Below are 72089 nucleotides of genomic sequence, written 5' to 3' on the forward strand. Positions count from 1 at the left end.
AGCTATAAAACGAAATCCTCTATAGAATTTGCTGCATGCGGAATCCATATTTATTCCTGAAGAAAAAGAATAATAAGAAGAAGAAGCTAACTGACTTTTCTGTAAAACCGACTCGTTCGAAGAAGTTACAGAAAAATAAAGATAAAACCTCGTTTCGGCTTTCTCTGTTGATCTTCTGATCGATTCCTAACTCGCATTGAGCTTCAGGAGGTGCGCAATTTTTGCAGTTATTTTTGTTGTTTCTAAGAAGAAGGCATATTCATTAATATCGATTCAATATTACCTGCGAAGACATCCATTCGTCCAGTAAATTATTTCGACTTGCCTTTTAATATATTAATCACCACGAGCACAAAGGTTACAAAGAGACAAAAGAACAATTATCCTCTACCTTGAACTTAATATCACATCTTTGGATACAATAAACGAAATGACAAGATAAAAAAATAATAAAAAACAAAATTCTTAATTTGGTTTCTTTCGGAACTGAATACATCCGTTTAAGTATATTTCGTATGCTATGCCATGTTTACAGTATGCGTAGATTTTATGTAATAAAGTTCTACATAATACTTCTACGATTTTACATAATAATGTTATACGTAATAAAGTAATAAATTTCACCAATACTCTTAATGACCTTCCTTAAGATATTGTGTAGGATTCCCTTCGACTGGAAATGACTGGATGAGGATATAGTTTAGGATGCATGAATATTTTTAACCTTTTTACATGAAGTGGAGTTAATCGTTTTCACACAGAGGTGAAGTGGAAAATCCCTCCCTCATATAAACCTTGACTTTTTGATTTCGATATACAAGAAAACCTCCGGGAAGGTAACACTCAATGTACACATATTATGCAATGGACCAGTAGCATTACTTGCTTGGGCTGTAATACCAAACAATTCCACACAACTCGTATTAGTGTACCAGGGTTGGTGACCGGGTCATTGGTTTTGTTGGTGTGTTTGGTCTGGGCATATATGGTGTTATCTTCTTCTTCTTCTTCAACCTTCTGGTTCTGTCCACTGCTGGACGAAGATCTCCTCCATGATTTTCCAGATTACTCGGTTTTCTGCTTCTTCCAGCAAATTTCTTGGAAGAAGAGTGGAATGAAGGTTTTGCAGCAGAGAAATTTACGGATCGGACTTATTATGGTTTATATTAAGAAATTATTTTGTGTTTGCTTATTATCTTTACAGAAATAATTTACAGAAAATACGTAATTAGAATAAAAATTAAGAATCGAAATGAATAAGAAATGAGAAACTTTTTCCTGCCAGTAATTATTATGCGAAATCTATAGTCAAGTTTGCACTCAATGACGCACTCAAATAAAACATACAGCTACATCCCATTCAAGAAAATATGTTAGTCCATGGATCTTATTATTGGTATCGTGGCTAAGACAAGAATAGATATTACGGAGACATTACTCAATAAAGCAAACTCAGAACTTTTTCAAGCCACTTCAGATCCAATAAACAGAGTCTATCATCGCTAAATACATTCGCTAAAAATCCATAGTCAAAAGAGGTATTCGAACAGGCTTGTTGATTGCAGAGCGAGTATGCTAATTATTCGGATAACCGGACTGGCAAAAGCATAAATACAAAAGAAATCCTTTACTGAAGGAGGGGAATTGGTGAAAATTTTTAATGTTGTGAAGTGCTTCTTTTCCTAATAAAAATTATACTGATTTGAAATTCCAGATATATAATATTATTATTCTCCACCTAAACGAATACAGAGACAAACATCAAAATCCTACTTGTAATGGGTTGCGCAGTTATTTTCGGAAATCTGATATTATCACAGAAGGGAATAGCATTTCCGATGCAGGAAACCATGAGTTAGAAAACCAGGTGCTTTTGGTTAGTACCGGATCTCAATAATGCCAGTGCCAGACCACTGGTGAATTCATCTTTCAAAAAGGCAAATATCATTTTATTTCTTCTTTTTGTTGCGTAATTCATTAAGAAATTCCTTTCTGTTACATTTCTAAAATATCTGGAATCACTGACATTCCGAAAACGTGGCTGTGTATGTGTTTGTGTTCACTTTTTTCTCACTAGTGGCATTAAATCACTAAGAGTAATGCGTACATTCCTTCTAGGCACGTCAAGGAGATAGCGACATTTTTGTTCGTTTGGAAAGAGAACACAAATAACCTTTATAACGACTTGAACATGAACGGTGAGTTAGCCAGTCTGATTTGTACGTTATTATCTAATCTATAATAGGGTTTTTAGAGTGTAAGAATAAGACATACTAGCTCAATAAAATACGCATTTTATTGAACAGCGTAGTACGTAATATACTGGTATTACTGCTTTTAGTTACTTCGAACGTAATTCTACACAACCCCCACAAAATTCTTTAGTGTTAAACCCGTATAACTGTTTTGCTACCCGCGTAAGAAACCTTTTAAAATAAACATTGAATGACCATTTATTTAATTAAATGATAATTACAGCGATGTTTTGTGTGAACGAAAGGATCTTTCTCAGGGTGTCAAAATATTGGCAACAAAAATTAACACTTGTAGAATTACGAATGATGATTCCTTTTAAATGTACAAAACAAGAAACGAAACAAAAATATAAGCAAAAATAGTTCAAGAGTGAGCTTTCGGTTATTGTTTTTTTTTCAAGCAATATCGAGTTTATTAGTTAGAGATGAACAGGCAAATCGACGGCAAAACAGAAAGATAGTGAATAAGATAGGAATAAGATACATAGTTTATTTATTTTTGAGTTATTTACTATCTTTCTTCTATCAAACTTTATAGCAATCTTGAATTCATGTAACTGTAATAAGGAATTCTGTAATTGTAAATGTTTTAAGTCAATGTTATCTGAAATTGTAAATATTTTAAGTCAATGTTCAGTTAACATTGACTTAAAATATTTAAGTCAATGTTCAAATTAACAGTGTTCGTTCTTATTCGTTTATTATACGTTTATAAATGAAATTGTGTATAGTATTTGTTTGCTTCTGTTTGATGTACGCATATAAATAAAACAAAACGAATTTGGTAAAAAGATTTTTGTGCTTGACTAAGAAGTAATCACAATCACTGCTGACCGCAGTAGCTAATACTTCGTATCTGTTTTAGCGGTGCTAAAACATCACAAATATAAATATAATACCAACTTCGTATTCAATTAATTTTATGCGTTTAATGCCATGAAAGAGCTTCCGTAGTTTAGTCAGTATGAATGAAGCCCTTTGGTCGGAAAGACCTGGGTTCGATTCTCGTCGGTGACGTGAGGAACCTTTATCTGGTCTCTTTCGACGAAAAGAGAGTTAATCAGTCTCTTACGGAGGTAGGGGGTTTTGTTCACTCGGAAACATTAGTTTTTCTTCCCCCAGAACAGGCAAACCAGCCTCGTGAACACACATGAATTGCAGTCATGAATACCTCCCAGCCATATGCCAGTTCAGAGCCTGTAAAAAATCTGAAAAGGAATATTCTGTTGGCAATGCCTACAAAGTCACCTATGGTTTGAAACGACTGAAAGGGAAAAACAGACAGAGAGAGAGAGAATGTCATGATGGCGATAATTGGTGATTTCGTTTTTTTGCTATTGCTGCCCAAATACTGAGAAATTCAATAATAATAATAATTATTATAACAGGAATGTTTACGCTGAATATTTTCCGCAGGCAAACCATGCCTAACAATACGTCGAAAAGTCTCAATTAACAGAACTTTGCAAATGCAAGAAGCCATTAGAGATGAACGCCGCGATCCTCTAAAATATGCTGAACGGTAAATGAATATTTTTATATATCATCAGTTTCAGTTAGTCAAAGAAACTGTTTTGTGTCTGTTAAAATAACAAAGCAATAGAATTTGGATATTTTTATTAACGAATAAAATGCACTTAAAGACAAATCAAAAATAAGGGAAAACAAAATGTAGTAAAAATACTTCAGAATTCTTTTGAACCTATTTACGCTTTGAATTTTTCCTTTTTACAAAAACAGCACTTCCAGTGTGTTTCGAATTATAAGAGTAAACGTAGCTTACAAATACTTCAGAAGTTATGTAACGATTAGTTATAGGCGCAGTTCGTCATATTGCCAAATGTGACTGTAACTGTGGCCTCTTTCGCATCATTCAATGACTGGACTAGAATGATCGTGTAGGTAATGACTGTCCCCAAAATCTGCAAAAATACAAACACAATCAATTAATGAGAGGAAATATTGCTTACAAAAATTATAACTATGATGACAGCGGCATTGCTTCATTAAAAGAATATAGCACAGTATTTTCTTAGAGATAATCTCTTGTCCACTACAATTGCATCGGATGCTGCCATTACAAGGGGGCAAGGTTGAAAAGTTCTGCTAAACATCTAAAACAAAAATGATATTAAAACAACTCTTCTTATATTTCCTTAACGCAAAACAAATTATTATAATGTGATGAATCATGGGGTTAAAGGGTTTTAAGATATGTTTTTCTTGTGGTTATATCAGTTGCTTTAATAATCATCATCATCATGCATATCAAGAATTTAGGCCTAGTATGGCCTGTTCCGGCCGTAGAAGTCATCGTTGAATGGTTTAAGAGGACGTCCTGGTTTTCTTTTATTTTTTTGGTTTGTACTTTAAGGCTTGTTTTGGTAATCTTTCTGTTTTCATTCTTTGAACATGGTCCATCCATTTATGTTTATATTTTTTAATTTTTTCTATTACTGGTTCTTGGTTTAATTCATTCATAATTTCTTCGTTTCTTTTGTGAATAGGGTATACTTTGCAGTTTTTCTCATAAACTTCATTTCTGCTGTTGTTAATCTTTGTTTGTCTTTTTGCTTTAATAATATTTTAATTCTAGGTGTGCACAGAACTTTTCAGCCCCCACATTGTCTATCGAATATATTTTTTGCAGCATTCGACGTTTTGATCCTCTTAAACCCGTTTATCTGCAATATCATGTTTTTTTTATATATTGATGTAAATACTTAAGCTCCAAAGCACTTAGCTCTCAAACATTTCACCTATTTCAGTCTAAAACTGTAGTGTGAAAACAAAATTATTTTCTTATGTACGAAAACCTGATGTTTTCAAAATTTACGCCAAAGTTACTTTCAGTTTTTATAATAACATCAGTAGTTAGAGAAAACAAAACTTTTCTGCTATATTTTTAAATCTTTATTTAAATAATTTTTAATTATTTTAACTGCTTCCAGATTTCTAAAATGACAGATTGTTTTGATGTGATGCTCAAGTTCTAACCAAAAAAATAAAAATTAAAAAAAGACAACTAAACTCTTTTTCATAAAAATGCTTTCGGTTTCCAAGAAATATCGTGCGAGATCTTCCCTGGTAAAAAAAGTCAATATTTCCGAAAATTTGTCTACCTTAACATCACTTTAAAATGTCATCAAATATGGCCAATTTTCCTCAGATTTCTTCATAGATAATATTTCCTGCTAGTGATATGCCTTTGATCGGTGGTGCAATCTCCTTGAAGCACTCATTAAATCAACATCTAGCCTTTGGGACAAGAAACGTTTCCTTTACCTTTATGGAAAAATTGAGTTAGCCGAGGAAACACACAAACAGATTTATAGGTCAATGTTACTTACGATCTGTCAAAAAAGTTTTGAATGGCAGGTTATTCATCTCCGTTACAAATAATTGGAGTTTAAAATAAAACAGTAATTTTAATAAATACACTAGTAAATTGTTAAATGAATGCAGATATCATTGAGATCCTTTCACCAGTCGAGGAAGCTAACATTTTATCAACCATTGAAGTCTGATGGTATTAGTTTAGGAAAGAACCAGTTTCTGTTTGTAAGAATTTCAAGAAGAACCAGTTTTTGTTTAGATAATGATTTCTTTCTTTGTATTTCTTCTATTGTTTTTATTACTTACACTTTTTCTCTCTATGTTACACCTTTTCCCTCTATGTGAGAATGTTATATCTAACGCCGAATTAAAATAAAAAAATATGTGAAAGAATAAGCATGTTTATCAAATGTTTAACTGTCTTTGAGACAACTATTATTTGCTTCTTCAACTTGTTCAATGCAGTATCAACGATCCTTATATCTTCAATTATAACATGAATACTACTTTACAAATATAGGAACAAAATCACCAGAAATTAATAGATACATTTATTTGGATTAGAATATCAAAATACGTGTATGGCTCGTTGTTTCATATAAAGACACTACTGTATTAAAAATCTGTACTTATTTTCATATACATTATGCAGATGTCCACATTTGCAAACATTCCTTGATCATCAGCACTTTCTACTATTTCTGGCATGTTAAATGAGATTACACTTTTATCCTGATTTTTTCGATCCTATTTCATTTGTTTGTTCAGTATCATACTATGTTATTACATTTATTTAAATACTATAGCCTCTAAGCACTTAGCGTATTACTATTAATTAATTACATTACTAAAAATTGTTTTCCAATTCTATTGAAAGCAATAGAATTGGAAAACAATTTCTACATGTGAGTTAAATTTCTAAAATATGTGACAGAGGTGTGTTTGTTTAAAATCGACCATGAATGCCTTGAAAAGAAAAGCCGGATTTGTTTGTTGGTGTGGCCAATATGGCGCATATATCTAGATGCATTTCTTGCTTCTGTTTCTCAAATCAGCAGCCAACTCGACTTTAGGTAACTCATCATATTACGCATGTCTAAAATTTCATATATTGGGATGAAATTATTGCTCGAACACTAAAAGATATAACTTAATATCAAAACCCAAAACCCAAAATTAAATACAAAATTGATGTTACTATATCTCTTAAAATATTATAGAATCTATAAAAATGCTTACCGAAGTCATGAGTGCCAGGTCCACGTTGAAGAATCCCCATCCAGAAAAAGTCGGTTTGTCATCTTGACATGTTGCCAAGAACACCATGATCTGAAACATAAACAAGCAAGCAGATTTTTCTATTCCCAACCTTGCACATTTCATATCTTTGCAATGAACAGAAGATAGAATGTTCTGGAGCAAATTACTTAATAATAGATTTAATTTAGAGTAGAAATTTCCTTTCTGATGTGCATTGGCACGTTGTGTTGAAAGTTGGAATTTCTTTAAGAACCTTTGATTATCCCCCAAGCCTGAATTTCACATAAGAAAAAAAAAAGAAAGGGAAAAGACGAAATGAGATAGTTGGTCATAATCTATAGAGATTATAGGAGTAAAAACCAAGACGTTATGCCTTTCTTACAAAATCGAAATATTTTGTCGCTTAAAAACTAGAACTTGATGAAGACACTTGTTCCTTCGTTCATACCGTTGATGAAAAGCATTGATTTCCATACAGAAATTATAACAGATTAACTCACATGAAAATTTTAATTCAATAAAATTTTCGTTCAAGCAGCAAGAGCATCTTTAAGTATGAAAGTATGAAGATCACATTAATCAAGCACATGTAACAAAATGAAGTTTCAATAATCTTCATTTTATCACATTTTATCTTCAAAGCATATGAGATACATATAATGACATGGAAACATTAAATCATGATATTCTATGTTCTGCTATTCTTATTATTTTTACATAGCTCTCCTTGGTGTTTTTATCCCAAGAATAAATGTCATCATGGTTTCGAAATGGCTCTGCATCGATTTTTATCAGCTGGGCAACATCAGTAGTATACTTCCGTAATATATATTTAGCGACGATCACTGGAGTAGGGAAACACGCAAGAATTTTCCGATTTCCAAAGGCAAGTAGCCGAGAGCTTCGACAGATACAATGATGTTCTGAAAGGTCTAACGTGTAAGATAACTATCACCGTCGCTTAATTTAGCTGCGCATTTAGCTTCCTTTCTTTCTTCGCGAAACCATCAAAAAATCTTAAACGATTTACAGCCTCACCAGTTTGAGCTAACTGCCCTCTATTAAGGTGAAAAAATCCTTGTCTTGAAAGTTTGGACCTCCATTTCTGCAAAAACAGACAAAGTTGCTCAACTCACACACGACATTAGTTTCCTTGGTATGATAATGATACTAAACCGTAACTTCCTAGAAGGGTTGTCCGAAAATGTAATTGCATTTCATTATTTCATGTGTTGTAACTGCATTTTTGCCGATTTTTATACAAAACTTCATGAATGCTATGAATCCCACTTGATTTTCAGATATCACAAAATACCATTTGACAAAACATATATTATTGACTATATAGACTGTAAATACGAACAACCGGAGCAATACAAATGATCGGGCACAAATTGAAACGTGTCTAAGTGACTTCCCATCCATGACTGCAGGATTGTAGGTTTATCGCGGATACCAGATCAGCTCTTCGTATTCTTTCATTGGAAATCGTCAAATTCCTAAACTTTTTTTGAAGTGCTTGTGATAATTCCACAGCAAAAGACGCTAAAGTACGAGGGAAGGGCGCCTGAAAAGTTCTGGCAAACGCCTAGATCAAAATGAAATTAGAGCAACTGATATAACTACAAGAACGAACGTACTAGTAGCACAGTTATGAACGGAACTGATATCTTTTTTCCTGGTATATTCTTTCTTGTAGTTATGTCAGTTGCTTTGATATGATTTTTGTTCTAGGTGTTTATCAGAACCTTCCAGACTCCTCGTATCAATTCGGGAAAAAAAATCTAATACAGTGGTAAAATATACACTATGCTGAGAAAGTATCTGAACATCTAATGTGTCATGAAAATTTCGGATCCTACCTCATGCAGATATATTCAGAGTGTGTCAGCGTAAATCATTTGATAATAAAAGGTGTGCTGCATGTTTTGCACTCTACTCGATGTCAGGTTGCCACGTTCAGCAGACCTGATAGACTTCCAACGCGTGATGGTAGTCGAGTGGAATATCAGTGGTCTTTCTGTCCATGACATTGAAATCAATCTCAGTATACCGAAATCCACCCCGTTGTTTATGCCCTTCATAGATGGAAAGATGATAGCACTACCACAGCAGGAAAACCCCCTGAAAGGCCATCGATACTTACTCACCGAGATATGAATAGCTGTTGAGTTTTTTGAGATTGTATGAGGAAATGGGGATTATAGCGACTAACCAATTGCCGATCGACTGTTTAGCGAATCCGCTATCCAAGCGGCTGCAGTTGGATTCCCATTGCGGTCATAGATGTTTGCGATTGCTAGTTGAGAGATTGAATTCATCGCCAGGTGCGAGACCACCGTCTCGTTTATTGGAAGCCTGAAGTGATTTGTAAGCGTTCTATGTTTGGTCTCCACAGCAGGATTTCCGCACTATATTATATATATATATATATATATATATGTTAAAGATACCAAGCTATTTTAAATATAAACCTGGTTTTAATCCATTTCCCAAGTAAACAAACAGACCAATAAGTCAAGTTTGCGCCTGCAAGTAGCGCAAGTCCGGGTGACCCGCACGTAGTGCAAGTCTTAGGAAACTCGTGGTAAAGGTGGAATAAGTGCTGATCACTATTCTTAATATTTATCCTTACTCATTTCCTTGAGGAGATGTATGATGCTATGTGTGTTAAAGGCAAGGGGCCACTACCCAGACCGGTTTCGACCTTTATTTAGGTCTCATTAGTGGGAGCCGGGCTTAGAAATACCAAGGTTTTAGTAATACAGAGCATATAAATAATTTACCAAAACAAGTTATCATAAGGTGCTTTGATATTATTAAATAAAAATATCAGGATGAGAGATAGATGTAGAAAGTTTTTTACCTTGGGTAAAATATACGTTAAAGATACCAAGCTTAAATATTAACCTGGTTTTAATTCATTCCCCAAGTAAGCAAACAGACAAGAAAGTCAAGTTTGCTGTATTACTAAAACCTTGGTATTTTTAAGGCTGGCTCACACTGGTAAGACCTCATTAAAATTCGAAACGGGTCTGGGTATTGGCCCTTGCCTTTAATACATAGCATCATACATCTCCTCAAGGAGATGTGTTTTGCATTAAGGGTAAATATTAAGAATTTTTTCCGAGTTTATTTCACCTTTACCACTAGTTGCCTAAGACTTGCACTACATGCGGGTAACCCACATATATATACAGGGTGTTCGGGATAAATTTGACATATTTATAATTAATTATATTTTTCCGTAAGTTACATGTATTAACACACACTTCTCTTCATTTAAAAGTTTGGACCCTTCTTCATTCATATACAAGATGTCAGAAAGGATGGATAGCTGGAACCCACCTGAATCATGGAAGAGAATAACTTGTATCATGATGATTCGTGCCCGCCATCAAAATAAGGATATTACGACTGCTGCCCAATGCTCCCTGAATACAGTAAAAACAATCAGGCATGAACTAGAGACTTGCAATGGTGACTACGAGGATGTAGCAAGAAGAAAGATCCCTAGCAGACGATCTGATTGCGTTCGTACAGCAGAATTCCTCGCAAATCTGCAGGAACAGGTGTTGAAGAACCCTGGCATTGGAATTCGGGCTTTGTTCGTGGAGTTGCTAACTGTAGTCAAGCCCTGGATAACAAGGGTAGCCAATGGTAGGCCGTATGTATGGCAGCAGGATTCGGCCCCTTGCCACACCTCTGGGAAAAGTCAAAAATGGTTGTCTGAAAATTTCTACGACTTCACCAGTCCAAATGTTTGGCCTCCAAACTCCCCAGACCTTAACCCCATGGATTATTTTGTATGGGGCGCAGTTGAAAAAGACACCAATCGCACTTCCAGTAATACAAAAGCCCAGTTAATGGATAAAATTAAAACAGTTTTTGCGGCCCTTCCCAGGGAGACTGTAGCATCAGCTTGTTCGAGGTTCCGAAGCAGAATTGAAGCTGTGATCGATGCTAATGGTGGTTATTTTGAGTAAATCTTGTTGATAGTATTGTAATTAACTCTGCCTGTAATGTTTTTTTGTCAATTCATTAAATTTAATAGATACAAAGAAGATTTTCTTTTTCCTTACGAAACTGTCAAATTTATCCCGAACACCCTGTATATATATATATATATATATATATATATATATATATATATATATATATATATATATATACACATGTATATATATATATATCTATATATATATATATATATATATACATATATATATATATATATATATATCTATATATATATATATATATATATATATATACACATATATATATATATATCTATATATATATATATATATATATATATATATATATATATATATATATATATATATACATATATATATATATATCATACATATATGTTAAAGATACCAAACCATTTTAAACTTGGTTTTACTCCATAAATACTTACAGAGCTTGTAAGTATTTTACCAAACCAAGTTACCATAAGGTGTTCTAACCTTATAGTAACTTGGTTAGAACCTTATGGTTATGGTTAGAACCGTATTCTAACCTTATGGTTCTTACCATACCTGGTAAAAACCATAACCTGGTCTTGCACTACCTGTAGGATCAGCTTGTCTTGCATCACGTGCAGGCGTAAACTTGACATTTTTGTCTGTGTGCTTACTTGGGAAATATGGAGTAAAACCAAGCTTAAAATTGCTTGGTATCTTTAACATAATTATACCCAAGGTAAAAATACTTTCTACATCATATATATATATATATATATATATGTATATATACATATATATATATGTATGATATATATATATATATATATATATATATATATATATATATATATATATATATATATATAGATATATATATATATATATATATATATATATATATATATATCATACATATATATATATGTATATATATACATGTATGTATGATTTTAAATATTTACTATGTTGCAAAAGTATTTGGCCACCCTATGTCCCATGCAAAGTTCGTATATATTCCACATGTAAATATTCATGAAACGTGTCAAGATATCACGTTCTTCTGAACAGACAAGCTTCCATCGTGGGATCATAGTCTCGTGTCACATCAGTGGTTTTGAATGGTCGTCAGTGGTCTTTCTGTGAGTGGTCTTACCTGTGGAACTGTTCCGACATACACTTCATCATTCCGACTATCAAGATGGAAAAACAAATGGGGAGGGCCCCAAAACCACGGCGTCCGATGACTATTTGGACATTTTACACGTCGTGCTTCGAACGCTGTGGAAGTATTTCGGTAGTGACCCTTGCATGTTTCAGGCGGTGTCGGGCTGGGGGTAGTTTTGAGCTAGGAAAGAAAGATATTCCTCAGTAATTTCAACCAATCAGAAATTGGTTGAAAACATTCCTCGATGTTGTTGTCATTCACGCCAATAGTGGTTCCACTCGATTCGAGAACTATAATTAAATTGTAGTTGAATGTAGTTTATATATATATATATATATATATATATATATATATATATATATATATATATATATATATATATATATATATATATATATATATATATATATATATATATATATTTCACGCACATTGTGAATGACAGTTTGTAGCTTGAGGCAATGTATGTTTGTTGTAAACACGTTCAGTGGGAGATTGATGTGCGCATGCTAATAGTTTTGGAGTGAGATTGGCAATATGGTGTCTAATTTTGTCTTTTAACTCTTGTATTTCTGATACAGTGGAGAGAGAGAGAGTGCAAAGGAAAGTGTTAAATGTTATCGGGACAGTAATGTGGAATACCGATTATGAAGACAAACTCAGACAGAAGAAAGAGGAGTGATATGTTTGAGACTTCTGAAAGGGTCATACAGGATTTCATTTGAAATCTAATAATGTCCATAATATGAGAAATGAATTTTTCATTTTATGGAGGATGGAGAAAGGACGCGAATGCATCCTTATAAGTTGAAAATGAATGCCCTCAAGACAGGAGTGAAATCTAGATTTTTCTCTCATAGAGTAGTTAATGATCGGAATGGATTGCTGTTGAATGTTGTGTGTGAAATAATTCAAGATCAAGTATGACAGATGGTGCGTGTAGTATGTAGTCTTCCTGGATGTCACTGTTAATAATAATAATAATAATAATAATAATAATAATAATAATAATAATAATCCATGCATCAAGAGATAATAATAATAATAATAATAATAATAATAATAATAATAATAATAATAATAATAATAATAATAATAATAATAATAATAATAGTAATCCATGCATCAAGAGATAATAATAATAATCCATGCATCAAGAGATAATAATAATAATAATAATAATAATAATAATAATAATAATAATAATAATAATAATAATAATAATAATAATAATAATAATAATAATAATAATAAAGAAAGTTCTTTATGTGATTGGATACATCAAACTAAGGATTTGCTGAATTCTACGCAAAATGAGTTCATCCCGAAGTCACATTAAGTAATTAAATGTATATCCTGGGATATGACATAATTCAAAATGCCAATGGAGTATACGTATGCATGGTTAAGTACTTTCCAAGGTCGGATAATTTTGCTTGTTTTCAGTAGCTGTACATTTGATTAACGCTGTTTCCATTATTAAAATGTACCTGATTCATTGTAAATTGTATTCTCTAAATGAAGTAATCATTCGTTATCGGAAACTTCTTTGGTTGGTTAGTTGGAATTCTGCCGTAATTAATTAAAGCTAGAAAGCTATGTCTGCTAACTTGCGTACGTTCATTATGACGACGTGTATGTATTGTTGAAGAAAAACCCAGTTTCATAGAGGAAAATTCCTTCCAGCTCTCGGTGAGACTGGCTAACTTGTAACTCTGCTATCTCTCCACGTACGCTATAATATTTTTGGGTGACTTTGGCTACATAATATTAGATACGTTTTAACTCTCATAGTGAAGCCAAAATTGTTATGAACGGCTTTTTGATTATCTAACTGTAGTGGAGAAAATATGAGAGTGCGACATATAACAAACATTGATACTGATTAATGAATTATTTCTGAAATTAAGCAAACTTGGCAACAGTACTGAAAATAATTAATTATTATTTTTTTTTTTTAAATTTCGGCAGCTAAAATTTTATCTTAAAAATAATAACTAAAATGCAATAGTCTTTCCTTACTTTGAATAATCAGAGATCTGTAATATATACAATGCTAAAAAGAACTGAATAAGATATGAATAGCTGTTGAGTTATTTGAGATTATATGAGGAAATGGGGATTATAGCGCCTAATCAATTGCCGATATATATATATATATATATATATATATATGTTAACGATACCAAGCTATTTTAAATATAAACCTGGTTTTAATCCATTTCCCAAGTAAGCAAACAGACAAATAACTCAAGTTTGCGCCTGCAAGTAGCGCAAGTCCGGGTGACTCGCACTTAGTGCAAGTCTTATGCAACTATGATGCTATGTGTGTTAAAGGCAAGGGGCCACTACGCAGACCGGTTTCGACCTTTACTTAGATCTCATTAGTGTGAGCCGGGCTTAGAAATTCCAAGGTTTTAGTAATACAGAGCATATAAATATTTTACCAAAACAAGTTATCATAAAGTTCTTTGACATTATTAAATAAAAATCTCAGGATGAGAGATAGATGTAGAAAGTTTTTTACCTTGGGTATAATATACGTTAAAAATACCAAGCTTAAATATAAACCTGGTTTTAATCCATTTCCCAAGTAAGCAAACAGACAAGAAAGTCAAGTTTGCTGTATTACTTAAACCTTGGTATTTTTAAGGCTGGCTCACACTGGTAAGACCTCAATAAAAGTCGAAACCAGTCTGGGTAGTGGCCCTTGCCTTTAATACATAGCATCATACATCTCTCAAGGATATGTGTTTTGCATTAAGGGTAAATATTAAGAATAGTGATCAGAGTATATATATATATATATATATATATATATATATATATATATATATATATATGTATGTATGTATGTATGTATGATTTTAAATATTTATTATGTTGCAAAAGTATTTGGCCACCCTATGTCCCATGCAAAGTTAGTATATATTCCACATGTAAATAATCATGAAAGTTGTCAAGATACCACGTTCATCTGAACTGAGACAAGCTTCCAACGTGGGATCATAGTCTCGTGTCACATCAGTGGTTTTGAATGGTCGTCAGTGGTCTTTCTGTGAGTGACATTGCTACCCGTTTGAGTATACCGAAATCTACAGCTGCTTATGTCATTCGTAGATGGAAAGTTGATGATCACACCACAGCAAACAAAACGCCCTGGGAGACCATTGCACTCTTGTACTCACAGGACTGAAATCGGCGAGCTCTGTCTCGAAATGTTCAAGCATTCTAGCCATCAACGTGGAAAATGGTGTGGAGACGTCTGTCAGCACTATAACTGTCCGCAGACAGTTACATGCATTAGGTTACCACTGCAGAGCTGCTGTGAACAAGCCAAACATCAACGTCAAACGAAGTTTAGACTGGTACCTGTCAGACCGTTCCTGGACCATAGATGATTGGAAATGGGTTCTGTGGAGCGACGAATCACTCTTCCAAATTTTTCACTCTTGTGTTCGTGTCTGCATGTGGAGATTACCTGTGGAACGGTTCCGACATACACTTCATCATTCCGACTGTCAAGATGGAAAAACAAATGAGGACGGCCCCAAAACCACGGTGTCCAATGACTATTTGGACATTTTACACGTCGTGCTTCGAACGCTGTGGAAGTATTTCGGTAGTGACCCTTGCATGTTTCAGGCGGTGTCGGGCTGGGGGTAGTTTTGAACTAGGAATGAAAGATATTCCTGTTGCAATGTATGAGAAATTGGTTGAAAACATTCCTCGATGTTGCTGTCATTCACGCCAATAGTGGTTCCACTCGGTTCGAGAAATGTAATTAAATTGTAGTTGAATGTAGTTTATATATATATATATATTTCACACATATTGTGAATGACAGTTTGTAGCTTGAGGCGATGTATGTTTGTAGTAAACACGTTCAGTGGGAGATTGGTGTGCGCATGCTAATAGTTTCGGAGTGATATTGGTAATATTGTGTCTAATTTTGTCTTTTAACTCTTGTATTTCTGATACAGTGGAGAGAGAGAGAATGCAAAGGAAAGTGTTAAATGATAACGGGACGGAACTGTGGAATACCGATTATGAAGACAAACTGAGAACAGAAGAAAGAGGAGTGATATGTTTGAGACTTTGAAACTTCTGAAAGGGTCATACAGGATTTCATTTGAAATCTAATAATGTTCATAATATGAGAAATGAATTTTTCATTTTATGGAGGATGGAGAAAGGACGCGAATGCATCCTTATAAGTTGAAAATGAATGCCCTCAAGACAGGAGTGAAATCTAGATTTTTCTCTCATAGAGTAGTTTATGATCGGAATGGATTGCTGTTGAATGTTTTGTGTCAAAGAATTCAAGATCAAGTATGACAGATGGTGCGTGTAGTATGTAGTCTTCCTGGATGTCACTGTTAATAATAATAATAATAATAATAATAATAATAATAATAATAAAGAAAGTTCTTTATGTGATTGGATACATCAAACTAAGGATTTACTGAATTCTACGCGAAATGAGTTCATCCCGAAGACACATTAAGTAATTAAATGTATATCCTTGAATATGACATAATTCAAAATGCCAACAGAGTATACGAGCATGTTTAAGTACTTTCCGAGGTCGGATAATTTTGCTTCTTTTCAGTAGCTGTACATTTGATTAACGCAGTTTCCATTATTAAAATGTACCTGATTCATTGTAAATTGTATTCTGTAAATGAAGTAATCATTCGTTATCGGAAACTTCTTTGGTTGGTTAGTTGGAATTCTGCCGTAATTAATTAAAGCTAGAAAGCTATGTCTGCTAACTTGCGTACGTTCATTATGACGACGTGTATGTATTGTTGAAGAAAAACCCAGTTTCATAGAGGAAAATTCCTTCCAGCTCTGGGTGAGACCGGCTGACTTGTAACTCTGCTCTCCCTCCACGTACGCTATAATATTTTTGGGTGACTGTGGCTACATAATATTAGATACGTTTTAACTCTCATAGTGAAGCCAAAATTGTTATGAACGGCTTTTTGATTATCTAACTGTAGGGGAGAAAATATAAGAGTGCGACATGTAACAAACATTGATACTGATTAATTAATTATTTCTGAAATTAAGCAAACTTTGCAATAGTACTGAAATAATTAATTATTATTATTTTTTTTTAAATTTCGGCAGCTAAAATTTTATCTTAAAAATAATAACTAAAATGCAATTGTCTTTCCTTACTTTGAATAATCAGTGATCTGTAATATATACTATGCTAAAAAGACCAAATTAACTAATCCATGGTAATCAAATGTTTAAAATTAAGTGATTGATACGCATGTATTTACTTACACTGTTCTGTTCCTGGAACGAGAGAGAACCAATAGGAAAATGTTTCAAAATGAAAGACGTTTCGTTAGCCTGAAGAGATAAAACAGAATTTATAATGGCTATCAAAAGAGTAGCTAAGGAAATACTTCCAGAATAGAATTATAAAAGTGTTCTTTATAGAATTCCTGAGAAGAACGTAAAGCTCATCCATTTATATAAAAATCACTTTCCTAAGATTCGTTTCTTCACCTTTCCTTTATACAGTATATCAATGTTCTTAGCTCATTTAATTCATTTGCCGATGAAACTACACTGCACTCCCCTATTTCACTTAAAATCTTTCCAATTTTGCCATTTTAGGTTTTAACGAAACTCACTCCCACTTCTTTCCTTTCCTGTCTTACCTACTATTTCATTCAAATTCTGGAACTAAGTACTAATTAGCCTTCTTCTTCAAAGTGTCTATTTTAATCCACCCGTTATTTCCGGCTGACTATTTGCACTGGTATTTCTTATAGTAAATAAACTTTTCGTATTATTTAGCTAGCTAGTTTTCTGTTTTATTGCAATGGAGATATTTATCTTCATTGTTCGTATTAACTCAATAATGATTAAGATGATTAAGAGACTGTGATAATTTTTCAGAATTATAAAATTCTCTTAAAGCATGACACACATCTATTCTTATTCTTCATTTTAAAATCTCTGTGTTATTGTATTCTTTGAGTAATTCGTTCAAATTTCCATGTTTCCTCACTGCAACTGATTCAGATAATGATAACAGTGTATGACATATTCTGAAAACTTTTATGGATCCCGTTATTATAAAATACTCCAGGATTGGTATCATTGTGTTTTAAGCAAGATCTACAACATTCTCTGAAAATATTTGCAATACACTTTCAAAAGGTTTTATCTAAAACGTAAATATGTTAACGTTATTACTAATAGTTCATCATAAATGAGAAATTGACTAATAGAAGTACGTGATTGACGTGACAAATGTGAAGTGAAGCATGGCTTAATACATCCATATCTCTATGCTATTCGGATTAACTTATTTTCGAACAGTCATTAACCACTGATATCATGCAAATAAGATCAAGAAGTTTCATGGTTCATGGAGTTTAAAGAAGGTAAGTAGCTTTACTTTCCTCGGTCTTTGTTAAGCAAAGCTGTTCTCAGAGATCAGGACACAGGATTAGAAAATTTTAAAATAAATTATTAGGGAAACTGAAGATCTTAGCACGACTCTAATTGCTATTTGAAAGCATTTGAATGTTGATTGGCATAATATGGATGGAAAAAATAATATTTAGGAGAGAGAGAGAGAGAGAGAGAGAGAGAGAGAGATTGGAAGGGAAGACTTTCTTTTTCCTTTTGTCTTATTTATTTTATTCTTGTCCTTCATTCATCTATTTTTGATTTTCATTTTCACCCAAAGTTGCACATCACACGCAACGTCTGATTACAGCCTTTGATTTTACATCATTAATTATTAATATGATAACTTAAGTATCGGTTCTTTCTGCTTCTGCATGAAAATTGCTTTCTTCAGTTAGGTACAAACTGAACCCGCAGATTTAGCAACGAATATGCTTTGCACGATTTTTAATAAACAAACTTTGGATATATATTTATGAGTAATATTTATTTTTTGAGGAATTTATCGTTGAGCCAGTCAAATCGACATTTTTAATAGCTTTGTTATTTCCAAGGCTAGTAAGACTGTCTTATACCTAGCAAACACATCTTCATTTTTTTCTGTTTTCTAGAATAATCCAAATATCTTGGAAAGATGCAATTTGCGTCGGGAAAATAAAGACGCAAATTTTCTTAACATAGACGTTCTACAAATATATCTCCAAGTATACAAGAAAGAAGGCTTTCTCCCTTTCAATTTATTCTTTACTTTGCGCTGAACACAACAAATCCTAAATACGCCAGAGAATGCAATATTAATCTTCTACTTTTGTGATGAGTCCCATAATGTTCTAGATTCAGTGCAGAAGAAAGCAAAGAACGATCCACCTCCTGTTGGTTTATTTCTTTCATGCAGTCTCTCACATTTTTCTAATATATGCATTTTATAAATATTTTTATCACGATGACTGATATAAGTAAGCTCTGTAAATATTTCCTAAAAATGCATTCCACACGCATTCAAAACTAATATTAATAAATCCTTTCTATCCATCTAACATTCCAACTATTAGTGCTATTGAGCAACTTCTGTTGTTTAAGATTAGTATACAAATAAGATCTCACATGGTTTACAATGATAATAATAATAATAATAAAATCGGAAACACCCGTATTTGTCAGAACATTTTATTTCACATAACAAACACAATTTAAATTAGATAAAATAGTTAAAATAGTTTGTGGCTTTTTGCCTATGTAGTTGATTTAGGAATACAAATAAAGAAAGAAAGAAACGAAAGAAAATAATATTTAATACGCACTTACCTCATCTGCTACTTTTTGCAAATAGCGAGCAATGCACAACATTGTCAAATAGTCATACAAAATATAAAAAGAAAACAAGATTTTGTAATATAAAGACACCTCGGGATGAAACAGAAGAAATCCAAAAAAACAGCACTGACCGGTGTTTCCAGCATAATGAGTAAAGAAAGCCACAGAAAACAAATTGTTCGTTTCCTTGACAACAAAACAACCGTCCACATACATCATTCGAATCTCTTCCAGTTTTTCAGTGTTTTTTCTAAAGGAGATATTTCGTTTTATTTTTTTTAATGTCATATTTACAATGCTTATATAATGCCTCAAAAAATCTGAGAAATACGAAATCCAAGAAAACAATGCGATTGTTGGGATATAGATTACGAAAGAGATTATTCCAGTTATTATGAGCGTTATTACATACGGGACGTTCGTAAACTTCTTTGGACCGAATGGAAATTCCATTTCGAAGTGAATTAAGATGCATGAAGTCAGAAATGTCCAAGAAAATAGCAGCAAGTTAACAGAAAGAATAATTAAAAAAATGTACCTCAATCTGTATGGTTTAGTTCGTTGCACACTCAAATTAGTTTCAAGCTTGCAGTAATGATTTAGCAGTGCTACCATTTGGTTTCCCTTAAAGTACATGAAGAGACGTACGAACACATTCCAAACAAGAACGTTCACAAGAATAACGTAATGTGCGTATCTCGAACTTGCATTCTGAAAATTTGATACCAAAATAAAATACAGCCAAATTTGTGCACCAATAATAACAGATAGAATCATACCGTAGGCAGTTTGAGCGCTACAGAAACGAACACTGATGCTTGACTTGGGAACTTTGGATCTAAACAAACCTTTAACGAAACACATTCCAAATAAAATATAAAAACAAGAAAGAAGACGAAATCCTCTATAAAAGTTTTCGCTTTTAAGATTCATTTGTAGATTAGAAGAAATTAACTTGCTTTCCGTCTTTAGATAGGTATTATTTTTCCAATTGTACGGTTTCTTTCTCTCTTTACTACTTACTCTGCGAGAGAAGAAGAAGAAAGTAAACGAAGAGAAGCAGTGCTATTCTTTTTAAAGAAGGTATGAAATTTACTTTGGGTGGAGCCGTCTTCCATACGTCAAGACTCTTTTATGTTTTAGTGTGCTGCTAAATGAAAAATGAAAAAATGGAGACACGCAGGTGTTATGGTGTTACAACCCTGTCAAATTATGTCTTTATAATACGTCACCTTCTTTTCTTCGTGGAAAAGAAGAAATACTTAAGGGTGTGTCTGTTGTGTTCTCTGTGTAGAATTCGAAACTGTTTACAACTTTATTATTATTATTCGTGACACTTAAGGAGTCCGAAGACTCATCGCGGTATTTATTCGTACACACACTTGCTTGTTCAAAAAGAGAAGGATTTCTTTCAAAGTTGCCAATGCAAATTAACGTAATTTGGATTCAACTGTTTATCAATTCAATATCCAAAATGTAACAGAAATGTTTCCTTTTTACTTCAATTATTTCTACTTCTATTTCTTAACTAAATAATTTACGTTGTTATCATTCCTTCAACCAATTAGATTTTATCAGATGTGTAGTCAGTATTGAATAACGTCTGTGCTCTTCAACCAACAAGTCTGACAGGAAGAGTTTGATTCTCAACTTGCGGATTTGAATGTGATCATCAATGATTGTGTATGTCTTTAGGTACAGTGACGATTATCACCTTTAAAGTATGACCACTTTTATAAATGCTTTCATGATTTCCTAAACAGAAGTCCACAATGACTTCCATTCTGCATCATCTAAAGCGTCTCCGTCTGCAATGAAATATATTGAACACAGTAGTATTTTCAAAACCAATTTTAAGAGAAGATATTTATGACTGTGTGAAACTATTGTTTTTCTAATTAGACGACGAAGATGCAGTTCTTAGTTCCAATTGCTGATAATAACAAGCTCCAGGAATAGCTTATTGCTTATTTTGTATTTGCATCTATTATTTTTCATTTTGGACTCTCCAATCATAATGTTTAAACATTTTCAACTAATTTAAAATAGAATGTTATTCCACTTAGGCAGTGATTTGTTTAATAACAGTCCATTTCTTTTTTTCTTTTTTTTAATTTTTAAGGGTTAACTTTAATCAGTCTATTTCGAAATCTCTTTTCGCACTGCCCAATTTTGTTCGATCTTTACCACTGCGGTCAGAAAGAAACACGAAACAATCGATTTATTTCTTCTGCCAACATCAAAACCCAAGGACCTTATAGAAACCTTAGACAAAATGGAGCAACTCTCATAGAAAGCATGCTGTGGTTAAGTTTTATGATATTTTCAATCTGATATTTAATCTCAAATATAAATGTTTATCGCTTCAAATCCCCTAAAATCTCTCGTATTCTGGAAATATGACTATTTACAATGCATTTCCAATGAGATTAATCTCCTCCTTATATCTTTTCTCCATGCACAATTGTGCACATCTTTAGGCTGGAAAATGTTGTGAGTGATACCTACTCTTTATCCTGAACCGAAATCCAGTAGATACTTAATATTTATTAGCTTTACTACTTTCTTCAAATTTCCTCGACACGTTTTATATATCTGGTAGTCATTTCCTGCTCTGTTGTTCAGATCTCAAACAAACATCTTTTCTGTTTTCTTTATGTCATCAGAACTCTGCGAGACCATTTAAAATAATCTTTCAGATTTTTTTTAATCTATTGAAACTGATGCAATTTATTTGTACCTATGATGCCATAAATTGATCTGTACCGATTTTCCCCAAACGTTTTCATTAAGATAAAATTAGTGAATTTTTTGAATTATTACAGAGTTCAGTTGATATAAAGAAAAAATCGAAAGCTGGTTGTCAAAGGAGATCAAAACTGCGGAGAAGGAAATAAGAGACATTCAGAAAATTTGGGGGAAATTTTGGAGAAAAAGACAAAGCTAATAGTAATGGTAAATATCTGCTGAATTTCTGTGCAGGGCATGGACTACTCATGATGTATGAATTATAGTCTCATCAAAAATTACAAATTCTCATGCAACGAATACGACAATAATAAAAAACAGCTCATTGACTATGATATGTTTGAGTGTGATATAGTCAGAGTGGATGAGGAGAGAGAGAGAGAGAGAGAGAGAGAGAGAGAGAGAGAGAGAGAGAAGATTACAATGGATCTGCTCCACGATAATTCATGAGACATAGAATACAGGAAATCTGATTCGCGATGTGTCAGAATACAAAATATACAGTTTATCTGAAATATCAAGTGATCACCATGTAGCTTAGAGGAAGCTAAAATAAACATCTTACTGAAAAGAAAAAATATCCAATAAAGTATAGAGAAGATTTCAGAAGTGAAGGTAAATGTTATTTAAGAAAAATTTAAGGGTTTGTATACAAAAACAAAACTTGGAATTTTGGAGGCAAACAAACAAGAGAAGCATGGATTGCTTTAGCGATGGAAGAATGTGGTGAAGTTCTTTGTAAAGAGGGAAATAAAAAATCGCGATCTACCCAAAACGTTGCAGAGAACAATTCTGTAAATGGCAAAAGCCTTTATCAATAAGTTCCCAATATACTAGTATGCAAGATGCATGGAAGAATACGGGGAAAATGTAAGAAAACTAAGTAATGTGGAAAAGTAGTTAAACTAGAGTTATTGCGAACTTTGGTAAGAATATGAGAGACAAATGACGAGAAATGTTCCTGGGAATGTTTATAAATATTAGGAATGGTGGAAACAGTACTTTCAAAGTAAACAGTGGTGATAAAGATAATATAAAACCTAAATATATTCTGAATAGCTGGAATACTGTATTCAAGCCTGTGAATATGTCTAACCCCTCATTCTTAACTGTACTGCTAAAATATTAGATAATTGGAAATTCTGCTCTATAGATTGTATTTTGGGTTCAAGCTTTAATAAGCAATACATTCTGTACGACGAATACTTACTTTGAAAGAATATTACATGAAACATGCAATAAAAATGGTAGAAAATATTTATGCAGAATACAGTCAAGAGTAAAATCTTATTGAAAAGTTCCATCGGCCACTGAAATGTCAACACTAAACTGGAAATTGGCATTAAAGCTTGGGCACATTAGTTTGCAATTAAAATAAAAGTACCGCAATTAATATTAAAATCTGTAACAAAAAGACAAAATTATAACATGAAATAAGAAGGAATATGGAAAACAACTATACCACAAAGTAAAACCTATAGAAAAAGTAAAATATTTCAGCTAATTTAGCCACAATATTCAGTGATAACCGCAAAATAAATATGGAAATAGACATTCAAAGAAAAAAAAATAAAATAAAAAATAATAAACGTGGTGAGTTAGTTCCATAAATTTATATCGAATAAGAGGGAAATTACCCATAACACTAAAGTTGCATTATATATAAGACATTGTTTTATCCAGGTTTAGGTTGTAGAAATAAAACAGTTGAAGAAACATATAGGAGAATTCTAATTTAAAATTACATACTGGTTGCAGTGAATGATATCCACTGAGGCGGATATAATTGAGATGTTAAATCAGCATTTCATAAAAGTATTTCATCCTCGTGAAAATAACATCCACAGAACTTGAGGTCAGTGGGGAGGGAGGAGGAACACTGATGATAAGTGAGTTGGAAGTATATATGAGGAATTCAGTAAAGTCGATATCAATCAGCATGTAGAACTTGTTGATATATCAACATGTGTCTTTGCAAATAATTTTTAATCACTTTAAGCTTAGAAGAACTTCTTACAGTACTTGCTACGCTAACAGGAATTGTTAGCGTAGCGACGGCGCCTACCGCAATATGGCTGAACGAGCGCCCTTATTAAGCCGCGCGTGAGGCAGGCTGCCTTTATGCTACACCCTGTCGACGGTACTGGGTATAACATAGAGGCAGCCTGCCTTCTATCATACGAGGATGGAAGGTTTTTTCTTCCCTGAAACTTGGGTTTTTCTTGCCGAAAAACAAGCGAACCGAATAGGAAAAGACACGCAGTGATTTAAAACCAGTTGCTTCGGCCTTAATTCAAAACATCTCAACCCAATTCCAATTTCCTTTAGCACTGTGTTTTCTAACTGTGGTCCGCCGACCACTGGCATCCTGCAGAGGTCGAATAAGACTTCCAACCGCTGCTCATCTAAATATGACAACAGATGAGTATGCTTCAAAAAGGTTTGTAGGTTTGTGTTTTACGTCTCATTATTCATCATTCCTATTTTATTATTTTCCTATAGAATATTTTAACATTTTTTTTAACAAACTCTACCGATCACCTCCTCAAAACCCAGAAATATACCCACGCATATACTCATTAGCATTCGTAGCCTAATCCTCGCCTTATTAACTGCAATTACTTGCTTTCGAGGTTATTCGGGAGATAAGTACATGTGTCACTCTTGTCGTTGAGGAATAACAAAAAACAGGAGTAAATAAGTGAAACATGATTGTAAAATCTTCAGGGATGATTTTTTTCAAGTTTTCCAATATTTGTACTCTGAATTCCTGTATATTTTATTATTATATTGTGAAAAATATTTACATCAAAGAATGAATTTATTATTATTAGTAGTAGTAGTAGTAGTAGCAGCAACAGCAGCAGTAGTAGTAGCGATTAATTAGTAATATTAATGATTAATACTATTTTCCATCTTCCTCCTCAATATAATGATTGTTATTAAAAGAAACACACGTATTAACCACAGTGAATATTATTTAATTGTAAATATTTCATCCTAAGTATCTTAGGACATCATCAGTACAGTAGTTTAAAACAATAATAGGAATAACATACAGTTAGCGCGCATGATGACAATAGAATCTCATTAAACGTGCGTAACGTGCTACAGAAGTAAAAAAATAAAAATAAAAATAAATAATATTTAACACAATTTTGTATGACAATTTCTCATACTCTAGGAGTAGTAAGAACGTCGTTGCGGTTTAAGTTTGTTCTGTGTAGTAAGGCTTCAGAACTTTCTTTGTATAAACGTTCATGTTTATATAAAGATCTATGTAAAACTTTAGACTTTTCCCAATGGATTCTATGGTTTGGATTTTCAATTCCGTGTTGAGAGAGGCCAAATTTCTGCGGTTTAAAAAGACGAATGTGGTCTTGATATTCCGAGATGCGTTTCTGAACAAACCTACCTGTCTGTCTAAAGTAAGACAGTAAAAAATTAAAGACATTCAACTATCAAAAACTGACTTGTTAATCAGCTTCGACATTGTCTTCCTCTTCACAAACATTCCCCATAAAGAAACAATAGAATTACTAACTCAGAAATTTCGTCTGATATAGTTGAATTGTTCAAGTTTGTTATTGCATCACGTTACTTCACCTGGAAAGGTCAAATTTACAAGCAAGAAGAAGGAACAGCAATGGGATCTCCTTTATCACCAAACCTAGCAAACTTGTTTCTAGAACACCTTGAGGAAAAAATATCACTTTTAAACCCAAACCAAAAATTTGGTTAAGATATGTCGACGACATATTTGCAGTCTGGGATCATCCCGAACATGAATTACAACTTTTTCTAGATAAAATTAGCCTTCTTGATCATCGCATTAACTTTACGTTAGAGAAAGAATCTCTACAGGGTATCTCCTTTTTGGATTTACACATCCAAAGAAAAGAAGACGGTTCCATCGCCACTTCCGTCTTTCGCAAGCCTACATTCTCAGGTCGCTACATTCACAATTCTTTTTCTCATCATCCATCTCAGAAATCTGGCATTATTAAATCACTAGTTTCCAGAGCACACAAATTCTGCTCCTCTGAAGAATCTTTAAACCAGGAATTGGAAGTAATAACAAATACAGCCATCCTAAATTATATAATCCTAAAACAACTCAAAAATCATCAGTCACTTCCTCACACATCAAAACAGACAGGAAGACGTCCATAGGATTCCCATACATTACGTTAAAGGCATCTCTGAACGTCTTTCTAAAATTATGAAGAAATACAATTTTGCCACTACTTACAAACCTATCAACCAAATTTACAACTTGTTACCTTCTCCTAAGGACAAACTCTCACCTTTGATGTTACCTGGCGTTTATGAGATTCCATGCTCATGCAAATTGCCTTACTTTGGACAGACAGGTAGGGCTGTTAGACAAGTAGATCTCGGAACATCAAGACAACATTCGTCTTTTTAAACCGCAGAAATTTGGCCTCTCTCAACACGGAATTGAACATCCAAACCATAGGATCCATTGGAAAAAGTCTAAACTTTTACATAGATCTTTATATAAACATGAACGTTTATACAAAGAAAGTTCTGAAGCTCTGCTACACAGACCAAACTTAAACCGCAACGACGTTCTTACTATTCTTAAAGTATGGGAAATTGTCATACAAAATTGTGTTAAATATACAAAATTGTGTTAAATATATATATATATATACTTTTTTTTTTTTACTTCTTTAGCACGTTATGTATGTTTAATAAGATTCTATTGTATTCATGCACCCTAACTGTATGTTATTCCTATTATTGTTTTAAACTACTGTACTGATGATGTCCTAAGATACTTAGGATGAAATATTTACAATTAAATAATTTTCACTGTGGTTAATACGTGTGTTTCTTTTAATTATGATCACACCACAGGTTTAGTTATTTAAAAAAAAATAAAAAATAGTAATGATTGTTGGTATAGCAATGCTACTTTACTCAAGAATAATTAGAGAACAATATGGATTCTTATTATCTTTCTTGTCCGATAAGTGTTTCGTGCCTGTATATATGTGTGTGTGTTCATGGGACCGATTTGCCTGTCTCCAGGAGGAAAAGCCTAGTCATCTCCATATTAGGCCTACTAACGTACCTTCAATTGAAGAGGACTGATAAAAATTATGCGCCTCGTACATTTATTAATGGACAAATTTTACTCGGATTCGGTATTTGAAACTTTTACAAACAATTTCGAACTGTTCCAGTTTTCAGTTTAGCTATATTCCGGGCTACAAAGTAAAATGACGAAATTATGTATTACAATAACTCGCTGACTTAGCAGAATTCGCAGAACGTTTCAGTGCAAGAAGCTGTCTTCACAGTTCAGTTTTAGTTTCAAATGAATTGCTTTTATAATAACATTTCCGTAAAGAAGTATCGAAATGATATTAGCAATTCCGCTCTGGCTGGATGAAATTTAATAAAAGTCGGACTAGAGTTATTGTGACAAAATTTGGTAGAACGAAATGTCTTCTCTACAGATAAATCGCTATCTGCAATTAAGCAGTATGTACACTTACATTAAATGTTCTAAAATGCAAGAAAATAATTGTTACGTTTCAATGACCACTTCCATATGCTGTCTGCATCATGAGTAATGTTCCGTATTGTTACTGAACATTTCTGAACAATACTTTGCAAGAAAAATGACTTTTCGATGAATTTTTTCATAACTCATCGAAACATTTTCGGTGAATTGTTTCGATGAATTGAATTTTCAACGAATTGTCGGTTGATGAATTATCGTTTGATGAAGTGTCCATTCGATGAATTGTCCATTCGATGAATTGCCTTTTCGACGAATTGCCATTCGTTAAATTGTCGTTCGATGAATTGTTTATTCGGCGAATTGCTTTTTCAATGAATCGCATTCGATGAATTGTCTTTCGACTAACTGTTTTTCGGTGAATTTTCCTGTAACCGTCAAATTATATCTTTTTAGTACATCACCTACTATTTTGTAGGCAACAAAAATATATTTAAGGGTGTGTCAGGTGTGTGTGATAATCTATGTGGATTTTCCCAGCTGTTTTCAGCATTAAGAGATGTATTTACACTTACATTTGCTTGTTCAAAAAGAAAAGTAATTTTTGAAATTTCCCAATGCCAATTAACAAAATTTATATTCAATTCTTTATCAAATCAAAATCCAAAATGTAACGGAAGTGTTTATTTTTTCTTCGTTTACTTTTACTTTTATTTCATAACGGTATACTTTATGCCATTATGATTTTCGTCGAAATACATTTTGTAGGAAAGGTCGTTAATGTTTCGTAGAATCTCTGCTCTTCAACCAACAAGATTGGGGTGCAGAGATTGAGTTTGAATGTGCGGGATTTGAATGCCAAAGTGGCCATCGATTATTGTGAATATCTTTAGATACAGTTAGTGATTGTTAGTGACACCATATCCCCCAAATTATTTACAACTGCGCTAGAGAAGTCTTTAGAAGCCTTGATTGGGAAACAAAAGGAATAAACATAAATGGAGAAAGGCTGCATCATCTGAAAATTTTCAGATGATATTGTCCTAATAACAGATAATCTTGAAGACCTGGAAGAAAGGCTAAATCAGCTAAATGAAGCCTCCAGAGTAATTGGATTAAAAATAAATAGAGGAAAAACAAGCCTAATGATGAATAAATGCATAAATCATAGAACTGTCAAAGTTGAAAACCATGAAATACAGTAGAACAAGTTACTTCATATGCATATTTTGGCCAATTGTTATCCTTTGAGGATTGCCAAAGAAAAGAAATTGAACAAAGAATTCCCCTTGGAGGGATGTCTTATGGAAAAATGAGAGACATATTCAGAAGTGAGATCTCTATGAGTCTAAAAAGCAAAGCTTTCGACCAGTGCATATTTCCTGTCCTAACGTATGGAGGAGAAACATGGACTTTAACAGAAGCTCTAAACAAAAAACTGAGAACAACACAACATCGTATGGAGAGAAGTATAACATCGTATAATTTCCTATCTCTTAATGTTAAAAATAACATTAAGAGATAGGAAGAGTAAAATTTTTAAACTGGTTAAGAGAAGATATTATTAACTATGTGAAATTATTATTTTTCTAATTAGATGACGATGATGTAGTTCTTCGTTCCAGTTGCTGATGATAAATAGCTCCAGGAATACTTTGTTATTTTTTTCGTCTTTGCATCTATAATTTTTCTTTTGGACCCCTTCAAATAATAATGTAACCATTTTCAACTAGTTTAAACTTTAATTTAAACCATATTTTTAAAATCATATATATTTTGAAATCCAGGGGGTTAATTAAATCATAAATGGAGAAAGGTCAGAAACAAACGACATTTTTTACTTCTGTCAACTTCTGTTGAAGTTGACAGAAGGAACTTATAGAAACATAGGGCAACATGGGGAGCAACATTCTTAGAAGCCATGCTGTAGATAAGTTTCAATATGATATTTAATCTCAAACATAATTGTTTATAACTTTCTATTTCAAATCCGCTGAAATCTGTCGTATCCTGTAAATATCACCATCCACAATACATTGCCAATGAGACTAATCTCATTCCTTGTATCTTCTCTTCATGTAAATGTGTGCATATCTTTATGCTGGATAATATTGTGAGTGATCTGTTCCTTATTCTGAACAGAAAGCCAGTAGTTACTAAATATTTTTATTAGCTTTGATTCATTCTTCAAATTTTGTCGACACGTTTTTTTATATCTGGTATTCATTTCCTGCTCTATTTTTCAGATCTCAAACAATATTTTTTCCCTTTTTCTTTATTTTAGCAGAAAATTATAGAAAATTATAGAAAATTATTGGTGCATATTTTCTCCCGAAACCAGTTCGGTGACATTCTGAAATGTTTCGGGAAACTTTGGAGAAAAAGACAAAGCTGACAATAATGGTAAATATCTGCTGAATTTCTGCTCAGGGCATAGACTTCTCATGATATATTATAGTCTCATCATAAATTTCAAAATCGCGTGCAAAGAATGCGATAATAATAAGAAACAGCTTATTGACTATGATATGGTTGAGAGTCATATTGTCAGACTGGATCAGGAGACAGAATAATACAAGAAATCTGTTTCACGATAGTTCAGGAGAGAAGATATATATAGTTGATTTGAAATATGAAGTGATTACCGTGTAGTTCAGAGGACGTTAAAATAATGATCATACTGAAAAGAAAAAATATCCAATAAAGTATAGAGCAGCTTTGAGATGTGAAATGTTGACTAAAGAATATATAAGGCAAATGTTATTTAAGAAAAATATAAGGGTTTGTATTCAACAACCAAAACTTGGAATTTCGAAGGCAAACAAACAGCAATCCAACAGAAAATAACGCTGACGAGTTGTACAATATAAAATCGTCATTCCGAATATTATAGGCAAGCGCACTGGATGTTTGGACTATTTACAACAGAAACAAAACTAAATTTCGTTAAATCTATCCAGAAAAGCAATACAAATGAATCAAGTCATTAACAACAGAAGAATGAACAGAAATAAGTTTCAGAATGATATGTATTAATTTGTATTATTTTGTTACTTTTTGCAAACCGTAATCCTCGCAACATCTGTATGTGAGTGTTACTAGTTGGTTCTGGCTTGGTCTGGTTTATTTGGATTTACCACGGAAGCGGCTCAGACTCTGAGAATAGTGTATTATATAATACACTATTGAAACAATATAATACACTATGAAACATCTGAGTTTCTGAGAGGAAAATCCTGCCTTTCTCGTATGAAACTGGTTAACTCGCTTTCAGTGGAAAAGCCCTTGTAAACGTTCTTCGCATCCTAGAAGGAATCCCACAACCAAACACTACGATCACTTAACTTTATTTATAATTAGCTGTTAGAAAATAAGATTAAAAGATCTTTACAAGTATATTTTATAACAAAATAATATATATATTAAATATTGTTTATTTTGAAGAAGTTGCCTTCTGTGTTTCTATTTCCTCTGGTTCATTTCTCACCTGGTATTATCATTAGTACTTATATCGTTTAATACATCAAATATCATTCTCTCAAAACACAGGAATATCTCAGTAATAAAGTGTTCACTTTATGTAAACATCACCTTCCATTCTTCGTGCAAAACACAAACTCCCGTTGATTATGTTTGTGTTTGGGGTGTGTTTGAAACATCCATCACCGCTGAAAGTAAACAGCATTCGCTTTTCATGGACAACGTGAATACAACAAAGAGAGAGAGAGAGAGAGAGAGAGAGAGAGAGAGAGAGTTAATTTAGTAAAATGAAAACGTTTAGAACTATTATTCTGCGGCTTGACGACACTACATTGATTGCAGTTTTCAATAGTTCGAACTAAATCATGTCGCAACTACGTGTATTTTATTTTAGCAGAAGCTGCAAACCATTCTAGATTAAATTGTATATTATCATTAAAGCTATGAAGTTATTTTTTTTTTATTTTCGGAGATCATCATCTTGTTTAAATTCTAAGAAAAAACTTAGCTAGTTGGTTTACAGTTTTACTTGAGCTATGAATTTCTGATGCAGAACTATCTTTCAATACTAAATCATTGGCAGGAATCTAAAATACTGTAGTGCTAACTCACTAAAATAACAAATCCAAAATTTCGCATGAAGGATTAGTTTCCGATAACTTAGCTAAAATTGACTTTTCACTATAGAATTAGCAATTAATCACTGATAAATACTGATCAGTGATAACGCTAAAATGCGCTAAAGACAGCAGCATTCTAGTTATTCAAGCAATTCACTAAACTGCTCTAGTTGCAGGCCTTTTTGACCAAGTGATTAGCGTAACCTCTCCCCAACCAAAAGGATGCTGGTTCGAAACCTGCCGTCGGCTATCATTAATACTTATATGGTTTAATATATCATATAGCTTTCGCTCAAAACACAGGAATATCTTAGTATGACAATAATGTCAAGTTCCCTTTATGTTAAACATTACCTTCCATTCTTCGTGAAAACCCAAACTCCATTTGTGATTCTGATGTTTCTAATTGTCTTTAGGCAGTAAATGAATTTCATTGCCCGTCGTAAAACCACCCCTCCTCTGTTTGGAGGCCCCCGAATTTAGTATCTAGAGCAGGGTTTCTGGAATATGTAAAAACAAAAGTGAATAATGTAAAACATACGTGCATAAAATTGATAAAAATGAAAGAATTAAATTTCTCCCCCACCCAAGGTACAAAATATGCTTTAAATTCAAATCACCTTTCGTAGGAGGCTGGAACATAAACAAAAACCTTGTGTTCAATGGTGGAAAAGTATCTACATTTCATTTGACTGTTTTCCTTGAGAGACAGCAGGAAGTTAATTCATGAGAACATTATATGAGATTATCACCAATCACTCCTTGTACACGCTTATTATCATGAACATCTCATTTATTAAAAAAATAATTGAGGAGAATAATTGACCTTGGAGAATGTTTCTGAAAGGAATGCTATCTTGGAGTTCTGTATATAAGTTACCAGTCATTGAAAATATTGTCTCTGTCTATCAAGGAAAAAAAAAAGTAACAGCCGGCTACTAAAGGAGAAAAAAGAACAGCACGTAGTGCCTAAGATAATAAATCTAGAGATAGTGAGAATCATAAGTCTCATTGTGACTGAACAGTAGACTGCTGAAAAACTGGAAAGTATGAAAGCAAATCTGGTGGATGTATTTGTATGTGGCGGCTTTCGGGTAGTGAGTGAAGTCTCTTTATTATAATTTAGGGTATCGTCCTTCTATTCGGTATGGTGAATAGAAGAATGCTACCCTGTTGGAGAAGCATTCTGCCAGCCAACAAACGTTCGCGTGTTTGCAAAAATGAATGTCGACTATTATCTTGCCATTCCAAGTAATTCTGGGTTAACAGTGCTCGAGAGGAAATGAGAATGCATAGGCCAGACTGCTCACGACAATCCACATGTGAAAATCGTAAAATTCACCTACTAAAAGAGTTAGAAAACTAGACAGTAGTGACAACAATCTACTTCTGACTTCATCAAAGGAACTCATCGAAGAAGACCAAAACACCATCGTCGCATATCAACATTCGCTGGAAGGTTTCTCAAAGCAGCATCTATAATTGCAGCCAAAGGAGAATTCATTTTTTGGCTTGTTTCTTTTCTGTTTTTTTTTTTTTTTTTTTTTTGCAAATTTCATTTGGCTTGTTTGGAATTATGTCTAGCTAATGCCGTGAGCCTTATAAATAGGATTTGAAGCCAGGTGTTTCCAAATGAAAGGAAAATGATGCGTAATCGTCGCAACGACATTAACAAAACGTATAACTAACAACATTATTATTTAGGTGTGCGTGTGAAAATAGAGGATTTATGAAAATTATCATCTGTCCATAATTACATTTGAAATATAGTATACATTGAACAGAAAATATCAATTTAATATCCACAGTAGATTATTACATCGCAGTTTAGTCCTCCTCTTATGAACTAACACAAAAATCGGTTAATGTTAACAATGTGAATAGCACGATTACTGACTTCATTGGTTGCTTGATTCGGAAGCTAAAATGCTATCTTAATTTTAATCGCATGTTTGAATTACATCAAATATAACGCTGTCGAAACAGTTTGGTATTTTTTGTATATTTATATTTGAAATATTTGAAAAAAAAAAAAGGAAAAAGAAAAGAAAAAATGTTCGCGAAACCGTTTCATTGAGTGGGTATTCTGGTTGATTTCCAACCAAACATATGTTTATCCAATTATTTTTTAAATCCCACCCAGAAATGTTTATTAGCGTATCATACATTAAAATATCGTATAGTTGACTAAGAGTTAGACAATCCGCAAATGACTGCACATGGAACTTCTTTCAACTCCATTCAGGCCTCCAAAAAAGCAAAGTGAAAACACATCAAGTATGAAGTTCCTTCTAAGTCCTAAAGTTGAATTTATCCATGGATGAAAAACCTATACAATTCATTTTATCCTCCTTTATTATGAATATCTTGTAATTGTTTTTTTGATAACTTATTCTTAATTAACCTAGATACTTAGATCTTAAAATGCTGGATCAGTAGGTAATCAAATCTATTCGATTTTGCTTTCACGCTGCTTACCTCCAAAATTAAGAGTGCGTTTTTGGATCATATATTTTCTTTTTTTTACCACATTGTTGAATATTGTGTTACTTGCTGATAATTCCCTTTAACGACTAAAATCTCGTTTTCTATCCAGTAAGCTTCGAATAAAATGGAATCCAAGTTAACGGGATGTTCTATTAGAGGCTCGTTTTACAAATTTTGATCATTGAAGCGAAAACAGTTATTACTCAATTTTTATAAAAACTATAGCATCATATAATATTATTTAATGAACTTCCACATAGTACAGTCATATTAGCTGGCGTTTTCTGCCACTGATGGCGCTGTTTAATTTGCAATGATCAACTCGAAGTCCTGTTTCAAGAATGTCCTGTTTTCATGGCTTATAATTCGGTACCGTTTCGAAACCGTTTCTCTCATTTTGCATTTAAAAGGATTGTAATTCAAACTGTAGTTAAGCACCGAATGCAATTCAAATAGATCACTAAAGCTCTAACCATTACATTTCTAAATTCAAATTTTAGTGAATTCCAACTACTTCGAGGATTGTGCTAATCAATTCCTATATTTTTGAAACATTTTGTTTTCTAAATTTTTCTAAATTAAATGAGTGGTCAATTTGATCCAAACTTGCAATAACGTGATTCATTTCAAAAAGTAGGAAATTATAATTTTTCATAAAATTCTTTTTTACACTTTTAGCTAATATTGCTCCCGATTAAAACGTATAAACTACAAATACAGAAAATATTTCTTCAGGAATCCTCAAAGGTATAGTTTATTAAAACCTTCAATCAAGAGAGGAATTGTTATGTGGCGTAAAGTAAAAGGAAAAATAGAATGCGATGAGTACTTAAGAATTTAACGACATTGAAGTAGTGAATAAAAAAAATGTATGAATGAAATTATTCAACGGTTTTACATGAATTTAGTCGCATATACATGTTGTCGTGCCAAAGAGATTTAATTCTATTCGTATTATATAAAAATACACAAGACACAAGAAACTTTAATTTACTTACCTCATCCGAAACTTCCTGCAAACAGCAGGCAGCCCAAGTCATAATAATACCACAGTAAGCAATTAAAGCATTTAGCATCCTGAGCAAGAGAATATAATCCGTGCGAATAATGTGAAAGCCAGAAAAACAACACAAAGCGGTGCTTGCTGCATAACAGAAAAAGAGAGCTTTTGAAAACAAAGTATTCGCTTCCTTCACAAGAGAGCAACATTTCATATAAAGTATTCGAATCTCCTCCAGTTTGCGTATGGATGAATTTCCTGTTGTTTCTTTTAAAAGGTTATTTATAACAAGAAAGCAAGGTCGATAAAACTGTGCGATATAAGAAATGAAAACCAAAATCACACTTACAGGGACAAAACTTGATAAAATTCATCATAGAAATTATTAAAAAAGCAGACACACACACGGAAGCTTCCAGACCATTTTTCACAAAAGAAGAAATGCTCTACGTAATTCAGAGAATAATATGAAAGCGCAGAGGAAAAATCTAAAACAAACACGTGATTAATAATGATTATTCCAAGGACGTACTTTATTTCGTACTTCTTCGCTATTCTGGCAGCCAGGTCGATTTCGAAATGGTTGCACTTTTTCACTAATTCGATCAATTTCTTTCCTCTTACATACATGAATAATCTTACCAAAATGATCAAGATCGGATAATAGGGTACAATCAGATAATATGTATAATCATGCCAGTACTCATATTTATTATCTATTTGAGTACAACCTACTGAGATTATCTGAATACAGATTAACAGGCCATACAGAGTTTGAACACTGCATCTACGAATATAAATATCGGAAACTTTAGAGGTGAAGATGCCTTTGAAGAAGCAAGTACCGCTGAAAGTGGACCAATGCAAGGAAACGAAATCCTCTGTAGAAGTTGCCGTGTGTGGAATCCATGTTTCTTCCTGCAAAAGAGGCAAAATTCCATTTTGTAAAACCAACTCTTTCAAAGTCTCAAACGCTAATGGCGATAGAGCTTTTTTGACTTTCTCTACCGATCTTCCGATCGATTCAGCATTCGTGTAGAATTTTGAAATGAAAAAAATAATAAATAAATAAATAAAAGATAATTTTTGAGCTCATACTTGGTTTCTTTTCTAAGCCTCCCCGTTTTTAATTATGTTGATTGGTCCTTTGTGTAAATAGAACGGCCTATTTCATTAATCTTTTTATTTCCATTTCTTAATATATTTATTACGAAGACAAATATTTAGATAGAGATCGATAAAACCGAACACAGAACCGGTCAAAGAAAATGAGCAAATAACTGACAAAATAAGATGTCTTGAGAGCTTTATCTGTTCCTAATTTTAAAATAGCATGCTATATTTTAGTATTCGTTCCTAATCTCAGCCTGTTGATACAGTGCGAGTCTACAATGTATTCAAGAAAGTGTTAAAACCAGATCCTACGGAATGCTATTGTTAATCCTTATTGCTATAGTCTGCTAGGTATGTATATTGGGTATGCTCTTTCGGCAGGTTTGCATGTTATGTCGGAACAAAAATTCATTTTTCCGGGAGTATAACAACAACTCGATACTACTCTATGAGGACGGCTAACTTCACATTTGAACACACTAATTAAGTTATTCGTGTCAAAGAGAGGAGTCGAAACAGGTCTCTCCATTCAAAGGGCGCGACAGAAACCGAATAAGCTGTGGAGGTTCAATTGATTTCTCCCAGTAGTCACTTATATTAAATGTTAACTAAATATACTGGAATTATAACTAATTTGATACAATGTAAGTTTTTCTAATTTTCCCATGATTAATGGGAAGATTTTAACGCTAAAATGACATCTTTATATTTACATGTCAAATTTCATTTAAGCATCATGCCCACAGTTCCAGAGCCTACTCAAATCATTCTGCAAGTATTGCATATCAGCAGCAATCCTGTTTACCCTACTTATCTTTGCATCATCATCATCACCAGATAGTTGTATGTTGCCTGCCAAATCTTCCCAATATCTTTCATGTACAGATTGAATAACAGCGGACTCTTCCTTCTGATATACCACTGGTTACCTTAAATCTTGCAGATTCACATCCCCAGTAGACCACGCTTTGATATCTGTCAGTAAGCCATCTCCTAATCCACGCTAATATTCCATAATCCAAACCCATATTTTTCAGTTTAATCAACAGTCTACTACGCTGTATTCTGTCAAAAGCCTTAGCAAAATCCAAAACTGTCATGGTGTATCCGTCCCCCTTGTCTATTTCAATGGTAATATTGTTATAGAATGTGAGCAAGGTGCTAAAATATGACCTTATCTTAGTAAATCCATGTTGCTCTTTGATAGGTAGAGATTCACTCTCAACCAATTTCTGAATGTGAGCCTTAACCAATTTTTTTTTAAAATCTTCACCACTCCTGAGATACTAATTAGCAAATAGTTGGATACATTGGTCTTTGCACCACCCTTATGTAATGGAATTACCATACATTCCTTCCATTCCTGCGGAATCTTCCCTGTTCTGAGACTCATATTAAACATCCTGGTCAAAGGAATGGCCAATTCAGCTGAACACTCTTTTAGCACACGTGCTGATATCCCATCAGTCCCTATTCCTTAATTCTTATTCAGTTTGTGCACCAGGTCTAATACGTCATCCTCATACACCTGCGTTTCTTCATCCAGTGAAGAGGTAGCAATGAGCTCAATGTTGCGTACACCAGGTTGATAGCCTTTAACAAAATGGACACTCATTAATCGAATAACCTCTTCTTCTGCATCTATTATCTCACGCCATCTTCTTTTAGAAGAATTATTCTTTCATATTGATTATTTCTTTTACTTGCAGCATAACGATAGATTTCTCGTGGGTTGTCTTTAGTACTCAGAGCCAGTTTTTTTTCATACTGAGACTTTGCTTTCCGTACAACAGTTGTGATTATTATAACCTTGCTTATAATTTTCATAACGGACATCATCCTTATGACACGGTATTCCTTCCGCATAATCTTTTCTTACGAATCTCTTGCTTAATAAGATTACATACCATTTGACCCCTATTTATTTATTCTTCGGACTCTCGGGACACATTCTGATTTCGCATCATTTAAGTATTGTTTAGATGTTTCCCATGTACTGTCGATATTCTTCCCATCTATCAACCGATTCCATTCCACTGAACTCGGTATACTCCTCAGTTGGTCATAATTTCCTGCTTTGCAGTTCAACATGTAACCTTTTCTGAATGGAACATTCATAAACTTAGTCACTTCCCAAGTGAGTACCGCATGATCACTGTCACCAACTGGAGGCAGAATAGTTACGTCTTTAACTGAAATGCCCTCTGACACTATAATCAAATCTAACCCTCTTTGACATCGAGTTCCTTCTGTCACATGCTGCGTGAGGAAGTTCTCCCTCAGCAGCTCAATAAATGCATTTTCATTCTTCACATGAGATTCTACTCTACCCAATCAATATTTATATAATTAAAATCTCCCATTATGATTACTCTTTTCGCGCTCACCTTTCTATTTGGTGATGCATTTCTTCATCACCAGCAACCGATCCACCAGATCTGTAGCAACGCCCTACTATGAAACTGATCTTGTTAGATTCCACCTCACTCTTGATGGCTTCAAACTCACTGCCACGTGACAGTATTTTATGTGGACACTACATGTCCTAAAAAAATATTGTTACTAGTAGTAATCCAAGTCATCCAATATCATTAGCACCACGCCCCCTCCTCCCCTATCCTCTCTATTCTTCCTAAAAATACTGTACCCTTTACACTCGATACCAATTAGTATATCTGATAGCCAGGTCCCACTAATGCCTACAATATGATGTCCCAGCATATTGACCAAGACAACAAACATTACGATTTGTTTCTGATACTCCTAGCATTCGTGTACAGACATAATAATCTGCCTGCATGTTCCTTTGCATACTCTTGTCCGCAGTGTCTGCAGGACACATTTGTACAACTTGCAGGTTTCCATTCTTCTCTACTGTCTTATACATGTAAACATCCTTACACACGTTTGATGGCTCCGAACCGGAAGAAAGCAAAGTCGAAATCGTTCACTCCTTCAGCATTTCCATGAAAAAGTCCATTCCCATCATTAACACAGTTACTTAACATTGTCGTTCTTATACTCAATTCTCACTATTCCTCCCTTTATAATTTAATTTCTCTGACTCTTAGTTTAGATCTCATACCAGTTATTACTTTCAAGATTCCTAATACCAAATGCTTGGGAACAAATTTATGAAACTATCGTAAATTCTGCGGCTTTTCTCAAAAGTGTCGTTTCAGGTGCTAGTAATACGGGGTGTCTACATTGGATCTTCTAGTTTCGACGTGTTACTACTACTTAAGTGTATAGACCATAGCGTCGAAATTGTATAAATGAGAAGGAATACTCACCAAGTTTTTGAAAACAAAAAAATCAATACACTTCCACGTGTGCTCCTTTAGTGTATCTCCGACTAGGTTCTCTGAAACATATCAAGGGTGATGGAGGACACAGCAGCAAAATTGCGATGCCTGAGATTCTCTAGGCTGTTCACTTTAGTTGCGTAGACTGTGTCCTTCACATACACCCAGAAGAAAAAATCAAATGTGGTAAGATAGGGTAATCGTGGTAGCTAGGGAATCGGTCCTCCACATTCGATCCACCGCTGAGGGAAGACCCTTTCAAGAGTGGAATGGATCTCCAAATGCCGCACATCCTCCACAACATGTAGAATGTGCGGATGCAAGTCTTCGGGTTGTGGAAAGACGAAATTTTCCATCTTCGCGCAAATGTCTTGCGAATCCTCTCTACCTTCTCTTCAGATACTGGCTGCTTCGATCATCCATGTTGTTTTGAAACGCTTCCTGTCGTTAAGAAATTTTCTTTCCACAAACAGATAATCTTGGAATCAGGTGCTGCCTTTTTGTACACCTGATGGAACTTATATATATAGATCTCAAGGACTTTCAACCTCTCACCATCATGGGATGCTACCTCTGCAACAACTCAGTGTTCGGGAAATTTCCGCCCTGCTACAGATGCCACAAGTATGTTGTTCCCACCACGAAAGCTTATTTACAAACCTATAGTTAAGTTTTGCAGTGTCAGTGTTTTTTTTTAAATATTTTTATCTATTATATATATATTTTTTAGCATTTTTAAAATCTATTTATTACTAGTTCTAGGATGTTTTATAAGTGATATAACTGATGATTTCGTAAAGTTGAAATACCTAGGAGCAATAGAAACAATTGTGGCCATATGCCATTTAAAAATCACTAAACTAGACGTCAAAGTGCTGAAGTGCATAGTGCGAAACAATTAATTGTCCTCCGTGGAGTTCCGAAATGTTACTTCAAGCAACGCCAGTACCATAACTGTTCGTGGATAGCTAAAAACTTGAGTTTTCATGGCAGCGCAGCCGAACACAGACTAGCATCAGACATGTCAACGCAAAGCATCGAGTGAATAGTGTAAAGCTTCATATACTTAAAAGGACTCTGGAATGGAAATGCATTCTCCGGTCAATCCAGATTAACCATCTGCCAGTCCAACAGATGAACTTGGGTTTGGCTAATGCAGAGAATGCTACATGTCCGAATGTGTTGAGTCAATTGTGAAGTTTGGTCGAGGAGGGAAAGGTCTGGGATTGTATCTCAAGGTTTCCAGCTATCATTCTAGTTCAAATGATGGAGAATCTTAATGCTGAAAGCGTGAAATTTTACTAGCATCTATATGCTTCCTCAAGAGAGTAAAAAAATTAAATAATATTAAGCAATCCAAAATATTTGAAATATGTTCTGTGCGCTAGATTGATCAAAGATCATTAGACCTGTGTACTATAAGACCTTGTTTCTTGTTACGTTCATCAAGGTTTCTCCAATGACGCTCAACCCTTTGACGAATTAACTGTAGTCAAAGTAGACTATTTCAGCACGCATCCATAGTCTACTTGATGTTTGTCTCTATTGTATGCGCCTAGTCCACTTCATTCAAATATTTTTCGACTACTTCACAGTCCTCTATTCCGTCTATTCTATTTATATTAGCCGTATATATTCTACTTATATTAGGCGTATGGCTGACTATTCCGTCAGCCATACGGCTGGTGGGGTAGCTATATGCTACCATACTAGGGTACGTCCTTTACATAAACGCTTGCGTTAAGAAAGAACTTATTGGAAGGAGCACACAACTCTCTATACTGAGTTCTACAGGTATCTAGTATCTAGTAAATAACAATTGGTTTGAATGAGACAGCAAAATGTCATATACTTAAAAAGTAAATGGGCTGCAAGTAGTTCTTGAAATACTGCAAATCGGAATTGGAGCGCAGCTAAATGGAATACTTCTAGAAGCAGTACTGTTAGTTTCCAGTAGTAGCCGTTCCCCAAGAATTCTATCCACAATCATGTGCAGTAACTTTCGATTATACATCAGTAAAGATCATCGTCCAATCCGTCTATTGTTAACAATGGTCAAGAAACCTCGATGTATAATCAAAAAAAAAATAAAATAGATAAAATAAAATAACTTAGTAACGCTACGTTAAGGAGGAATTTCCATATCCTTTCACCGCATTCACTGAAAAGTTCAATCAGGGATTGGACGCAAAGAATGAACACAAGTTCGAATTGCGCATTACGAATATTTCCATTGATTGAAAAGACTTAAGAAAGATTCTTCTGGGTCTTTCCAACCAGGGGGCTCACGTGCGTTTCAGACGATCTAATCTTCATTTTAATGAATGTTTAATGCGATTTTAACATCATTCTGTTATGTATGATGACATTCAATGTAAAACCTTGATATACAATGATAATTTTCCATTTTTTTTTCTCTGAATAAAATTTTCCATACTACCAAATTATACAAACATAATTTGGTAGTACTGTCATATTACAATACTCTTTATATGTTACACATACCGGTCCCTGAATTATAAAACTTTATGCAAATTTACGTAAACGTCACTTACGCAGTGTATATGCAAGATAATTGGCCACGTGCGCCACCAAGTGTTCTAGGTAACTATTTAAGAATGTTGCTTGTCAGTAATCGTCAACAGTACTGGCAAACAAAGGATCTTTCGGAGTTCCAAAGAGTTTATTGTGGGTGCCCGTCTGACTGAAGCCACGATTTTGAAAACAGCACAGCTGACTGGTTTCTCAAAAACTGAGATATCCATGTGTTTAATCAGTGGCAAAATTACCTGCATTGCTTGTCTAAGAGGCAATGTATCAGTAACGGACAAACAGAACTTTCTATGTACAGCAGTTGCCCGAAGCATTTAGTGAAGGCTCTTCCCGACCATAGCTCACCGAACTATGCGCATGGTATTGAAGAGGATCGGTGTTGGCAATTGCATGTCTATACGCACTCGTAAAATAAAAGTTGCTAATTCGGTGACCGGTGGGGGGGGGAGGTTCAGATTTTATTTGATTTCTTCTAATTAATTTCGGTTTTTATTTTAAATATTTGTCTATTCTAAATTCTCCGTAATGAAGTTATTAAATCCGGTATTTCTAATTAGCATTTTACTTGCATGCACTTTCCAGCTAGAATCATCTCCAGATATAAAAGGCTTAGAGGGCTCATAGGAAATGAATGTCATGTATTTGAGGCTGCATATAAGTATCACAGAGAATGTGATAATGAACAAGTTGAGTTGCTTTTTTGTCTTGGTAAAATAGTCTGTAGGGTTACAGAAGTGTTACTAATAGCTGTAATATGGAAACTATTGTGATGGATAACTGGTGTGCATAAATGACAGTAGGAATAGCATTTGACGATTAAAAAATAATAGTAACGTCTTTATAAACTTAGTTTTAATTTACACTTCACTTACATTAAACAAAATAATTGGCTGCCATCATTGGAGAAGTGTCTCCGTTATCCTAGCAGTTGGTTCTGAAAGTCCAATTCCACTGTGTTTATATATTGTACATAAAGTTTTGCAATACTTCATCTTATGTCCTAGCTATGCACAATATGCACTATTCGTATTGCTAATAAAATGCTACTAATCTGTTTAAAAATATTATACGATTATTTATAGGAAGCATACGATGAAATGCCAGGCCATCACTCTCCTGCTTGCTGGAAGCTAGAAGTGTCTGGAAAAATACACAATACTAAGACACGATGTTTACAAGATTTCACTGGTAAGGTAACATAAAGATTTATTTTGTCTTAGTTCACCTATTGGGAATGCAGGTGCTATTCACAAGCCTAAATCCTAACTGGTCAATTTGCTTCTTAAGCTCTGACTGAAGAGAAGCAGGATTACAACCGCTCTAATTCTTCTCAAAGGGAAGGATAATTGGCACAAGTATAGAAACTGTAAGATGACAGATTCTTTTGAACGCATTTAAATTATTATATTAAAAATTCATGGAAAAGATTTCTTCTATCTCAACATTTCTAAACACAATAACCCCGAGTACTACTATTTCGTCAAATAGTAGTACTCGATATCAAAGCGTCAAAATTACAGAGACAATCCAACGAAATGGCAATTTTAGAAGATAAATCCCAGGTAGAACAGATTCTAAGCATGTAGTACACCAGTAAATTAAGAATTAAGATAAACAAATTCTTCATAACAATAACTTTCATTTTGGTGTATAAAGGAGCCAAAATACTTTGTTTCTTTCAGCATTTATTGAATATCTCTCCAGGAAACATAATGCTATTGGGTTCTGTAAGCTGCTAATTCAAATTCATCTCAAAACTCCGTATAAAATTTCCTCCCGATCGAAGTGTGAATAAAACCAAGTATTTCCAAACGAATGGCCAGTGTGTGTGTGTGTGTGTGTGTGTGTGTGTGTGTGTGTGTGTGTGTGTGCGTGCGTGTGTGTGTGTGTGTGTGTAGGCTGCTGAAGAATATTCACTCAGAACTAAGACTGAAGGAGGAACTTAAAATAGTAGCTTCAGTTCTCAAATATAGACTTCCAGTTTCAATTTCTCTATAAAACGCAATCATTTTATAAGCAATTCTAAAAAACATTCCCCAGTATATAAAATAAACTTAATTTCTACTTTATACAAATGAAGTGCAGAAGATTATCAGAAAAAAAATCAGCTAACGTCTATGTTGTTCCGTATAGGGAGTAGGCGGGGCCGTTTACCCTAACTAACTTTTGGAGACTGAGTGGGTAGATCAATCTGCACTGGTAGCCAATCAGAGAGATAGCTGGCCCAAGGCTATCACTGATTCACTGGTAGGCAGTGAAGAAGGCGGCAAGCTAGTGCCGCCACCTCGTGGTCTCTAACACAATATTTTTAATGTCTGAAAATAGTGTGGGTTCTACGGTCGATTTTCTTGAGTTTACAGGACGAAAAACCCGAGTTTCCGGGAGAAAAAACCCGCTAACCCGTGCCAGAGATCAACTAACTTGGGAACCGGCCGAAAAAAGGCTTAGAAAAATTTCCTCTAGTCGGCGACTAGATTCGAACCACCAAATCCTTTCTTCGTGCGGTCAAGCACTGTAGAGTGCAAACGCAACTTCTACTGAGCTAAACAGGTTCTGTGCAGAAGATTATTATTATTATTATTATTATTATTATTACGGTCAACTCCCGGGAGTCGACAGACTCATCGAGAGAGGCCCTAACATCATCTTAAGAACAACTATTCGACATTCATACGGTATGTTACTGAGGCATGATCTACCCTTCACAAAACCATGTTGTCCCGCATACGGTATCCTATCTTCATCTATCCAATCCTGTATTTTTCTCTTGACTAATTTCTCCAAGACCTTGACAACGATTCCTGCGATTCTAATCGGTCGGTAATTTAAAACAGCAGTCTCGGAACATCCTTTATGCGGTGGAACTATTTTCCCCTCTTTCCACCCCCCCTCGGGACTAACCCGGACCCGAGATTAAAATTAAACAAAATGGTCAAGGGCACTGACAATTCTTTAGCCGCTTCACGTACGATACGAGGTGGTATACCATCCAATCCCACAGAAGTATTGACATTGAGGTTTTGTAATAGACTATTCACCTCCACTTCATTCACCACAATTCCCGTATGATCTATTGGTTCATTCATTCCTGCAATGTCACCTGGATGATATACTCTTGCAAAGTGCTCGCTCAGTAATTCAACTATATCAACTGATTTGGTTACCTCGCTACCATCAGCATTCTTTAAAATCCTTCTGCCATATACATTTTTTCTCTTACTTACAACATATCGAAAAAACTGTTTCGGATTCTCTTTAGCCTCCATAGCTAATGTTCTTTCATTATCCGTTCTTGCTTTTCTTAACACATTCGTTACCCTTCTGGCCTGCGCTTTATGCCGTTCATGTGCCTGCTGGTCACCTTTCTCCTTAAATTTCCTACATAGTTGTTTCTTTCTTTTTTTTTTTTTGCAGCTCAAGCTTAATGGTGTTATTCATCCATTTAACCCCAACTTGATTTATTATTCGGACTCTAGGTATACAGTCAGCCATTGCCTCACGCAAACACTTCTTAAATGCATCCCATGCACTATCAACATCTAGCCCTTGCAGTTTTACATGCCATGGCACTGAACCAATCAAACTCCTAAGCTTGCATACTTACCAGCCCGATAATTCTACATGTATCCTGTCTTAATTGTAAATTCCTCACCTTTAACCACCTCCCAAGTCAAGATCCTATATTCACTCTCACCAATTGGTGGCAACGTGGTCATATTCGTTACAGCCAAACTCTCAGATGTAATTACTAGATCAAGCACTCTCTGACCGCTACCATTTTCCATTACATGCTGTCGCAGATAGATATCCCTTAATAACCGCATAAAATCAAATTCCTTCCTCCCATGTGTCCACTCTTCCTTCCAATCAATGTTACCATAATTGAAATCTCTCTTAATAATTACCCTCCTTCCACTCATTTCTTCTATTTGCTTATGCATAGTATCTCCACCATCTATTCCATCACCTGGTCTATAGCAGCACCCAAATGTATATTTTGTTGTGCAAGTTTCAATCTCACACCAAATGGCCTCAAATGTGCTCTTTTCTCTATCCTGCAGTTCCACTTCTATTCTCCTTGGCTGTTACTCATCAGCTATCATCAATAGCACTCCTCCTCCTCCCATTTTATTCTCCCTGTCATTCCTGAATACACCATACCCCTCACATTCAATCACGCTAGCTATATCATCTTCTGTCAACCATGTTTCACTAATGCCAATAACCTGTTGCCTGGAAGTGCCAACCAAGGCCAAAAATTCTTCCTTCTTGTTCCTAATACTTCTGGCATTAGTATACATGAATTGCAGAAGCCCATTTGTCCTATTCCTATTTTGATGCCTTATACTAACTATCACATTCTGATTTGTTGTCTTTCTTACTTGCTCGGGCATATTATACACATTCATACACTCAACTGTCCCCCTGAAGTCTGCATAACTACTTCTCCCCTTCCTTAATAATTCTAGTTTCCCTGATTCTGCACATCCACCTCTACTACATTCAATACCCTTTCAAGTCTCTGTACACCAAATCAATTCAAATGTAAACCATCCATCTCGTATAAATCCTTTCGCCCATCGAACTCACTCCACACATCCACAAACTCCACACCACTCCTCGTGCATAAGTCACTCATAATGTCATTAGAAATTATGGCCCTCCTTCTATACTCTTCACTGTCATACCGTGGAAACAGACTCACCATCCTAACTCACTCACTCTTCTCTTTTGCTATCTCAAGCAATTCCTTCAAATCCTCTCTCATAGCCATTTTGTCTCCTTTAAAATCATTTGTACCTGCTACTACTATCAATTTTTTCACCCGCTGCTTTTGCATTCTAATTGACTCGCTTACATCCTTAACGTTGGCACCAAGTTGGTACGATTTTGTTAAACGCTCAACTCTCACACCTCTTACTAAAGAATCTCCATACAACCCTCGCTCTTTCATTTTGTTTACACTCTCTATTATACTCTTATTTTTCCTATCATACTTTTGCCGGTTATTAATCGGTACGCTCGGTAAACATTTTTGCCAATGCTCCAGCTGCCGATTTGTCCTGTGTATCGCTCCGCGTAACCGTGCGATCTCACTCATTGCATCAGTTTCATCATTTTAAGACACATAAATATTAAAAGTATAATTAGTGGTTGTAAATCTGATAAATTAAACTTCAAGAGGAGAGTAACAGGAAAATTTTTATTTTTAGTTTGGTTATTTCGCATAAATATCTAAAAAAAAGATTATGAAAGTGTTGCCAAATATTTCACTGATGTCATATTTTAATATGCATTCTAAATAATAATTTCATTAAATCCTAACTAAACATAAAATGTTTCCTCTTTCTAGCCTTTTGAAGTGTGCCTAATTTTCCCATTAAAATGAGATGATTAAAAAAATAATAAAAGTTCAAACGAGCAGAGTAAAGAACATAAAAAGTATAAGTAATTAAAATCCATTCACACACACACACAGGAAGTTGTTATATGCGTATAAAACGACTGACAGAACAAATATTACAGAACTGAAACCGTTGTTTATAAAACTCACCTGATTTTATAAAACAAACAAATCAAATAACTTATTTATTTTCCTTGATCACTTGACATTCCATTTCTCAAGAAAATATATATGAGAAATAAAAAGTTTCAAAGAAAAATCTTACCTCATCTGAAACTTGGTTCAAACAGCTGGCAGTCCAAGTCATAAGAATAGCGTTATATATAATTAAAACAGCATTTAGAATCCTTTGTGATAAAAATAAATTTTATTGAAAAATGTAAAATCCAGAAAAGCAACAGAAAGCAGTGCTTGAAGCATACCAGAAAAAGAGAGCTCCAGAAAACAAAGCATTCGCCTCCTTCACAAGAGAGCAACATCTCACATAAAGCATTCTGATTTCCTCCAATGTGGATATGGAAACATTTCCATTTGTTTCTTTTAAAAGTTGATTTATACAATAAAAAGAATATCTATAAAACTGTGCGAAATACGAAATTATAAACAATACCACACATATCGAAATAAATCTGATGAAAGTTACTATAGTACTTATTAAAAAAGAAGCAATACACTTCACGCTCAACGACCATTTTACACAGAATAAATAATTGGGCACGTCCTTTAGTAAACAGTATGAACCTAAAACACGGAAAAGGAAAACTAATGCATGATTAACAAAGATAATTGCAAGAAAATACTTTATTTCGTACTTCTTTGCAATTCTGGAATTCAGATTTCCTTCTAGACAATAGCATTTTTCTACTAAAGTGATCAAGTCCTTTCTCCTTAAGAACATGAATAACCTCACAAATATGTTTAAGCTTAGATAATAGGAAAAGATTGTATAATTTATGTAAATCTGCGAATAACTTATTTTAGTAATCAACTGCTGAAAATCTAATACAAAAATTGTAATAGATATCAGTAGGCTATACAAAGTTTGAAAACTGCATATCCGAATAGAAATATTAGATGCCTTCCTTCTGAAGAGGCCTGTAATGAAGCATGTCCCAGGGAAAGTGCAGATCAAAGCAATAAGACGAAATCCTCTATAGAAACTGCTGTGGGTGGAATCCATGTTATTCCCAAGAATCAAACTTCTGTTCTTATAAAACCAGCTCTTTGGAGAAAATTTTATATGTTAATGTGGAAAGAGCCTATTCAGCTTTGTCAGCTCTCCTGCAATCAGCTCAATACTGGCGCAAACCTTCTGCTGCGAAAATATATGTACTGTATATATACATTTTGCAATGTTTCTTTTCTTCTGGAAGTCCATCGTTCTGTAAATACATTGATCTTCTGATGGTGGATGGGTAGACAGACAGTTTTGTCTTGTTATTTTCATAATATCGCCGTTTGATATATTCATCATGAACACGCACATTTAGAGAGAGAGAGAGAGAGAGAAAAAGGTAGGGAGGGAGAAAACACTAACCACAACTCTCACCTTTCTATCTCTCTGCACGTAATCTCATCAAACATGCTGTTAAAAATTAATACCATAAATTAAATGAAATAAGTTGCTTTTCCGATTTTATTATAATAGTTCAATTAAATAAAATTCATATCATGCTTCTTGTATTCTATGCACTTCTAGAAGTAATAATAAGTTAAAAGTAATAAATAGTGAGTAAAATATAAAGGTAAAAATCATATCGCTTAACGAGTCTGCGTCATGAAGTTGTTAGAATCGATACTCTTTGGTGGGAATACTGTAATTCCACGTAAGAGCTTTTCTGCATAAATTGACAGTATTTGCCGTATGAATCCATATGTGCCGTACGGTTTGATGGCATAATAGTAGTAGTAGTTACTAGTAAATAGCAGTATACTAGAATACAAATAAATAAATTCTTTACAAAATGAACTTTCATTTTTCATTTCATATTTAACACGAATAAACAAAAATGATAAAAAAAAATTATAGTTAAAAGCGTTCCTTTAACCACAAAAAGGAATTATCTTGAATCTTTACAATATGAATGGTTATATACCTATGTTGACTGATGGGAGGAGTAAGTAAGGGTACGGAAAATTCGCAAATGTTTCCTACATCGAAGGCAGAATTAGAAGGGAAGTGGTTCGCAATGTTGATAATGTCTAACGCGATAATATGAGAACACATCAACAAGCTTTAGTAATTTTGAATATTGCATTTACGAATATAAATATCGAAAGTGTTTCACTTGAAAAGAACTACCAGGTGATCCAAAAGTAACAGAAAAGTAAAACTTCAATAATTCGAAAAGTATAGGCAGTAGCACGATGCGGTTTTTACAGAAATGCACAGAAAGACATGGTAGTTTTTTAATAACGAAAAATTTTATTGCCAGAATAATTACATTTGTCACCTACAGGTGGCGCTGTAGCGGTCCCGGAGCTGCTGCCTGTCAATATTTAAACCGTGACGTACGTAAACCGTAAGGAAGTTAAACGTTCTGCAAAGGTGAGGCATGTTATCGTTACGAGATAAAGCACTTTAGTTAAGCTGTATTTATCAGAACTCCGAATGTGCAAGTACGGCTTTGCACACCTATCGTTCGATGCGGGATATTAGTAGTGGAAAGGGACCGATGTCTTGTTTCTCACTGATAGCTATGATGAAAAGATTTGAGGACACTGGCAGTTTGGAAGCAGGTGCAAGAAGCGGAAAACCCAAAAAAAACTATCGCAATTGTGCACGAGACCGACACACAAACGGCAGCTTCCGCAAATGGGGAATGCAGTGCGCGTGAAATTTCAAGACGAAATGGCATTTCGTACGGGACTGTGTGGCGATCACTCAGGATCATGCTCAAGAGGTATCCTTACAAACACGTACAGGAACTGAAACCAACCGATTTCGAGAGACGTAATGAATTTGCAAATTGGGCTTTTCAACAGATGGAAAACAATGCGGACTGGCTGTCAAACGTCCTGTGGACTGACGAGGCGCACTTTTCGCTTAATGGAAATGCACACAACTTTCATATCTGGGGGAGAGAGAACCCGCACACGATTGTGGAAACCACGTTGCATCAGCCAAAGGTGACAGCCTGGTGCGAGTTCACTGCGTCAGTCGTTATAGGCCCCTTTTTCTTTGAGGAAGCCCACAGCGATACATTTCGAACTGTTTCAGTCACAGGCGAGCGTTATGCAGAGCTTTTAAGATACAGCATCATTTCCTCCTTGAAATTATTGAATTTTTACTTTTTCTCTTACTTTTGGATCACCCGGTATAAAGAAGCAAGTACCAGAGAAAGTGGATCAATGTTCACCTCTTCCGAAGGAGGAATGTCGCCACATCTCAAATGTTAGGAAGACACTTATTATCGAACTGCAAAACCATATAATTAGACAGTCCTTTCTAATGAGGCTGGTCAAAACAGAACATGCAATGATAACTCTTCGCCTGTCCATTCATCGCAAGACTCTCCATTACGTAAGCTGTTAAACAACACACACACACTCAGGAAGATGTCAGACTGAAGAACACTTTGCAACAGTTGTCAAATATACATTTCCCAATTTAAATTTTCCTACACAATAAACAATTTTGTGAACCATTCTTCAAATCCCAATTATGAAAAAATGCCAATTTCATACAGTTATTGTGCGTACTCTTCAAGCGACACTATCTAATTAATTTCTCCCTTCATCTAATTAATAATAACGGGAAAAGAAATTTAAAAAAATTAGATTACACTATCTTCCAGATGTTTAAGATTCATTCCCCTTTGCTACAAATTGCTGTTCTCTCAACAAACATGTGACCAGTCTTATCTAAAATGCAAAAGGTTGCGAAACGAAAGTTTATCAGTTCCCTTTGTATTTGTTATTATAGATTAATAAATGTCATCAGAATGAGCCAAAATTATTAAGTAATTATGAATGTTATTCTATTTTTTTCAACTAAAAATAATATTCTTAATGTTGTTCATTATTGTTTTAATCATGGTTTGAAACAATGTCAAAGTATAAAAATTAACTTTACCAGATAATGAGATATTTTCGGGATACAACCTTGTATGAAGAACTACGTTAAAAGAAACACGTAATAAGAGGATAAATATGGGAAAAACAAAGCTTAGTGGAAAATGATTTACTTGCATCATCTGTTGCATGTAAAGGGCAAACAACTCCTGCCATTGACAGAAGAATGTATGCTATAAATATACCACTATACCCCTGAAGACACTGTATGAAGACAAATAAATAAATAATAATAACTGAAAACCATGAAGCAACAGACATCAGTGTTCGATGCATACAAATAAAAAAAAAAAAAACAGAAAACGTTCACTGTGTATCATGCCAGTTGATTTCTTCTGTTAAGATTGTTCTCTATAAATGCAGAAAAGACAACGTTCTATACTGTAGCTAGCTTTTTTTATCTCGTACACTTAAATATCTTCAAACATCTTCTCTCTGATCTCAAATCATACCCGTAGTTTAACTGACGATATTTTCTACTCATGCCAGCATAAGCAATATAGAAGTCCTTAGCCAATTTATGCTGGCAAATATGTTTCTTGGGTTTCTTACTTTTCCCAGTTTTTGAAACATTTCTTTAATACTTCGAATGTAACTTAAAGAAATCAAAGAAAATGCTTTATTCTAAAATTCTTAAGAAATGTACTTGATCAGAATGATTCACTCAAAGTCATGCTGCCTCGCGAATGAGACAAATCATTTATTTTATGTGACTGTTGTCCCCCTTATGTGCTCAACACTACACTTTGTTGTCTGTTTTATTGTTTTCTTTCTGATCGGCACGGCCATGGTGGCATCGTACAAAATAGCGTGTGGCGTTTTTACCAGGGTGTATCTAGCAGAAGAATAATGGTTGATTCCAAGCTTATCATACTCTCTAAAATATGAAGTTTGGTGATGGTTTTGTAGAATTATAAATATGTAAGCTGTATGCTTTACGTCAGGCTTAGCCAACTTCATTCTATACGTGAGCCAATATATGATGAGTGGTAGCGTCACGGGCCTCACACTTTTAGAGAAAACTTAAATAAAAATAAACTCTGCATTTTTTCAAGGCAATAGTTATATGTATTGAATTACTATATTTGTTAAATCATTTAAATACTGGGAAAACAATATAAAATACTTCATTGATTTAAATATAAGTTGTTAAATTAAAATTAATTACATATTTCTGGTTTTTTTACATGTAACACAACTTAATTAATGAGAACAGTGTGGGTGTTCATGTGCGGCAATAAGTTCATCAAAGTCGATTTTCAAAATTTTTCCGTGTTGAGAATATAAATTGTTTCCGTCATCAGAAATAATGAATATAACTAGTATATCAATCAGAAAATCTGCGGTCGAAACTAATAGCTAAATTGATAATACATATAATTTAATGCAGTTTTTATCCTGCCGCGGGCCTGCTGTTGGCTACCTATGGTTTACGTTGTAGCGAATTTGTTACATATATTAACATACTGGTCACTTTTCGTTATTTGTAACCTGTCATAAAAACTATAAAACACAGCGGTAGACTGAGGCAATTAAATTTAAGCAGAGAAATTGTCTAGCCATACTATCCGAAGCACATTCTGTATAATTTTGATAAAACACAAATTGAATTATAAACTGGAAAGGCTCAGTTTTTTACTCCACAGCCAAAATTAAATCAACAGAACCAACCATCAACTAATATTCGGCGCACTCAATTGTCATTCTAGCTTGAAACCTGAAAAGTAAAGCATAAGTTCTATTTTCGGATTACTTCCGTTTTCTTCTCATTTTCATTTCCTGTATATGCTCACTCAGCATTAGTACACTGCAAATCGCAATGTACGCATGCATTCAGCAACTGAAATGATTTTACTTTTTATGTAAATCTGCCCGGACAAGCTAGCTATGGACATGTTGGATTAATTTCAATAGATAGATGTTGATTTCGGCGGAGGGGGGGGGGATATGGTAATAATTTTCCTCTTAAACCAGCTGCTGTAAAATTTCACCTCAAAACTTTGGGCGACTTTTGTGGTTTCATCATGTTAGACAGTTAGAAGAAAGCCCAGTACAAGATGAACTGTAGTCCTCTTTTAGAAGAAACATTTTTTGCATCTTTTTAATTAATGTTTTGTCCAATTCAGATTAATTAATAAGAGATGAATATGAATAAGGGTTGACTAATTAAGAAATTTATGCCTTACTGTTCCAGGCGCCTATAAAATCAACTACTAATAAATGTAACGAACAGACGTATATCGCTTTCCACAAGTTAGTTATAGCTAAAAAAAAAGAAATCTTCTATTTCCGTCTGAGAATAACAGGAATAAAAACAGCCTATATTCTATATACATATATATATATATAAAAACTTCAGGAAAACTTCAGGAAAAAAATTGTATTTCTGAAATTGCTTGTATGCTTTCCTGATAAAGATGTCTTAGAAAATTAAATATGGAAATAAAAGCAATATCCTAGGGAAAAAATTGACGCCTTGTAACAACGACGATGTGTAAATTTCATTTTGTGTACATATGAAAAACAAAAAGCATACAACTAGATGATCTTGATATTTCTTTCCCGTTTCTATCCAAATATTTGTATTCTCCACCAGGGTAGTTAGTTTCATTATGCAGGAGAGCGGTCTAAAAAGAGCTCCACCTAAATAAACATCATCTGACTAAACACTCTCTTTACGAATAACAGCGAAGAAACTAATCACTTTTTTAGACCTTTACCTTTACTGAAAATGACTTTATTGAGTTTAAAAGAACAGTACGCGCTAAGTCGAGTCACAGAGCACTGCTACTTTCTTTACAGTAACCGATCTCTGTTTTTCAAGTTCGCGAATGGATTCCAACCACAGCAATTTCTATAAAGGATTTCGTTTCCTTCTTTTGTTCTATACTTTCTTTGGCATTTGCATGCTAAAAGGTCTTTTTAATTCTAAGATCAACGCTATTTCCATTCGTTTCTTCAGTGTTCAAACCCTTTATAACTTGGCAGCGTTTGTTGTAGTTCTTGTGTTAGATTCTCAGTATATAATTGTAGCATCGAAATATTCAGATACAAGCTCAAGATATGTGCAGTATGCAATTTTGTTCAGCCTTCTACACTGGAATGTGTTCGTGCGTGTGTTTATGTACGCGACTGGAAATCAAATGATTAACCTGATTTACCGTTGCTGCAAGCTTGAAGCAGATCTGACTGCAAAGCAAACCAAACCCTTAAAATTAAAGTCGATTCTTGGGATAATACTTTCTGCTCATTTCTTCTTATTCCTGATCACGTTTTCAATCGCCTTCATCGCCATAAAGAAGGAAAGAATGTTCCCGTTTTGTTATCGATGGTCAGTAAATGTACAGTGTATGATGAGTTTTCTAACGACTGGAGTGTTAACCTTCGTTCTGTATATCCCAACGATCATGATGTTCTCCGTAATATGTTATTTTGGGGAGTTCTTGAGATACTCTTTTAAAGCTGTGAATACGATGTTGAGATATACGAAACAAAGCATATCTTTTACCTGCTGTAAAGAAGTGGAGGAGATACGAATGATTTACATCCGATGTTGCTCTGTTGCGAGAGATACAAATGAATGGTTTTCTGTTGTTTTGTTTTTTGTTTATGCTTGGGGTACCTATGTTAGCTGTTTAACAGGCTTTTTTGTGTTCAATCAGATCATGTTCTTCTCATGTAAAATCGTTTCTGGTTTCGTTATTTTGTATGGATTTTTGCTTATGTTGTGTATGGCCAGATATTTGCAACGAGTGACTAAAGAGGTAAGTGCAATAGAAGTAATTTTATTACATCGAACTTCCTCTATACAGTAGTAAAGTTTATATCATAAATCATAACAGCTTGTGCCTTTAATATGTATTTATAATAAAGGCAGATACTTTGGAAAACAAAAAATATCATATTTAGCTGTAGTAAGTGTTAAAATCTATTTACAATTACATAAGCTTAGGGTATCACGATAAACTGTGATTGATGTAGTTAAAAGAGAATTTGAAGAATTTGTTTAGTCCTGTCTATCTACACCAATGAGTGTTATTATTCTGAGCAATTCAAGCCATCCGTAACTGAATGTGTTTAATGCCACTGTCTCGTTCTTCATGGAAAGGACGATTTTCAAGTGCTAAATGTGATTCTTAGACAATCCTGGGATTCTACCAGTTTAGTGAAAAATTTGTCATGATCGGAGCAAAAAATTCGGGAAGATGCATTAGCGGAGTGACAACACACATCTACACATGTAAACACGTAGGACCACACGCATGAAATTATATGAAGCAGATAGTTATCGGTGCTTCCTTTTCACCTTCACTTTCTCAGACCAACGTCGTTGTCTTGTTACAAGCTTTGTAAATTCTGTGAAAATTATTTAATGAAATGGTGACTAGTAAAATACTCAAGCAACGAATGAAGATAGTTTGAGGAGGTGAAGGTGAAAAGGAAAGACAGGCTGATAGTCAAGACCACCTCTTGCACAGTGCACCTGCAGGAAAAGAAGAGCATGCAGAAGAAGAGAAAAGAAGGAAAAGAAGAGTATCAATAGATTTAATTAAATATCAATAGATTAAGTATTGAACTGGATTCATGAAAACGAGGATGGTTTAGCGAGAAACAAAAAGGTGTTAATTGAGATCATTACGAGGGGGAGGATATCGCAGTTAAAACTAAAAACAGAAGAAAAGAAAGCTTGAACACTGAAAAATGTGATTAGAAAAAATTAAAAAGATTACTTAATTTAGGTAATTATCCCCAGAGTGTATTATGATAACAGTTCGGGACAACTCGAAAATAAAGACCTTTTGCTTCAGGAGTTTTCAACCGGTTATTCCTAGTGATAGCGACATCAATTATTCGTGATGAAAATGGGTATTTAGCAGACACCCACAGTTGCAACAATTGGGGGGGAAATTTGCTCTGTTCTTCATAATGGAGGCCATTTCTGAAACACAAATTGAGAGATCTGAATCAACCTCTGACCAAAGCAGGTTTTAGAGGGATTGATGAATGTATGCAACCGAACAAATTGGTTGAGAACTCAAAAGGAAATCCCTCACAAAATGAAAGAATAAATATGCCAGTAAAATGAGATTTGTATAAGAAACAAAATAGTTCGGATTGAAAAACCTTGGAACCGAAATGAACATTTTTAAACCTTAATATTAAATTGCGAAAACGATTTCACTGAGATAGATTATTATATCTTTGTAGTAATGTAGCAATGTAGAAAAACATTTGATTGGAATTAAAACCTACACTGCGATCAACATTATTAGGTAAAGTGAAAAAAAACTTCAGAACACGAAACGGGAATATAATAGAACGAAAAAAGAACCCTCAAAATCTTCACAGTAACTCAGCACAAGAGAACAAACATTTCAAGCTTCAATAATGCATCCAAAACACTATCTAAGCTGCCCCAAATATAGAAAAACTAAACATTTCTCTACAATGATATAACACAAAGAGATAGTAGAAATAAAAGATGCTCATAACCATTTACGAAAATCCAAAAGGAAGCAGAAATTATCTTTTGCGTTGAGTAAATCCAAAACCAGCGACAGCATAAAAAATATAAAAATAGTGTATATCATATTCACAAAAGAAAGTTATTCGTTATATAGATAAGCATTAAATAAAAATATAACTTCACTAAAGTAAACAAGAAACGATTACCACAATAACATGTCATCTCAATATCTTGATACTGTATAGTTCAATTAATCCATTTGATATCAACAAACGTTTAAAACACAACTTACAATTCCAAATAGATGTTCATTGGTTCCATCTCTGTAAGCATAAACCTTTAGATAGCAATGTCAAAATATAAATTATATATTTAGTTTAATCCATTATCCAAGTGTAAGCAAACAAAGTTTGCGCATGAACTATCTTCAGAACTGGGGCAACTAGTGGCAAAGGGGGACTAAGTTCTCATCACTTTCCTTAGTATCCCATAATGCAAAACACATCTCCTTGCGGACATGTATAATGCGGTGCATTATGGGAAGGGTCACCACCCAGAGCGGTTTCCCTGTATCATGTGCAGGGTTACCTCTCCAAAAACCTCGAGAGATCACCCAACAATGAGTGACCCACATGATCAAAAACTCAGCGTTCTTCCCCTCAGTAACTGGTTCACCCTGCCACTGAGAAGAACTCTCAGCGTTGGCTCTACCCTGGCAGGCTCACCCCACCACCGAGCAGAGCCGCTTATATTTCATCTGGGGAGTAACAGCAACAGCCGAGCCTCAGTTAAAACTCCATGGGCTACTGCATTGTTATTCATCACCCAAGCTTCCAACCGATTTCGACCTTTATTGAGGTCTCTTCAGTGCGAGCCAGACACAGAGGTGATACCAAGGTTGAAGCAATGCAGAACTCATATTTCCATATGCCAGTTGCAAAAGGTGTCACACCTTATTATTAAATTACTCTGAATCAGAGAAAGATGTTGGAAGTTTTTTCCCACTTGGTTAGACTATAAATTATATATTTTATTAAATTAAATTAAATATATAATTTATTGCGTAACCAAGTGGAAAAAACTTCCAACATCTTTCTCTGATTCAGAGTAATTTAATGATAAGATGTGACACCTTTTGCAACTGGCATATGGAAATATGAGTTCTGCATTGCTTGAACCTTCGTTTCACCTCTGGGTCAGCCTCCCACTGACGAGACCTCTAGGTCGAAACCGGGTGGACGCCTGGGTAGTGTATAGCAATGAAGTTTACTGAGACACGGCTGTTGCTGCTACTCGGGTGCCTGTGTGTCAGGGGGGGGGGGTAATGAATGGCAATGCTTTAGCCCATGTTAACTGAGGCACAGTTGTTGCTGTTACCCCTCAGGTGAAATCCAATGAAATCCCAGCGGCTCTGCTCAGTGGTAGGGCCAACGCTGAGATATCTTCTCGGTGACAGGGTGAGTCTGTTAACACTGATTTTTGATCCTTCGGGTTGCTCATTGTTAGGTGATCCGGGGGTTCGCACGAGTTTTTGGAGATTGACCTGTACTTAAAGACTCTATAAAGGTCGAAAACGGTCTGGGTAGTAGCCATTGCCATAATGCATAGCATTATACATGTCCGCAAGGCGATGTGCTTTGGATTATGGATTACTAATGAAAGTGATGAGAAATTAGGCCACCTTTGCCACTGGTTGCCCCAGTCCTAAAGATACTTCAGGCGTAATCTTTGTTTGCTTACACTTGGATTAAGGATTAAACTAAATATATAATTTATAGTATAACCGAGAGCAAAAAAAAAAAAATTCCAATATCAAAATATATTCACCAAACAGAGGTTATAATCCTCCTTATAGGTTCTATGCTATGCTAAAATGTAAGGAAACGTTTGCAAGACACATTATTATAATTATGAGTGACTTCAATTAGGTTACCATTAGTGTATGTATATACACACACTTCAGATAAGAATATCCAAATAGACTTACCTTTGAGACGTCATAATTCTTACATGTGATATGCTACGATGCCAAGAAACATTTGCAAGATATCTTATACAAATTAAATGAGTGTGGTCAGTTAGGTTACCATCTCTGTATGTATATACACACACTTTAGATATGAATATCTAAATATCTTTACCTTGGCGAACTGATAAATTTTATATATAATATACTATTATATCCACAAACATTTGCAAGAAACCTTATACTAATTTAATGAATGTCTTCATGCTACCATCTCTGTATCTATATACACACTTGAGGTAAGAATATGCAATTTTTTTTACTTTTGAGACGTTATATTTGTGACTTGTTCTGTGCTACAAGTCCGTAAACGTTTTTTAAATACATTCGTCCAAGTTTCTGAGTATTTTTACAATTACCTGCTATTTTTATATCTGTAAATACACACTCTAGATAATAATCATTCTTATATATTAATTTTCAGAACTTATATTTTTTATTTAATTTGTTACAATCCTTCGTCAACGTTTGTTTATTATATAACGCTTCGATCTAAGTTGTGTTCGTTATCTTAACATCACTTTTAGGTAAATATTCGTTGAATATATTATCATATTTTCTGTGTTAGATTGATATGTTCTGGTGTGGCAACTTTCTTTTCATACCAATGATGTTTTAGCCTTTTAGCGCTTTCAAAATTATCGCTTTCGGTTTTCTTATTTCAACCAAACAGCTTATTCAACTGTGGTCTGGTTTTTTTTCTCATTATGTCGGCTATCTTTCCTCTTTTCATCGTGAGTTTGTTACAGTCGTAAAATTTGAACATTTGCTGTTGCCCACGTTCATTTAACAGCTGAATCACTCATATTATGATTTGGACTCCTTCCGATGAGATATTAAAATTTGTGTGTGTGTGTGTGTGTGTGTGTGTGTGTGTGTGTGTGTGTGTGTGTGTGTGTGTGTGTGTGTGTGTGTGTGTGTGTGTGTGTGTGTGTGTGTGTGTGTGTGTGTTATTAATCTGGCAGATATACATAATTTCATTGTACCGATTTTATACACATTAAAATATGACGAGAAGATATATAATTATCACTTGAATTTTTTATAAGCATGATTCTCTCGTATTTCTACGATTTAGGTTGCCCACGCTTTTAAATACTTACGCATGTCGAAAGCATTTCAGACTCTTTACTGTCAAGAAAAGTCAAGACAAATATCTGTAAATTAATGAAAGTTTGTTCAGTTTCTTTGTTATATTTTTGATTAACCTGCGGGTGCGTCCACAGCAGTCCATCTGTACCATCAGATGAATTGCTAGAATATTTCTACATAAATAATTCGGCCTATTAACTAACTTGATATTTATGGTTACACAGAAGTCGCTTGACTTTCTAATCACCAATATTTCAAGTAGCATATTGTAACCTGTCTGAAAATAAAAATTATTTGTTCTCTAGATTGCATTAAAAATAAATAAATAAAAAGACACTGTCGCACCACATTAAGTAGATCCATTCATTCACCATTTTTTCTAAGTGAAAATAAGAAATAATTCCCTTATATACTATAACTAAAGCTATTTATTTAGGAACATTTTATTATTAGCGCGAACATTTTAAATAATGCAAATTATTTCCTAATTCCGTAAGCCAAATTTGAGATTGTTGGTCAGTTTTAAACGGTTATATTACAACCTTAGTTAAAGTAATAAATAACACTGGAAACTCACTCTGTTTGTCACTTTATAGTTCGAAAGCTATAGACGTTGAGAAAGTAAACAGTTGAAAATAAGTAAATAGACATTTGCAGTTCTAGTAGAAACGAATTCACTGGCCAGAGACAACTGAACACGTAACAAATACTGTGTGCAGAAGGGCTATTATTCTGCTGGAATTGTTCGACAGTCGATAACAATCACCTATGAGTGATTATTATCAATTACCTATTATTGCAGAATAAAGTGAAAATATGATACCGTTTTGTTGCAAACATGTAACGTTTTTATTCATGGCGAAAAATCTAAATAGAATATTTTAAGGCACTTTCTACATGTTATTAAAATAATAACGTGAGCGTATTTTATTTTAGAGTTTTCATCAACTATCATCCTGAATCGTCGTTCAGATCCTATCATTAATCTCCTTTGTATTATCTTCATTCTCAAGCGCATATTTCCCTCTGTTATGTTTTTACTAATTTTAGTTCTAACACTGCGATAATTTCATTAAATCTGATGTTGCAAAAATTGCCATTTTTATGAAATACTTAACGAAAAGAATATCAGTTAGGTCATAATATCGATATCCTTATTAACATTGGATTAGAACTGAACATATATATTATATTAAAAAAAAAAAAGAAAACTTAAGTTAACATTTTTATGTAGGCAGAGTAATTGCCTTGGTTTGTGCCAAGAAAGTTTCTGCAAATCATCGTGATAATTCATTTTGAGGTGTTTATCTTATTACAGTTTAGGGACGAACTCATATTCTGTAATGCTAATATTCTGCTTCCTTATCTTCCGTTGTTCTTGGTTTATTCTCCCAGAATTAGTAATCACTCATGGTTTTTATCTACCGACATGAAACATTTTCACACATTTTAATCTGTTAAGTTGCCACAGATTTCCCTGAGTAACGAAGTATCCTATTCATCTGCATGACGTGCCACATCTTGCCTATGATTCGTAATACCCCCCCCCTCAACTTTAGGATTTGTTTAATTTTCAAATACGTTTATTTTCAGCATCTAAAACAAGTGAGGTTCCAGACGGTTCAGCGTTGGGTTATTTGCTTTAACTCATGGATGACGGAGATCGTGAAATTAAGAGTGTGAATGTCGTAGCAGATTCGATCAATTCTACTCGTCCTTCTCTTCCTTAGTTGTTTCCCCCATCCACAAAGCCAGTTTTTTTCTCCCAAAAGAGAAGTCATTTTCCATCGTAGTTGTATCAGTATTACAAAACACAAATGATATTGATAAACACTTGCTTTTAACAAGACCGGGACAAGATTTCTTTATAATGATACATCATAAATATCACTGTATTCTCACCTCCACAACACATTATTTTACCCGTTGCAAAGTAAAACTAACATTCGTCCTTCAGCAATCAACGGAACAGAACTGCCTCGCCCTAGTCTTATATATTTTCGTACTCGGCAGATTTTATCTACGTTAATTCGAGTTATAAGTAAACTGCTAAAAATATCTCTAATTAGACGATGGGTTATTTATGTTGAACTTAGTTTAGGTTCAAAAAGTGAAGAACTAAAGAGTATTAAATTTTTATCGAGTTTGAACAAAAGCTCAAAATTTGCAAATACTTAAAAGAGCACACACTGAAGAATGAGGATGAATGTTGTCATCGTCTCCGGGAGAGGGAATGAAACAAGGACGGTGCGTGTGTTCAGGTCTAGCCACCTTATTCCGATGGAATAGGGTGTTAGGCCTGAACACACTTCCGAAGGATACCGTCTAACATAAATTCAAATGAAAATTCCTTATAAAGATTATTACCGAGTGGTTTCTAGACGGGATTCGAACCCCCACCTTTTCACACAAAGAGCAATCTCGAAACCGACTACGCTACGGAGATAACGCAGAATTATATCGAATGAATTCAGTAGTACATACTGAGTGTTCCAATTATTGAATAGCTGAAAATTCAGTAGTTGGAACACCTTCCGTTAAGGAGGTCACGAATTTCATGAAATACGGAAAGGAAGTCAAGAAAAGGGTTTCTCCATAATACTCCGTCGATCACGTCTTATAACTGCTATCATCTTGAATTATAGTTAAAACTCATTCTTGAAAGGGGCTTCACTTGGTTCAAATATAAGCACGCTAGTCAGTAAAGCGATTGAATTTGTTGCAAATGTGAATCCAGTCAACGAAAAAAAAAAATTTTTAATTTATAGTGCATCAATAGCGTGGGTAAGCTGAGATGTAGATATTCAGTACCAGCTCTTCTAACGACCAAATAGAACTTATTGGAGGCCTGAAGAGGCTTCATAAAAGAAGCGCACGTAGTGGTACCCATAGGATTAACTTACCATTTCTATTAACGTCGCAATGCCACAGTAAGATTCCATCCCACTGCCTGTTCGTTGCAGAACTGACAAGCTAACTACTCGGCCAACCAGACCGACAGATAAAACCTCTCCTTCATTTTTTAAATTTTGATATAAGTTTGCAATCCGCTTGTTACAGTTATGACGTGGCCAACTTTCCTTATCCTTGAGAAGGCTTAAGAAGGAAAGCAGCACAAATGAGAATTTTGAAACTTAATTCTAACGTTTTACATTCGATTACTTTAAACAATGACAGCCAGAGATTCACCAGAACCACCGACATTGAAATGAACTCTAAAATTCGATTTTGAAAACTGAATTGAATTGAACTGAATATCAGGTTTTGAATTGAATGTTGATAGGTTTAAGGAAATAGCAAAGGTTCGATCAGATCGTGAGAGGTATAACGAGCTCCCTCCGCTACCTTAAGAAGCCTTAACGTAATTTTAATGGAAATTCCGTAGAAGAACACTAACTTGATTAATTCCAATTGGCAAAAGATGCATCACATTAATGACTGTCCTGAAGGTTCAGAAATATGATTGTGTTCTTCAAATATTAATAAGAAACTTATATTGGAAAGAATTTCATAATTTTCATTAGCGAAGGGGTGAAAAGAATCTATTTGACGGTCAGTGCGGAATATGGAACATCCTCGTTTTAGTTTTAGCGAATACAACTTAACACTTTTATTGAATTGAGTTAATTAAATGACTTGACTGAATCTCCAGTTAATCAGAAGTGCGTCAATCATGCAGAATATCGTATGTTATACAGTTTTTACTGCGGAGTTTTTAACCCTCTTTGAATCAAAGAAATTTGTTTCAGGAGTAGAGGAGGGTTCTGAAACAGCAGAATCACGTTGAAAAGAAGAATGTCTTACTATGAAACAAAATCAATACAGCATTTGTTTTCCGAACAGATTTTCATCACAGATCTTCAAATTTCGAAATCCTCTTATAAAGATGCAGGAATAATCACTGAGTATTATCGGCTTCCATTTGTTTCAATGTCAGTTCTCTGCTGACCATCAATGTCAGGATGAAAAGCCCTCTTTTCACCGTTGATTATAAGTTGATTTTCGCCTTCCCTATAAGATCAATAGGTTATTGATCTTATAGGGAAGGCGAAGGTGATAATCCAGATATTTCAGTTCTTTCCCCACCCGAAAAACAGACAAACTGGTCACTAGAACATACCCAATTAATAGACATAATACTTTGGTCTGCAGACTGTTTGACCTGGTGTATATAAAGTTGCTTTTCAATTAATACGCTGTGGGTTCGAATCCCACCACCGCCGTGGATATTTGATTGTATTATTATCACAGTGTGGAACAACATCAAAGGCAAAACTACCTTCTTTCAGAAACGAGTTCAATTCCGTGGCTCTATGGTGTGGTGCAAAGGTGGCCATAAGGTGTCGATGGATGTCAAATATCAATAACCGACCACGTACTGATCTCCCTGAAACACTAGAATTTCTTCTTCAGAAATCCGATAGAGAAACCGTATATTGAATGAATCAGTAATTAATAAGTGATACCAAAGTTGGTAGCATAATTCGGATGATGACTCGTTTCAGTTAAAAAATGAGATTCTTGTTAGATCAGTTGAGAAGCTCATGGGCCATTCTTAATTGTATTAAAGGTTTTATTGGTGATTTTACCTATGATAAAATGACTGTGAACTTGTGTTGATGGAATTATATTACATATGAATATGCTGCTTGAAATGAAATCAACGACATCCTCCCTCCCCATGAACAAGTTGCATCATGCCAAGTAACGAGTCACACGTTTAGAGCCGGTATAAATTAGAAGGATATGATTGTCCAAGTCACTGCAGCTTTGTCTGGGCAAGAACTCGCGCACTTGGAAAGAGGCATTGCAACAGGATGCCATGCTGCAAACGTTCCTGTTCGGCAAACTATTGACAAATTGGGCCATCCCAATTTGTCAACAATTTCTTTTCCACCATTTTCGTGACTTTACAATATTTACTATTTTTAATGGAAAATCCAGATTTGTGCGAATTCATTCACTCCAATCCGAAAATAATGCTTAAAAGTAATTTCTTTATTCAGAGGTAAATACCTAAGAAGTGTTTGTCAATTTCGCAAATTTTATGCAATCTTAATGTTCCTTTATATTATTTATTAACCGCGAAAATGGTTAATAAATAAACAATTGCATTTTAAAACATATGCTTTAATAAAAGCTTTAGAAAATTATTTGAAAATCTTCATGATTTTATCAATAAAAATAAAGTGTGCACTGATTATTATGTTCCCTGAAATTAAATAAGTATGAGTTGCTTCTTTAAAGGTTTAATTCCGATTTCTCCAGAATTTGCATTGATATATGCAGTTTCTCAAACGTTTATGGTTGCATTAATTATGATTTCTTTATTTATTTCAACAGAAATTCAATATAACTATATATTTTAGAAATAACGGATAACAATCTATATTAAGGACATCAACTGATCAACTTATGAAAAGCTGAAGATTAATGATCCATATTCTCAATGGTTTTGGTGTTTGACAATTAGATCTGCATCAACAGACTACAACAGACATCATTTCATTTCTCTTCTTGGCGCACAAAAAGATCAGCAACAGTGCACATACAGCGCATTGCTTGCTATTTTTATAGCGTTTCACAAAGAAAGGGACACGAGACAATGTTCTCTACCATAAATGTCCTTTTCTCTACACTTATCATAAAGCTGATATGAAAAGTGTTCTTCATGTGGGGGGTGGAATAACGACGAACGGTTGCCCTTCTCTTCATGTTTTTGATTGATGAGAAAATAAGAGAAACCGTGTGAGAGAGAAGCGTTAAAGAAGTATTCCTGGTAAAGAAGAAAGCATATCAAACGTTCCTAGAAAAGAAGTCATCAGATTCTCTAATATGGCACTAAGCTATGTGTAAACAAACTCATGGAACGACTTTGGTTAAAATACAGAAGGCAAATATCAGGAAGCTGGCAAAATGTTCTGGAGGTTATTGAAATAGCAAAGAAATGATAGAGAAAAGAGTAGTGTAGGAATCATAGTGGAAAGCTGATATGAAAACTGAAGATCATAATATCGTGAATCTAATAATCACATGTTTGAAAGGCAGGTAAACGAAACAAGCAATATTAGAGCAGTAGTGAAACATTTTTCAAGATGAATGCAAATAGGAGTGTATATTAATAGTTGAGGTAGAAAACGCCATCAAAAATTTGAATTTGGAAAGGCACTTTACTATATGATGTTCGAACAAAAACGTTCCAAGATTCAGATATAAAGATTTTTTATGGCTGCCCTACATAATTCAGGTGGCCTGTTCGTAATGACAAATTCCAGATGAATTGAAGTAGAGCTATGATTGTTCCCATGTATAAAAAGGGAAAAGATTGATTTGGAAATTACAGAATTTCCCTACTAAGTGTTGCGGGTAAGATTTATGCAAACAAACTTTTCAAGAGGATGCGGAAACTTGTAGAAGAGAAACTTGAAAAAAACAACAAGCCGGGTTCAGCGAAACAGAGGTTGTGTCAAGATCAGTTTTTACTTTATGATATAAAAACTGGGTTAGAAACAGAAGCACTTCATCAGAGATTAGAACCCACTATATCTGTGCTATATGATGCCAAAATAGCAGGAAAAAGACCCACAAGAAGGTTAAAGTCTAGTGGATTGATTCAGTCTAAACAACTTTAGAAGACTCAAATGTTAGATATTTCATATCGAAGTGCTGTTAAAAAGTAAAAGACTAATTTGTAGGGAATACTCTTGATATACCTGTAATTAATAAAGCAAACTTAATCATGTAAAGTTGCCATAGTAGCCTACACAACCGTAGACGGTACATGTCAGGAACGTGTTACGATAACGAAAAAGGTAGTTCTTTTTTGTGTGTATATCATGTGTCCCTTTCAAATTAATTGTTTTATTTTAAGTAATATTCATTTATGCTTATCCAGAACATTCACACCACTATAAGAGTAGCATGTAGCGTTGCCATCAAGCAAAATGTGCCCATGAATTCATTGTACTGTCGCCATATTCTCACTTTACTAAACGCTGAGCAAGTGAAACAAGAATTCGTCGAAGCCAAGTGAAGTTTTTCTACTCTGTATGTGTCTGATGGGTTAAACCTGCCAAGACTGGACGATTGTGATTCGTCTGATAGACTTCATTATTCTTGTGCAACTGTATAAGCAGTTCATATCATCAAGCTTTTCCAACCAAATTATTTCGGTTGACTTGCTGTTTTTTTGTTGGTGAATCGTACTCATAACACTCTTAGATACGATAGAAAAGAAACTTTTTTAAAACACAGATGTGTACATCTGATGCGATTTGACAAACAAAGTCACTTGAGTCATGATTAGCTATTATCACATTGAACTACCCATACCCACCCCCCATACAGACAGCTCTCCTTGCCACATGCATACATTTCCTCACTATTTTTTATATCTGTCTATCAGGATAAGGTAGGTAAAGCGAATACGCGACATACACTCTAACGAAAGATGCCTTGAATGCTCCAAGTAAACCTAAATAAACTGTTCACTCAACGGTATGATAAATTATTGAATCAAAGGTGTATAATGTCTAGCCTGGCAGATTTATTACGTATATCATACTGTTGAAGGGTCTTTATTACCACCTCTTGTGAGAGGTGGTAATAACAGCAGCAAATATCATTAAAACTGCATAGAAAAGTTGGTATAAGCCACTTGCTTTCAGCACATTAACTGGATCAAACATACATTCAGTTATATATTACTAAAAAACTGCAGTTTTGCTATGCAGCCAAAGTCAAAACAACAATACAAAAAGTTTGAATATCCAGATTTTAGATTTTGTTTTCATTTTGAAACCTTCTAAAGTAAAGTATAGCTATTATCATATAACTCTATGTATAATGAAGATATAAAATCTCCACCATTCTTTAAAGCCCAATATAGGAAACATAAAAGTTTGCTATAAAGCTTTTAAATTTCATTTTTTGTTAATGTGAAGAAAGAAAATGTTATGTGAGTAAGAAGGATCATAAAATGTTTTTTCGCTTCCTCTTGATATATTTGAATTTTTGAACATCTCAAATGACGAGATATCAAAGTATGATAGTTTCCACATACGATGTGTAGAGAGCGCTCCACCTAAGCAAACAACATGAAATTAAACGCTTCGCCTTCTTCGCGGATAATACTGCTGAAGTTCGTCCCTTCTCTCTAGAACTTTCCTGTTATTAAAAATGACCTTCTCGAAGTATAATAAAGAAGAACGACTCTACCGTCTTGTCGTTGTGTACTGGCAGTGTCTTTACGATATCCACCTTTCCTATTTCCAAGACCGAGAATGGATTTCAATCACAGCAATTTCTACACGGGATTTCGTTTTCTACTTTTGTTCTACACCTTGTTTGGCACTTGCATGCTGAAAGGCATATTTACTTCTAAGATCACTGGAATATCCATTCGTGTCTGCAGTGTCCAAACCCTCTATAATTTGGTAGTGTTTGCTCTTGTTCTTGTCTTACTTTCTCAGTATATAATCGCAACATCGAAACATTCGAATCCGAGTTCAAGGTATGTGCAATACGCACTTTTTATTTAATATTCTGAACTGGAACGTGTTTCTGCGTGTATTTATGTACGCTTCTGGAAATCAAATAATAACTCTGCTACAGAGTTGCTACGAGCTTGAAGCCGATCTGATTGAAAAGCGGATCAAACCCTCCAGATTAAAGATGATTGTTGGGATACTTTTTTCTGCTCATTTGTTGTTATTACTTCTCTCGTTTTCAGCCGCTTACTTTAGTATAAGGAATGAAACAACATTTCCGTTTCGTTATCGATGGTCCGTAAATGTACAGTGTATGATGGTGCTTCTAACGACTGGATTCTTAAGTTTCCTTTTTCATATCCCAGCAACCATGATGTTCTCCATAATATGTTATTTAGCAGAGTTTTTGAGATACTCCTTTGAAGCTGTGAATGTGATATTAAAAGATACAAAACAAAGTATTTCTTTTAGGAACTCGGAGAAATTGCAGGAGATCAGAATGCTTTATGTTCGATGTTGTTCCACCACAAAGGATACAAATGATTTGTTTTCTGTGGCTTTATTTTTCATTTATACTTAGAGTACTGCTCTTAGCTGTTTAGCAGGTTTTCTTGTACTCAACTCCGCCATGTTGCTTGTATACAGAGTGGTCTGTGGCATCCAACATTTTTTACGGATTTTTGATTATGTTAGGTATTGCTGGTTATTTACGACGGGTGATTGATGAGGTAAGTCCAATAAACATATTTTTCTAACTTTCCTCTCGTCCTTCACAGCAATTCTGTTTAAATATAATCATATATTAACAGTTTGATCTTTTTTAAGATTTTGTTAAAGATACTTAGTGAAATGTGCTAAAAGCAATACAATTATGAAATAAAATCAAATTTCGTTACAAAATGAACAATGTATCGGGTTTAAGTTTGTAATTAGAGTAATGTTTATTAAATTTTCGTGTGAATATCTTCATTTTTGCAGTTCATTCTTGCATAGTATTAATTGTTAGCGATGAAGATAACTTTATGAAACACAAGAATCGTGCTCTTAATAATAATATCGAAATCATGAAACTACAACTGGGGTATTTTAAAATTGACGATAATGATGAGTGTGGGAAGTAATGAAAATAATGGGTTTCCCTCAGCAGACTATCAGGTTGATAGCTAACTTGTATAAGGAGCAAAACGTCACGGTAAAAGCAGGTGTTGGATTGACTGACTGGCTACTAGTTGGAAAAGGAATTAGGCAAGGATGTTTATTTTCTCCCCACTTGTTTAGTATGTATGCAGAGGACACCATGCGCAAAGCACTGGATGCACCCAGAAAAGTAATTAGGAAAAGAGGTAGATTAATCAATAATCTGAGGTATGCTGATGATACAGTACTCCTTTCGAATGACATGGAAGAACTACGACTAATTCTTGACAAAGTTCACAAGATCAGTAATAACAGAGTGCTTCAGCTCAGTCCTAGCAAAACAAAGATTATGGTTCTCTCGAAGGAAATGCAAACAGAGAAGCCCTTAAGAAACAAGTGCACCTTAATGGAGAAAGAATTGAGGAAGTCAGCAACTTTGAGTACTTGAGATCCATTATTAAGGTGAAGACTTGCTCTTCACGAGACGACAGAAAAATATTAGGAATGGCTAAGACAACAGTCAGAGACCTGTCTAAAATCTGGAAAGATGGATCAGTCTCCATACGAACAAAGTTGAGGATTTTGGATGCATTTGTTTTTCCAACAGCGTCTTATAGATGTGAGACTTGGAACCTAAAGAAGTCAGATAAGAAACATATATTTGCTTTTGAGATATGGTGTTACAGAAGGCTGTTGAGGATGTCATATACTGAAAGGCGTACAAATGAATGGGTGTCAGAAAAGATCAGTAGACCTTCAAGACTCCTAAAGTATACTCACAGAAGAAAGATAAAATATTTTGGACACAGAAAGGATGGAAGGGGGACTTTTCAGAATAGTAACAGTAGGTAAATTTCTTGGAAAAGACGAAGGCAGGGGAAGACCAATAACGGGATGGATGGGTGTGTGCGTGTGCGTGTGTGTGTGTGATCTTCAAAAAGTTGAGGCAGCCAGAAAAGCAAACACCAGGACTACATGGGGAGGACAGGTATGGGACATCACCGAGCATCAGAGTGACCATACGGCATCTGTAGATGCCCAGTGAACAAAGAGAGAAAGAGTTGATGAGTGTGTGACATTTCAGGTAGTTGTATGTCCATATTCTATATTTTCAGCTGTAGTTTCATGATTGCAAAGTATTTTTTTACATTATCTTATTATACAGCGTAAAATACTTTGCAATGTATAATACTGTAAATAAGGTGGATCATTTAGACATTCGGAAGTGATCGTTAGTTGTAATAAGAATTATTTAGTTGATGCGATTATAGATCATCGGAGAATTTGAGATCAACTGCGACTAAGATAAAAGATGGAACATTGTTCCGAAAAGAAATAAGGAAGTTCAGAAAGACAACGCCAACCAAAACAGATATAAACAAGTTAAGTTGTGTATTACTATTCACTTTGCTAAGGATACTCATCAAAATGCTACGTGCTGAACTGCTAGGCTCGGTTTCTGTAGGAGAGAGGACGATCACATGTTAAACATGACTCTCAAAGAATCATGGATTCATCTAGTCTGGAGAAATGTTTGTTATGATTGGACAACATAGTATTTGAATGCTGCAGTGATGGAGTGATAGAGCTGATATTTCTGCTTCCTTATCTTCCATTGTCTTGGTTTATTCTCCCAGAATTAGTAATCATGCATGATTTTTATCCACCGATAAGAAACATTTTCAATTTTTTATCTGGTATGTGATAAACTAATAGAAGTATTTACTTGTGTCAAAAGAGTATGCTTTACCTCTGACCAAACTGAATGTAATTAATTTTCTACCTGAACTGCCTTTCATACACAACAAAATGAAATATTGCATTTGTAACTAATGTAGTATTTATAAAATCT

General features: G+C 34.4%; 1 protein-coding gene across 1 annotated transcript; it reads right to left on the reverse strand.

Annotated features, from left to right (window-relative positions):
* Positions 1 to 3857: 3857 nt before the first annotated feature.
* Positions 3858 to 35637, reverse strand: LOC150098017 (uncharacterized). The gene is made up of 4 exons (XM_090405936.1): positions 35576 to 35637; positions 17292 to 17360; positions 6831 to 6920; positions 3858 to 4177 (listed from the first exon to the last, which is right to left on the reverse strand). The coding sequence occupies exons 1-4, from the start codon at positions 35615 to 35617 to the stop codon at positions 4064 to 4066; spliced, it is 315 nt and encodes a 104-aa protein (XP_090262062.1). The 5' UTR covers positions 35618 to 35637; the 3' UTR covers positions 3858 to 4063.
* Positions 35638 to 72089: the final 36452 nt, after the last annotated feature.

Source organism: Typopeltis vanoorti, chromosome 16 (assembly GCF_054136105.1).
Source record: "Typopeltis vanoorti isolate ZY-2024b chromosome 16, IOZ_Tvanoo_1.0, whole genome shotgun sequence".
Classification (NCBI taxonomy): Eukaryota; Metazoa; Arthropoda; class Arachnida; order Uropygi; family Thelyphonidae; genus Typopeltis; species Typopeltis vanoorti.

Coding starts and splice junctions, on each gene's coding strand:
- LOC150098017 (XM_090405936.1), bottom strand. CDS start 35,617: ATGACTTGGGCTGCCTGCTGTTTGCAGGAAGTTTCGGATGAG. Junction 6,921..17,291: donor CGTTCCAGGAACAGAACAGT/GTAAGTAAATAC, acceptor TTTATGTTTCAG/ATCATGGTGTTCTTGGCAAC. Junction 4,178..6,830: donor ACCTGGCACTCATGACTTCG/GTAAGCATTTTT, acceptor GTATTTTTGCAG/ATTTTGGGGACAGTCATTAC.